At 37.6% G+C, this 72,089-nt stretch overlaps 1 protein-coding gene across 1 annotated transcript; it reads left to right on the forward strand.

Moving 5' to 3' along the window:
* Positions 1–4,790: 4,790 nt before the first annotated feature.
* Positions 4,791–25,075, forward strand: LOC145978551 (uncharacterized). The gene is made up of 3 exons (XM_083111235.1): positions 4,791–4,955; positions 8,384–8,473; positions 23,173–25,075. The coding sequence occupies exons 1-3, from the start codon at positions 4,941–4,943 to the stop codon at positions 24,832–24,834; spliced, it is 1,767 nt and encodes a 588-aa protein (XP_082967361.1). The 5' UTR covers positions 4,791–4,940; the 3' UTR covers positions 24,835–25,075.
* Positions 25,076–72,089: the final 47,014 nt, after the last annotated feature.

Genomic DNA, 72,089 nt, shown 5'->3' on the forward strand with positions numbered 1-72,089 from the left:
CGAATTTAAATTCTTCCGGAATAAAGGTTCCTGGACCGAATTTAAATTCTTCCGGAATAAAGGTTCCTGGAACGAATTTAAATTGATCCGGAATAAAGGTTCCTGGGCCGTATTTAAATTGATCCTTGAAAATAAGTTCCTTGACCGAATTTAAATTCGTTCGGAAAACAGGTTCTCGGACCGTACTTAAATACATCCGAAAAAAAAGGTTCCTTGACCGTATTTAAATTCATACGGTTCGAAGACCGAATTGAAATACTTTACAGATAAAAGTGTTCTTTACGGTCCAGAATCCATTTACGCTTGCTGATTTTCTCTCCTGGACCGGAATTGAATTTATTTAACATTCCTGGATCTTTAGCAACCCTGGAAACTAAAGAACGGACAGTCACAAAGAACGCTCATGCCAAGGCCTGGATTCGAAGCCGGGACCCCTGGCGTTATAGTGCTAACCACACAGACAGGGCGGTAGACTCCAGAGCTTACAATATAAGGGCTGAATCACATCTTTGTTGATAGATGGCGTATAAATAAATGACGCCACCTAATTGCTTTTCTTCGTAAGAACCAGCATCAACAAGGGAGCATGATCATTGTTGCTAATTGCATGTAAATACGTGATGCAAATTACCCGTGGGAAATATGCGAGTTTACTCCGTCCATAATTGAATAAATAAATAGGAAAACAACTTTTCATTCCCAGACATCACAATATTCACATATATTATACAGGGTCTTCATAAAGTCCCGGTACCATTACAAATAACATAGCTCGGAAACTACATACAATAGAAGAATGCTGTTAATTGCAAAATGAGCTAAAACTCTCCACGTGTATATGACATACACCTCAATGTGCGCCCCTCTAGTTGCTCTCAGAACATCAAGGCGGTAATCCACTTCTGCCCATACAAGCCCCAACATATCACCAGTAACAGTTAGAATACTCTCCGTTATTCTTCTTCGAAGAGTAGCAACATCTGGAACATGAGTGCGGTAAACACAATCTTTGACATACCCCTAGAAGAAGAAATCCAAGGGTGTCATATCAGGAGAGCGCGGTGGTCGGGAATATGTCCATCACGGCGTATCCAGAAGACCTCGAACATCATATTAACATTAAAATCCGTTCCCTAATCATAACCATAACAGTGTTATATAATACGTTGCTTTTCTGCCATTTCTGGCTAATCGTGAAGACGAGGAAGAGTGATAACATGATGAAATTATTGAAAGGATCCTCACAAAGAACTCTCATATCACGCCAGTACTCGAGCCAGGAGTTGCAGCGCGCTTTGCTTAACCACTCCGCCACAAAAGACAGTCCCATTATTCTCAGCTAACAGGTTACTATACTGGTAAATCTAATACCAAAATTCAATGCATTGCTCAGATGTAGCACTAATATTAAACACTTGTGGAGAAAGACGATCCTTACAGATTGCCGAAGGTTGTCTTTCTTTATCAAACTTCATCATTAAATCTGGTAGTGGTTTCAAAAAACACAACTCCGTGCTTGGAAAGTTAATAGAAAAATGCAGGTCGTACCGGGACTCGAACCCAGACCCTTCATTTTTGGCTTACGTTTTTATGAACTATGTGCAGTATACCGGCCTGTGTATAGCGCCGGTGGCAACCCACCATCGTGAGGAAATTGGGGAGCTCCGAGTGAGTGAGCGTAATCCGGTCGCGAAGTCCTACAACGGCTGGGGGTTGGTCGGGCCGACCACCAGTCCCCCTAGTCTGGCTGCAGACCTCCACGTCCCCCTGGTGGTCCGCGTGGGAGGGAGGCCAGCAGTCGGTAGGCAAGCCAGGGCCCAATATCGGGCTGTAGCGCTATAGGGTTACTTTTTATGTACAGTACACTTCGTGTGTGTGTGCCAATTTATAAGGTAACTAAGTGGGTATAGAAGAAAATAAATACTCCCAGTGTTTATATATTTACTTGTTATTATTCACAGGAAATATTATTATTATTAGACCTGGATTATTTTGCTTACCAAAATGGTGAATATTCTTTCAAGACTGGTTACAACGTGATGAAACTAGCAACCTCTCAGTCTAATATTTGTCTTGAAATCAAGAGATCTCGCGTTCGATACCCGGTGGAGTCGGCCCCCGTGGCGGAGTGGTTAGCACATGGCGCTACAACATCAGGGGTCCCGGGTTCGAATCCCGGGCTGGGCATGGATGTTTGTGAGTGTCCATTCATCAATTTCATCATGTCATCACTTATCCCCATCTTCGCAAATTAGCCAAAAGTGGCACAAAAATCGAAGTGAAATAAAGTAAATCAATCAATCGATACCCGGTGGAGGTACATAGTAGTTCGGATTCCACTTCAAACTGTAGGCCCAGTCTCGATTAGCGTTACTGTACACAAAGTGCACTTAAAACGCCAAATCAACCAACGAACCAGTCTACAAGTTCATTGGTATCATTCAGAAACTTAGTAATTCTTCGACATTTCTACCTCGATATATTTGCATTAAACACGTTATATTTGACACTCCAATGTACATTATATCTTTCTTTCATCTCCCTAGTCACTGATAAAACGACTGAGGAACTGACTGTTTTTTTTGTTTTAAGTCCACTTTATGCACGGATAGGCTAATCGGGACTGGAAATACAGTTTGATGTGGAATCGGAACAAAGTGCCTCCACAGCCTTGCCACTGATGACGTCACTGACTATGGGTGATGGTTAGTATATCTCATATAATTACGTATGATTTGCAGGTGCTGAACCATGCCATTGACCAAGGCCGGACGAATCAAGATCATCAAGCTGTGGGTGGGAGCCCATGCTCTAGCTCGTGATTTCAACCAACGGAACCCAGTGTCGCACGTTGCTGATCAGGTTCGAAGAGAACGGTACAGTCCAGGACAGGCCACGATCTGGTAGGTCCAGAAATGCCACTGACGAAGGAACAGCTACGGCATATCTAGCGCAGCACACGTCGAATGTCTGTGCAATGTGGTGTCAGCCAGAGTTCCATTTGCAGGGTTTTAAAGACTCGTACAAGCTGTAGCTGCAGCACCATCTCTCTGAGGACACATTTTTCCGTCAGTTTTGACGGAGGATGGCAGCTTCCGCTTATATTTTCAGCAGGATGGGGCGCCACCTCATTATGGGCTACAGGTTCGTCACTCTCTGGACCTCCAGTTCCCTGGTCGATGGATTGGTCGACGTGGGCCAGTGGAATGGCCTCCCCGATCACCAGATTTGACCCACTCGATTTTTACCTGTGGGGTCATTTGAAGTCAATCGTGTATGCCGAAATGATTCTGGATGTGGGTCACTTGGAGCAACGGATACTGGATGCCTGTGCACAAATCACACCTGAGATATTGCTCCGTGTCCACATAGCATGGGAAAACCGTCTCAACATGTGCATAACACAAGAAGGACAGGATATTGAACACATTGTGTAACTTTAATATGCCTATAACTTCCTTATAATTAAAGTTTTCATAAATCTGACTTCACCACTGAATTCCTGGTGAAATTCTAGCCCAAAACCATACTCCACATGCCACCTTCCCATTTAAAGAAATGAAGTTGGATCCAATATGGTGGTCACCAAGATGGCGGACGTTGTCATGACATGCACCAAAAAGTTTCCCCCTAGGCCTAACATATTACTACCATGACCAATTGCTGCAATGTACACTCCCTTTCATTTTATAATGGGTGGTCAGGGACTTTTTACTCACCCCGTACATACAATAATAGCATCTATTTCAGTCGTGGACTGCTATTTTTGCAAACCAATACGCTTATCTCTAGAACATGGAAGTCAGATTAGTTCCTGTTCACACTATAATGTATTGTTTACATAGTGTAGGTTAAATTTGATTGTCGGCAAGTCGTCGAGGTGCGCGACTGAAATTCATCCCTCCCAACTATAACTTCTGTATCCGATTGAAAGGCGACAGCGTTTCCACTGCGCCATCCAGGAAACCCATGTAGCGGATGAGCCCTGTATTGCAACAATAAATAAACATAACGAAATTTGCTGTTGAAAAGGATCCAGAAATGTCAGCAAATTTTAAGAGAATTCACCCGTACACAGCACAGTTAAGGAAGATTAGTATCGCGGAATTATATAAAGCATGAAGTCAGCTTAAGAATGATGTTAGCGAGAAACAACATAAGGTCAAGTGCTTTAACTTATCTGGGATCGATCACGGAACTTTTCGAGGGAGGCATTATGTAAAGCTGCAATTGCCCTCATAGTTAGATGAAATAAATCAAAGCGAGTAGAAATCTCAAACTTTCCCTTCGCCATGTGCGCTGGGTTCATTTGCATCCTAGAAGTGAAATCAACTCCCAGAAAAGCATATGCACTTCTCTCCTTTACAATGTACTGCATTTAATACGTTCTCAGAGATAAGGATATGCTGAAAAGAATCGTGGTGTGAGGTTTTTTTACGGTTCATCACTTTCGTTTGCGCAGAGATAATGCAGAGATTACGATGATCGTTTTGGAAATGCGCCATGCTTGCTGACATGGCGGGAATAAGGCTTGAGGTATACCTGTTAAGGCGTGGTGAAGAAGAGAACGAAAGAAAAAAAAAAGGTTTAAATAGAAGCAGGAAAGCGACCCACATCTTACCTAGCTTAGGTCACGCCCCGAAGCGACCAAAAGCCGGGGGTACCAAACTGGACCACATCACAACCCCCTCCTCCTTTCTTCGTTTTGATTGGAGCAACTCTTTTCTACACTTTTACTCTCCTACTCATACGCTGCGTGGAAGAGGCACACTCTTCATTCCCCTACGAATAGGGATACTGGAAGTAACGTAGCGTGCATCGCTTTAGTATATAAGTGTCTTCACGTGATTGTACACCAGACCAGTCCATTAGCAAGCCTTGCATTGAATAGAGGGTAGGAACATACCAGAAGTTACACGAAGAGGGAGCCTGGTCAGGCAATGGCTCTCCTGAAGGTACATATGTGAAGGAAATTCCTTAAGAGTGCTTGTAGTGGTGATGGTGCGATATGTACAGTGAATATGTGTAATGTATGCTTTGGATGTGCTTGCAGCGGTTGTTGACACTTCAACAATGGTACTCTTGCTCTTTGTTGTGATCCTCGACCAACAATGTCATTGAACAGGAAGTGGATGATGAACCAACAGACCAATACATTCTTGGCCGTTGTGTCACTGTCGTAATGAGCACCAGTTTATAACTTATAAACCTTCTGGAAATATCATTGAACCGTAGGCGAACTTGAGAACAAAGCTTGTCCGAATCAATTCTTTGGAATCTGTGTCAAGGTTCCATATCCATTCGTTCCGCTGTCCTTGACTTTGATTCTCGTTCAGTGACAGAAAAGCGTTAGTTTCTTTTTATTCTGAAATTACGTAATGGTCTCTTGGGCAATGAACTGTTTCAGTGGTTATGTACACGTAATGGCTGCAAGCACATGTAATAAATTAATGTACGTGCAGCTCTGTCTAATAGGGTTAATACCAGAAGAACAACCACAATTTATTTTCATTTTCATGAATTAGCAATTAATGCACAGAGTTCGTGCAATTTACTAGTCAAAAACAATAATATGATGGCTATCCAATTACCAAGATGTGTATCTATTCACATAGGAGTAGAAGGTCATCATTGTGCATAATATTTTAGTGACTTATATAGCTTTTCTATCTGAGACGACGGTGATACAGGATTAACGAAATAGGTTGTGTTCGTTTATGTCCATTTTATGTTCAGATAGGCTAATCGGGACCGGAAGTACAGCTTAGAGTGAAATATGAACTACGGTGCAACGTGCCTCCACCAGGAATCGAACCTGGAACATCTTAACTATATTCTCTACGTCATCGGGGAGGCTCTAATAAAATTGGTGAAAATCGCAAAGTAAATAGAATACACTGAACGAGGGGCGAACCCAAAATTACTTCTTTCGTAAGACAATAGTGTCTTTGCTCTTCTATATACTAATAGGCGTATCATTATATAATACAGTATATTCGTTCTAGTTATTTCTTAAGTTACATTTTTTTTTGTCCAGGGCCTCCCGATAGCGTAGTGTTAACGTCATCGCCTTGTAATCAAGGAGTCCCTGGTTCGTTACCCGCTGGAGGCACATAGTATGTAGGATCTCACTTTAAATTGTAGGTAGCTTTTCTATGAGTAAACTGCCGTTAAAAATAGACTCAAACAACAAATTATTTTCCAATATTTCTTCGCCTTGGTTTATCGATTTATTGCAATGGTAGTAGGGAGACCGTAATATTTTGACCCAAAAACGGAACATCCAAAGGAGATCAGTTTAACCCCCCCCCCCCTCCCAGCCCCTTTCCTGAAAAATCGGTTAGGCCTAATTGTAAAATTATTGTTATAAAATATTAAACGATTGATCACATAAATGATACATTATAAATAATAGCCAGGACCAGAAACACTATGTAATTTCGGTTTCATTTGCATAGCGTTTCTCGTCCGTTGCGATCAGCCCTTGATGTTAGTCCTACCCTGAAGTTGAGGAATGCCAGAAGTATTTAGCAGAAGAACCAATCTTCTTGAGGGCATGTTTATTCTTCATCAACCGTTTGTAAACCTTCCCGAAAACTTTACCCCACATATCAGACACACAACTCAAGATTTTTCTTTTGAGATTGTGTCAAGACGCAGGAAATTTAAATTCTTGTTGCAATTACGTAATTAAACTGCATGTTTATTTAATGCTCTACAAAAAACATAACTCATATTGCTTTGTACATACAAAACAATACAACATATTGTTTAGCATGAAATGTCTCTCAAACTTAGACTTTGTTTTCAAGATAACTCCTAGACTTTTATAAAATGGGACAAATAGTGGCTTTTTAATAATATGGATGGGACAACCGGGACACGCCTCTGTCCCATATGGTCACTCTACATGGTAGGTGTTAATGAATAAGCTTGTTCTAAGACGGAAACGGACATATATCTATTAAATACATGTAAGTGTCTGATTGCCTCATTTTTAAATGTACTTAGCATACTTCGTTGCAATCATTTAACTCATACTTATGTAGCCATGTATCTTTTGGTATGTTGTTTTCCAATATCATGTAGCTTTTTCTGTCACTTTTAGTTAAAATCGCGAACATAAAGATGGATTATGGTATAAAATTGATGAAGGAAAAGTCATACCAAGACCGGAACTCGAACTTCGAACTTTTAGTGAAGAAATCATAAACCTTCGGGTTTGAGAAGGCTACAGAGTTAGTTATTTAGTTAGTGAAGAAAACACCACTCATTGCTCTTGGTCACCGAGGTGGCCAATTTTCTTTCTATTTTAAGCAAAATAAAGTTTGCATATTAAATGTAGCATTACTTATACCTGTAGTCCATTTTATAAAGCCGAGTATTTAGGACCTGTACAAAACTATTTCCGTGCAACTAACCCCGTGTGTCCAAAATACTTAGTTGGTTTCAAGAGTTCAAACATGTATAGTTATTATTAACGCCTATAGTATTCGGGTTAATAGGAAATTAAGTTCTACTAGGATGTAGTTTCAAACAGGTTCTGTGGAACTCGTTAAACGATATCGCAATTCCCATTACACCGTTGTGTTTTCCGATTTTTCGAAACAAATGTGAAACGTGTCATTCTCTAGACCATTGCCCTTTAAATGCACTATCTAGTTCCGTAATTTAAACAAACAATGCGTTTAATTAAGTGAATATACTATATCAATGAACGAAACGGAGTAATTTTGTGCAACCGAGGTCGTGTTTTGAAACAACATACATTTACGACTATTCCCTGTCCACGCTAAGAATGCAGTCAAGGAAAACAAAAGCACGTGGCTGTGAGAAATCATACTGGTTTCCCCAATTGGGAGTCTTGCGCGTAGGAATATACTGCATGTGATAAAGCCACGCCATTCAACGTAGGCAAGGAACTATTTTCTCAACTAATTTGCTTCGTTACATTAACTTTGTTCTTACAGTGGATAGGGAATAGTTATGATTATTTAGCAATATGCAATACTATTGCAGACATCGTGTCAATAAGCGGAATGACTCAAGGGTACTCAACAAAGCAATACTGTTTATAATATCATTGTTGATTAGTTCTGTTGCAGTTGTCCTGGCAGCCACAAGCACACACATACAACATTTCCTATATTTGAATACGAATCTCATTCTTTTAAGGCTGAAACTAAACATGAATTCACATAGTGCACAAACCGTCAAAGGTAACATTTACTAACCTCCTTAATTACAAGATGTTCTATTCTGCAATGCATTATAGATTAGTGCAGTTGTGACTGTAAATGTATGAGTGTTTGTTTGTTATAAGTGCAATTTGTATACATAAATATTGTTCACTATATATGCATACTTTATATGTATCTTTCAGATTCTCACACTCGGCGTTATTATAACACCAGTAGTGTGGGCAGTTAAACCACCAGGATATGTAGAACCTCCCACAGAAGCCCCCAAAGGGGTGAGTACTTAAGCAAGTAATGTAAATCAACTAATATTAATGGTATTTTCATGTTTATAGTAAAACTGTCACACGGCACCCATTAGTACGTTCCATTCACTTATGAGGGAGCGGTGTTTGGGAAAATGTAGGTTCCTGCACGCGGCCATTCGAAAGGAAAAACTATACTAAGATATGAAAGTGCTCTTTCAACTTGTTAGGACCACAACTTTCTCGCATCTACCTGGCATAAAAATTAGGGTGTCGTGCAGTAGTAGAACTCTGTCTCAACATTCACTCCTTTACACTGGGTGTTTCGGTTTGAGCTTGGTCTAAGTTAGAACTACAACTTTATTGACGTCAAGATGGTAACATCGTTTCTATGTAGCTGATACGTATAAATATTAATTATAGTCAAATTTAGCATTTATGTTGTCATATGTATTCAGATCTCATTTGCGATTGGGCAACTAATTGAGTTTCTTTAAAGTTCGCTTTATGTACAGAAATGCTAATTAGAACTGGACCTACAGTTTAACGTGGGATTCGAACCACTATGTGTCTCCAACGGGTAGCGAAGCCAGGGCCATTTGATTATATGGCGACGACGTTACCATTACAATTGGTCTAACTGGTAACTAATAAAATGGTCGTTTGAAAATTCCTTGGAAAACCCCAAGTTAGTAAGTACGTCAAAACAATAAATACATACTTCTTCCATTACCTCTTGAACAGTGATGTTGCGCTCACAATTATTCTCATCGTAGTACTTAACGATTGCATTGGAATACTTCGAAACACGTGGAAAATGTGTTTACATTCATATCTTTCGTTGCAAGCGTGCACTCATTCACCATTCATACATGACACTTAATTCCAACTGATAGAATAGTGTGAGCTCTACGAATCAATATACTTATGTGTGTGGCCACAGTAAGAGAATGCCAAGGGTACTTTATCGGGTAGGCCAGTCGAGGACATTGCCACACAACAATTCTGCGTTTGACCGTCAATGAATTTTGTACTTTATACCTCTCTAAGTTAGTGCGTGTGATAATTTTGTGTTTGGTGACCAACACAGAACCTGCAATATGTCAAGTCAAACAAAAATACATAACTGCATTGACTCTAGTAACATACTATTATGTATAAATGGATGGCAATGAACTTTTGATGTATCAAAATAAGTTTGACCAGGGAGAAGGTACACAGAGAATTGTATAAAAGTTTCTAGCTGTCCCGTTTGGTGCACAGAGATGTATTTGAACATACCGGACATGAGCATTTCAAAAAAATAAAAATACGCATTGAACTGTGTCAATTAATGCACCAACACTGCATGACGTTTGATTTGATTCATTCCGAGTTCCTTGTGTACAGAGGAATCTTGTGCATGATAATTTTGTGCTTGAACCACCAACGAAAGTGCTACAGTACTGTGTCGGATAATTTTGCATTTGACCACCAACCAAGGTGCCAATCTACAGTATAATTTACATTTGGCTACCAACGAGGGTGCCAATCTACAGTCCAGTGTGCCGGATATTTTTCATTTGAGCAGCAAAAGGTGCATATATATCTGTGCCGGATAATTTTGTGTCTTGTCACCAATAAGTATGTCAATCTACAGTATTGTGCCGGATAACTTTACATTTTACCACCAAAGGGTGCGATTCTATAGTAGTATGTCAACGAGGGTGCAAATCTATAGAATTAGAATTAGAAATTCTTTATTTGTGTGCGAAGTTCAGCCTATTGCTGCTCTACCACCTAACCTGCTTAACAGTACTGTGATGGATAATTTTGTGTTTGACAACCAAAGGGTGCCAATCTACAGTACTGTACCTTATAATTTTGTGTTTGGCCACCAACGAGGGTACCCATCTGAACCACCCACCCACAACGTGCCAATCTACAGTGCGATGCCGGATAGTCCTGTATTCGACCACCCACAACGTCCCAATCTATAGTGCAATGCTGGATAGTCCTGTATTCGACCACCCACAAGGTGCCAATCTATAGTGCAATGCTGGATAGTCCTGTATTCGACCACCCACAACGTGCCAATCTATAGTGCAATGCTGGATAGTCCTGTATTCGACCACCCACAAGGTGCCAATCTACAGTACGCTGGCGAATAATTTTTTGTTTGACCACCACGAGTGCGCTAATCTTCAGTACTGTGCCGGAAAATTTTATAATTCACCACCATATAAATGGGTGCCAATCTAAAGTACTCTACAGGATAGTTTTGTGTTTGACAGCCATAAGTGTGTCAATCTACAGTATTGTGTCGGATAATTTTGAGTTTGATTACAAACCACTGTGCCATTCTAGGGAATATCTTGTTACCAAATTGGCAACTTTACAATATGAAACACAATAGTGTTTGAACTGTGTATAGTATTAATTAAAATACAGTCCCAAGAGTCATATAAATCACACCGTGAGTGTTTTCACCAAGATAGAAAAGAAATTGATCGAAAGTTGGGCTGAAACTAAACCATGCGAATTGGTTACCTCTGAAATTACTGCGCGGTACAAATGTTATTTATCTACACTAGTCTTTCTACTTGCATTTCTCGGCTCAGAATTGCGCACTTCCTGTGCTTCGGGCGGACGCACTAAACACACAAGAGAAAGAAAAACATTGCAAAAGAAAAGCAGTTGATTGTACGGCAAAATTGAAACACGAGAAATTTCCCTGTGGGTCTGTAGGTCAATGTACGGCTTCCGGCCAGCAAGTATCGTGAAAAGTATTTGTTGGACTTTCATACCATTGGAAGTTAATCACCCCTAAGGATCTAGAGGCTGAAGCTTGCCCTGTAGTAAATATGAAATTGAATTTGAAATACACGTAACAGGTATTTTCATTCCACAATATATTCGAAAACCAACACTCGTATTTGAAATGTGCATCCATTTCTTCGTTTAACATTCATCCTCTTCGCCGCGATTAACCAAATATATAGAAAAGCGACGTAAATATCTGAAATAATATTGAAAGATTACTAGACTTTAAAACATTTGTTTGGCGTTACAATTTATTTTTATAAATATTTGTGTAGACCATTTTTAATTAATGTAAAATACAATAGTTTATGAATTTGCTATTTAATGGATGTTCCACCTGAAATTTGACCAAAAAAGGGACACCTTTATGTAAAAATTCTTAAAAAACTAAACCACGTCCTGTCAATGATGTTAATATTCTGTAACTATCAAACTTGCCGCTCACTGTTTGGTGATACAAAAAACAAAACAAAAAAAAACAACTGAAATTAAGAGCCAGTGTCAGTTAACTTATTTTGCAATTTAAAATATTCACGAATCTTTTGAACACGATTTTTTTCAAAATTACATGATACAATTTGGCTATACTATGCGTTTTCACGTGAAGACCTAAGAGTTTCTGAGGTTTGTTCGTTTTGAAATAGTCTTTTATGAAGTAAAACTCATTGAAACCAACGTAGAATCCATATGGGTCAAAGCCATACATGCACGTTTGATTTGAATTTTTTTCTTATTTATCGTCGCTTTTCTGTCACTTTGGGATAATCGCGACAATGAGAATGAGTGATGATATAATGAAATAAATGAAGGGGTAACGGAACACCATGGCTAGACTAGGATTCGAACCCTGAACCTTATTGCACTGTGATAACCACTCTGCCACGGACGTCACCAGTAATACGAACATACATTTCATGTAATATATCTCGTAGAAACGTTTTATGAAATTAAGAAACATATCAAACTAATTTCACTCGCCAATCTTTCTTCGGGGTTCTTCTTCCCTCTCTGAGAAACCACTAAAGTTCAATTATTATTTTTTTAAAAATTTTTCGTCGCTATTCTGATACTCTTGACTAATCGCGACGGTGAGAAATAGTGATAAGAGACTCACAAAGAATAACTATGACCAGGCTGGACTCAAACCCGAGAGTTTGGTGGCTAACGTTTTAGGCTGTTGCGCTGTTAATTTGTTAATTTTTTGAGTGTTGAGATTAATATACTATTACGAAACTTTATGAGTTGAAATGTTTGCCATTAAGTGTCAGTTATAGTGCAGTGGAATCTAATATATATAAAAATGGATGTATGTGTGTGTGTGTTTGTTCCAGCATAACTCTCGAACGACTGCAGCGATTTCAACCAAACTTGGTACACATATCACTTACAATCTAGAAAGAAATACTGTGTGGGTAAAACACCCCTGACTTAAAAATAATCGAAAACGACCGATATTAGTGTGGAGTCCATAGTTTTCGAGGTCGCTAAGAATTACAGCAACCTTAAATGAATAATAAGTAATTAATTTCCATATTGTATATCAGTTGCATACGAAATTAAATTAATAGGATTTTAACAACGAATAAAACATTTTTAAAGATACTGCAGTATATTGCTTAATAATTATAATATTGCAGCAAGCTTAAATCCATAAAAAGTAACAAGGTGTCCCAGGTTCGATACCAGCTGGAGGCACATAGTGGTTCGGATCCCACTTTAAACTGTAGGTCCAGTCCCGATTAGCGTTACTGTGCATAAAGTGGACTTAAAACACCAAATCGATCAATCAATCATAATAAGTAATTGATTAGTGTTGAGAATAATACACTGTTACGAAACTTCATAAGTGGAAATGTGCGCGATTAAGTGTAAATTATAATGAAGTGTATTTTTAAATAATCATAACATTGCACAACCTTAAATGGATAATAAGCAATTAATTTTCATAGTTTTATATCAGTTGCATACGAAATTAAACTAAATAAGATTTTAGCAACGAATTAAACATTTTAAAAGATAGTGCAGTATATGTTTTTAATAATTATAACAGTGTCAGCAACCGTGAATCCACAATAAGTAATTTATTTTCATACTCTTATTTCAATTTGCAAAAGAAATTAAACTTATTGGAATGTTAACGAATCAAACATTTTAAAAGACAGCTTTAAAACAAATTGAATTTCAGCCTTTGCTGACGTATAACTGACGTGGGTTGAAACCTGATATGCAGAACCACTTTGCGTCGCCACGTTCGGAGGTAATCGTTTGGGATTTCTGCAGATTGATCATAAATTAGCAACGTTCCAATTACTGCAGGTTCAATATGAGGGATTCGTTGGTGTGAGTCGTCGTAATGCAAAACAATCAATGTTTATTAAAATTCAAGAGTTTCCTCGTTGCTGGAACTTCAAGTCCAATGAATCTCATTGATCGTGCGAATGTGCAATATTTCTTCTCTGACCGAATAAACATCGCCTGTCAACGCTACATGGATTCTATCTATAACAACAGTCTTTCTAATTTCCTTTTGAAAGAGAGAGAGAATTCACAGATATTATCCAACCTTCAACTCAAGATTAACATTTGTTTAATTTAATTTGTAAAGTTCTGTTAAGTTCCTTTATGCATTGTTACAATTTAAGTTGGGTTCCGAAATGAAATGTGTCCTTATTTGGAATATAACTCTAGATCTCTTGATTACTAAGCTATTACAACACCACTATATTATTGGAAAACTAAATTTAACAGAAATGTTTTTAAAAATCTATTGCCTTAATAGGGATCCTGAAATTTCCGTTCTACTGACATTGTTCTAAATTCTTTCCTCTTAGACATCATTGAAAACACAAATATTGTAATTGTGCCTTAGTTGTTCTTAGTTATAGTTATAATCTAAAATGGAAGAAGTAAAGTAGAAACTAATCAAATACTTGCAAAAGCAAAAATAAATTTCATAGTATAATACATGTTTTTATACATAAAAATAGGTTAGTACAGGTAGTATATAAATAATTTATGAAAACATTAAAATGGCGTCGGTGGCACTTCATGGTTGTGGGATATGAGTCATTGGAGCAACATAGGAAAAAAAAAGGATTCGAGATATCTTTTACAAAAAAAAATGTATTAGGGACCGATACGATTGAACAAACGAGGAGGTTTTGGGAATGAAAAAAGACAGAAAAATGTGGAAAATTCGCAAGAGGAGAAACATAAGCCTCAATCGAACGAAGACTGATAGTTGATTGCAGTATATCCTTTCAGTTTGTTTGTTTTGTGCTCATTTTATGCACATATATGTTAATCGGGACTGAACCTACAGTTTAAATTGGGATCCGAACCACTTACCCTTTTTGTCTCCACCGGGTATCGAATCTCTTGATTAAAAGGCGATGACAGAGTTGAAGTTGACTGAAGATTTGAAAGAGGAAATGCTAAAATGCTAAAAATGAAGGTGTGAACTGAAGGTGGTAGTAAGAAGTGAAAATTCTAGTTCAGAATGTGAGCAGGTGGATACATGCAGAAAACCAAACAAAAATGACGAATATATATAAATTAGATTGGAGACTGTGTTAAGAATGGATGATAATGGGATGCATATGAAATGAAAATTCCCATCCTCCATGGTCAGGCAGTTAGCGTAGCAGGAGTCTTAGTAATGTAATAATGCTTATTTTGTGATTTCCACGTATGTGTTTCATTCCTTTATTAATCATCCTGGTCGTTACTAAAGTAGAGACATTTGATAAAAGTCAACCTTAGTTGCCGATCTAATATGCACTGTTAGGACAATAGGGACTGGATATGGTGTCTGTGGCTCCACCGTCGAACGCTGGACCACTTGATTACAACATAGCACAAGGAAAACCTTCCACGCTTACCTGGGACTGTAACGAAAGGTATTTGCCAAATTCAAGGCGTCCCGCGTTCAAATCCTGTTGGGATCAGATCCTATCAAACTGCAGTTCTTCTTCGATTAGCTTCGCGTATGAGAGCAGGCTTCAATGTTGACAGAACGTTTTCTTATTGCCGCTTCAGAAAGCGAGTTCCTTGATATTCGGTCAAACAACAAACAATAAATAACCCAGAATTGAAGCTTCGATGCAGCGGGAAGAGCAAATCGTCCCGCAGCGCATTCATCGCGTGATGTGGCCTTCTTTCACGAACGAAGGCTCCAACGGAGTACACTTTTACTGTTCAACCTGTCAGCTGTTCTACAAAGTGGAAACCAGCCCGGGCCTGTTCTGACATCATTACCACAAAACCATTTGCCTCCGTTTCAAGGTCATTCCTCAAGCTGAAACTCGACACTCCTGCCCCTGATTTTCGTTGCCTTGACGTCATCGTTTTGTAGGGCAAATACCTTCTCGAATAGAAGGATGTTATCACTTTTCATCGTTAATTTGTCCATTAATATGCAATGTGCGTCAATGGTCCGTCACAAAAAACGGTTTTCTACAAGATTTGACGAAGGTTATCCCGGGGAAAAAGTGTTTGGAGAAATTTATTTTTTGAGCAGAAAATTATGGTAGGAATCTCAAAGCCTAACCACTTAACTTACAAGAAATCTTTCAAAGCTAATGTTCCTCGTTGCTATCAATACCTTACATTTTTTTCTAGGCCGCTTCATTTTGTAACTGTACCACAAATAAGGCGAAAACGTCGGAACTTAGAATAAGTTTTCAAAAATGTCCTTTCTATCATATTAACTCGTCATCCAACATAGTTTTTTGTACGTTTTCCTGGCTCAACATTACAGCAGACGTTTTAGCCCATCGTCTGTTTTACAGTTTTAGCCATAATATCTTTGCTTGATAAATATTAGACAACATTTTTGTGAAGGTGATGCTATTAATGGTGTTCCACATTAAGAATTAATTATGAATTTTAAATTACATATATTCAGCAAGAGTGCTAGTTTGTAATTTGTATTTTGTGTAGAAAGATAATTTAAATATTTTGCTGATTAATGTTTCACATGCACATCCAAACACATGGGAAATAAATATTTTGTTCTAATTAAGACTGGTTTAATTCATATCTTTGAATTTCTATCTATTACATGACTTTGCATAGTATTCATTAATTCAGGTTTAATAAATGAACGTGATAAGTACATTTTCTGTTTTTAGTAATGTATGGTGAACATTGTTATATAGAAAATCACTGGAGAAATCGTATCCCATACAATTGGATTAAACAGAGTAGAATTCGAAATTTGCTCCTTGTATGAGAAATTTAACACTTTCTTGATTTTAGTTTCTCTTACAAAATTTTATATCACATCATAATTTCACAAACTACACTCTTCCATTACGAATTTCCGGTCCGAAATTCTTTTTCATTTTGAGCAATGTTCATCATGCATCATTCCTAGGAGACGCTCTATTTCAGTTTGTCAAATGAAGTGATCTGAAGTTTTTCTAAAATACTTAAATCAAGAGTATACAATATTCAGTTTCTCGTAATAGGAACAAACTCCGAATTACACTGTGTTTAACACAATTACAAGCGATACGTTTTCTCTAGAAATAACATCGCTATATAGTTTGGCAACAGAAACTAATATTACTAGATAGTTGAATTTGTACTCCATTCACACTCACAGCGGCGGTTCAAGAACCATTCAAAATTAATATGTCACCTACGTCACTCGCTCAAAATTAATAGTTATTGAAACGACAAACACAGATCGGGGGTTCGAACTGATGACCCACGTCTATGTTAGCCACTATAGCAAAGAAATCGGCAAGTCGAAATCAGTGTATTTATCTGTCTACATTTTAAAGTCGATGTCGTAAATATGCAGTTTACAACTGCATATGAAATGTTTCGAAACGAACAACTAAGGATTCGATGGGGTATATTTTTCTGGAAAATAGTTTGCCGATGATGTTAATTCGGGGAAGCTAAACTTGGAGCTTAATATATCCAAAAATCAAATCTTGATAATATTTTCACGTACAAATTAATTTGTCCCCCAACACGCCTTTCTCTCTCTATTTCTGTCTCTCTCACACACACATACATAAATAAATATAATGTGTACAAAAAAGGAACAACCTTCCCCAAGTCGGGATTGAAACCCGGATGTATCGCGAATATCGTAGTCATGTAGGGCTAGAGAAATTTACATGTATAGGTTAATGCAAACTAAGAACGCGAACGATGTCTAGCAAAGAGTTGGTTTTCACCGCAATACATAAGTTGAACCTGGCACAAAATATTTATTGAAAATATATATTTTAGTTAATAAATGCATACCTTCCAAGATGCGTAAGTTATTTTATATTTAACATTTTTTCTCAATAGTCTTCGGGGTTGAAATAGTTTCGGATTCACTAGTCCCTCCCTTCGATACGCCCTTGATTCTGGCCGTTTGTGTACGTCAATAGGCAGCGACTATGGATGATAATAGGTCACTGATGCACCTTTGGGAGTGAACGAAACGTAGTGATAAATGTACAACAGGAATTCGGACAAAGATTCTACGGTTTTTGAGAACATTAGTTAACCACAATATCCTCGTTGTATTTGCTTGATAGCTTGAGTCCAGTAGACCCTACTCTCGTATTGATCTAAAACTCAGATTCTTGGTAGGTCCCTTTCCAGTTTTAAAAGAACTTAGGGGGTGGGTACATGAATATTAATAAATTTCTTACTATTGAATATCGACTTTATTACATATATAATTATAATAATCGTAGAGATAATAACGTTGGTTACATAGTAAGAACAAAGGATTCATCACTTGGTTTTATATGTATCACAATGTATCACTGAAAAGAAACACTGTTAAGTAACAATTACTTTCACTTGTATCTGAAATTGATTACATGGTAACACGTGGGTACAGAAATTATTATATTTTATGACCACAAACTTGGGCTCGCATTTCTTCCATATATTTATTAATGTTGGGAATCTTTGTTCACGAACGATGACGAACTTGACTACAGCATCTCTGAGATGCTTCGCAGAATATGGTATTTATACTCTTATGTACGTATCCTTGATCGACACTTCTGGTAAACACGTTTTTTTGTGTTATTGTTTCTGAGCCGTCGGTAGGCACGGCAACCAACAGCCTTCAATAGAAATCCCCACCTTGTCAGACAAGACAACAGACACCGTTCTTTGGTTCATATACAGTGTGTCGGGGTAAGAAGCTACCTGTACAATTTTCGCTTTATTTTACACATAGCAATACGCATTCTTAATATTGTTATATTATTTGTAAATAATCCTGTAAAGTTTGAGACCACTGTATTTCAGTTATCAACAATACATAAAATCAACAATACATAACCCCTGTGGGTTTCCAAGGAAACGTTGTTCACTTTCGAAAATTGTAAACTTCAAAAACAGTTGTGATGACGGTGACAAGGCAGTAAACATTATGGCGGAATTAATTTTACAGGTGCATCATCCGTAAAAGTTGGAGTAAGTCAGTTGGAAGAGATAATAACTTATGTGCAAGAGTGAATTTGAAATCGAAAGGAAAATTTATTAAGTAGGTACTGTGCTACATAAACTGTATGGTCCTTTGAATACTTTCCGAACGTTATCGATAATCCTTGTGTACTTCTTTCTGAAAATGTTGACGCCAATTTTAATCTAAAATGACACTTTCTTTCCACGATCGAATCCAATTACAGAACTTTTAAATCTACAATTATGAAAAGTACGTATTTACATATCCTATACATGATTTCATTCGAATGTAACGCAAAAAATTACCAAATGTTGCTATGGGATCCTTGAAGTGCGCACACCTAGATTTGTTAATAGATATCAAGGAATTCCATCTAGTAAAAATACTTCCAAATCGATAGGAAAGGGTGTGGAGGTATGTATCCACCTCGCCCTGAAATTCCAGACAGACAATCACTCCAATTTATTGGTACTGGCAATGGATGCTTCTTAGAGGCAATCTGTCAGCCTTTGTGGTGCAATGGAGGATTAACAAACTTCTCTCGCGGGAACGGGATACCGTTTTCTTTTCGTCCGATAAGTTTATTGACATTTTAGCACGTTTTAGACATTTCGAGTGAGATAGTTTAATTTTGATCTCAAAGGAACAAATCACATAATTTTAGACGTCACAGTGATAGTGATCCATATTTCCACTGAGGGAATGAATGAATTAAAATTTTTAGATGCATAGGTACATGTGGCCATTTTACATCCGAGGAAAAATACTCTTATCTAAAACCCTTAACTTAAAGTTTAGGAAGGGGTGTAAAGATCCCCTTGCGACAGATTTAAAGTGCAAGCTTGTAGAGGGATACACACAATGGTAAAAAAAGACTAAAAACTTCGTCAGAAACACTGCAAGAGGCCTACTAGTGGCAAGAAGCTAAAAACAACTTGTTAAACACTGTCATTATCTTCCTACATGGACAATAAACAGCTGGGAAGGTTCTCTGAGAAAATTAAAATTGGCACTTTCGAGTAGTTGTTTTTAAGTCAACTTTATGCACAGATAGGCTAATCGCGATTGGACGTACTCCTTAAAGTTGGATCCGAATCACTGTGCAGTGTGGCTCCACCGGCTATCGGACCCGACACCCCTTGATTACAAGGCGACGACGTTACCATAGGGGAGGCTCTAATCGCTTTCATGTCGATTCAAGATGAGGGATTGTTAGTTTATGTTAAGTGACAATTTATTGTTATTTATAGACACGTGAGAGGTGTCAGTCACCTCCAAGGGTTCTAGGTTTGATTCCTTGTTAAGTCATATTCGTTTCCTTGAGCTTTTTCCTCCACTTGTCCCACCCTCATGCTCGTGAATGACAGGGTGAAAGGTAGTAATATTGTGTAAACTTTTGCTAACCAAATCATGCTCATTCTGTTTGCGTAATCACCATGCTTATGTTCCTGGAAGTTGCGTTTGTGATGCACAGTACCATAATCAAAGCAAGCATATCCTGGTCGCTGCAGCAAGCAACAAAAGAACTGTGTCATTCTAACCTTGAAGAAACTAAATTGTGGAATCGTTCCAGCTATGCAAAGCAGAATATGACGTGTTGGAGCAATGGCCTCGTTAAATGTGTCAAAGCATGTTGAATACGGCTTTTAAAATAAGTAACATAGAGCGGAGGGGCGTTTTCGGCTCCAGCGTGCCTCTAGCCTCCGGCAGATCTCCTTGTCAACCTTCCGAAGATGGTTGGAATCGTGTTTCTACGCCATTGCCAATCTCACCTCATGCACTATTGCTGACCTATTTCAGCACTATCTCTGTTCGGAGTTCTAAAATTGTACCCTGTTCAGTCACGTTCAGAGTTAAGTGGACAAATTCAACTCTGGTACGAGATATCACCTACTTTGTTGACTTTGTCTCAACTCTTGAAATACACATTTACCATAGCAAGCAGAATTAGTGGGGTGATGTGCAATATAGGAGCTCATATTACATTTTGAGGGCCCTTCTTTAGGAATGAGAAGGGCACTGCAAAGCGATAGGAACAAAATGTTCCGTCCTTTCTATCCTTGACAGGTTTGCTCACTTGGGCAGCGATTATTTAAGCCTTAATGGCCTCTCCGATGAAGTAGTGGTAAAGTCGTCGTCCTGTAATCAAGAAATTTCGGGTTCGATACCCGGTGGAAGCATTTTGTTGTTCGGATACACTTTAAACTGGATGTCCAGTCCGAAACAAACTTATGCAAACGTTAACAACACAGTCTCGATGTTTTTCGTACTAACATCGACAATACCTTCAATATCCATGAGCAAGGTTTGTTTTTTTCCATTTATGGTGCATTATATATTGGTGTTATAACTGAACGTGAGAACCAGTCTTCACACAAAAAGAGGTGTTATCCAGTGATGGAATTAACGTTTATTCTGTCACGGGAGGAAGATAGAAACTCAACAACGTTGCAATGAAAATTTGCATCTTTGATAGGTTCCAAATGCATGATGACATATCTACAATGCCTCCAAATTAACTAATAGTATGAAGGTTATTTACCACTTTTGTTCAGTTCGGTGTCTCTTAGTGTAAATTATTCACTTGTTATTTAGGATTCACGAGGCCCAGCCGATGCTGTTTTTCTCGGACGTAGAGCTGTGGCGTACAGATTTTTTGTCACTGAATAATTTGCCAGAAAAGAAAACAGAGCCAATGGACGGACAATTTCTACTTCTTCTTAATCTACACTATATATATATTTTCTTTTGTAATTATTTGTTGATGATTAAAAGTAGTATAGATATAATTGGGTAACGTTGACGTTCCGCACAAGAATTTTCCATCCAGTGTGTATTGTGTATGACAAGGGTGGTAATGTACAGTCACCGACACTTACATCCTGATATGCTCGCTTAACTGCAAGCCATTGAAAAGTTGCTATTAAAATCCATTTCCGCCTCAGAGTTAGACAACACACATAACGCCTTGTAGGGAAGCGAGCATTTCAGGATATGAGTGTCACATTTTTTATACCGGTGACTGTACCTCCACCCTCCATAGAACTTCATTTGACATTTGAATTTACATAGTCTTGAAATTTCTAGAAATATTACTTTTCTGGCAAATGTATTCCTATATGTATTCAGTTGAGGCCAATAAAGTGCATCTACTTTACATCAATCACTCTAATAAATGCTGTCGTCGTATTTTCAACAGCAATGAACGGAGGAAGCTTGGGTGATGCAATCAGCTGCTTACCCTGTACGTTGCCAAATGTGTATAGTTTTCTAACAAAACGTTGTCATCTTTATTCAGTGCTATGTGTTTGTCTCATCATGAAGGGGAAAGGCATATGCAGCTAAAGAAGCAAGGGAGCACAAGTAAAGGAGAAGCTAGAGCAGGGTGCGAAATCCTGTGTGGACAGGGGGTATTTCCCCCCACCAACAATGCTGTCTAAAAATCCCCCCACTAGAGACTTCCCGCGGCGGGAAGTTTTGATTATAACAACAAAGGATAAGCAATTAGTTCCGACTTAAATGCTACTTTACTGAGGATAATATCGAAAACACACAAAGTAGTATGTCAGTGTTCCATGCTCTCTCTCTCTCTCTCTCTCTCTCTCTCTCTCTCTCTCTCTCTCTCTCTCTCTCATATATATATATATACGCACAATAAAAGTAAACCAAGAATGCAAGAAAAATATATGTATGAAATCTAATTGATTTGTATTAATAATAATATTAAAACTAGACCAAAACTTTACATAATGAAACTATTTCAACTATTTTGTAATTTATAGATATACTTAATCAGTTAGTAGAGGAATTTGTTTGCTACTTGATAAATATCTGATATATGCAGTAGAGGGATAAAGGTGAAAATTAATTACTTTATGTGTATTTAATAATAATGTATTTTTAAATATTTGGTAATATACTTGTATAGCATATGCGTGTGTGTCTATGTTAGATTAAGATCTTCTCCCCACCAGTCTTCAACAAAACAAATGAGTGTCTACTTTAGTTCGCTAGTTTGCTGAGGTTTTCGTATCTTGGTCGAGCTGCACACCCCCACATCTTTTCTCTTGTGCTTAGCCTGACCGTAGAAATCACTGACGGTTCATTACTTTGATTCAGGCCCGTAGCCAGAAAGAGGCCAGGGGGGCTGGCTGGCACTGCCATCAGCCCCCTTGACATTAGGTAAAACTATTTTGTATAATTTGTTTGCAGTGAAGAGTGAAAACGTAGACAGCTCACAACTTTAAGGATAAATCCACAGAACATCATTCGCTCATCTTGTTTATGAGCTGAGTCTAAGTAGCTGCAAGTATTTACGTAGAAGATTATCTAGACTTTGTAAGTTCTTTCATGGGGTAGCTTCCTTATCTGCAACTTCACTGTCCCCCTGGAGATCAATTCTAGCTACGGGCCTACTTTGATTGTTGCTCTTCAGAGCGCCTGTACTTTTAAAACAGATTCCTAAAAGATACATTTTTCTTTGTTTTTTCAGCCTCCTCCAAAATATGAATATGGCTACGATATACAAGATTACGGCGGGAGCCATGGACACGCCGAGGTGAGGGATGGCATTTACGCTCAAGGGAAGTACTACGTCGATCTTCCCGACGGCACCAAGCAGACCGTTGCCTACTTTGCCGACGACTGGGGGTTCCACCCTCTCATTTCCTACCACGGAAAGGGATCCAGCACGCAGATCGCCCTCGGCAAGGAGGCGGTGGAAGCTCTCAAGGCCGCCACGCCAGCTGTTGCCCTCGGTTCGTCCACCCCTTTCGTCACGGGATCCACGGCGGGGATCGTTTCCTCAACACCTGCCGTCGAGATTTCTGGCAGCAACGTGGTGGAAATTGAGAAGCAGGTACTCGTAACACCCAGGCCAACTCTTAGACCGATTGTTGTAGCGGAGTTACCAAAACCAACAGCGATACAGTCTATTGTTAGCTCGACGCCTGCCCCGTTAGTGACTGTCACCCCGCAACCAGTTGCGGTTTCACCCCTGATTAGTCCAAAGGCGCTTCTGGCTCCCCGACCCACTCCCGTAACAGTCACACCGGTCCCTTATGTGACATCACATCAAGTTGCGCTCTCCAGTCACAACGTTGCCTTTCCGTCACCACGTCCTACCTTCGTCACAACTCCCAGACCAATTTTCGCCACCGGTCAGGCAGCCAGTCACTCAACCGTCCTGGTTTCTCATCCAACTCTAATTACACCGAAGCCTCTCCTGGCAGGCCCAGTGTACAGGCCTCCAGTTGTAGTCACGCCTAAACCAACAGTGCTGGTACAGCCAGCGCCACAACCTATTGTCGTTGCTGAGAAGCAAGTTCTGGTGCAAGACAGACCAGTACCGGTGGCAGTACCGCAACCAGTACCTGTGGAGGTAACAAGGTTCGTTGAGAAGCCAGTGCCGGTAGCCACGCCAGTTCCAGTTGAGGTAACCAGAGTGGTGGAGGTGGAAAAACCAGTAGCAGTACCGCATCCAGTACCAGTTGAGGTTACAAGAGTTGTCCAGCAGCCAGTACCCGTACCGCAGCCCGTTGAAGTTACCAAAGTGGTAGAAGTCGAGAAGCCAGTGGCTGTACCTCAACCGTATGCTGTTCCTCAACCCTATGCTGTTCCGTACGCTGTTGCTGTTCGCGAACAGGTACCGGTTCCACATCCCGTACCGGTGCCGCATCCAGTTGCAGTACCACAACCCATAGCGGTACCGCAACCTGTAGCCGTACCGCACCCTGTACCTGTACCCCATCCTGTAGCTGTACCCCATCCAGTAGCAGTTCCTCACTTGGTTCCTTACACGCAGTACGTGGCGTACCCAGTAAGAGAGTACCATCCGGTGTACGTGGAAAAGCCAGAAGTGCACAAGACAACAGAATTTGAACTTACCAAGGAAATCTTCCTGAAAACAACCACGAAACCATTCTTCGGACCATCCATAAAGCCTGTCTACGGTCCTCCACCAAAACCAATTTACGGACCACCGACAAAATTCTCTTACAGGACACCACACAAGTATTCCCTGTTCCCGCCAAAACACGCATCCAAGCACAAACACCCGTCGGTGGAGTACGGGTTCAAACCAATCCTTGTACCTTCAAAACCGATACCAGAATATGTGGATCATGTTCTGCACGAGCCTTTTAATTGTGAATAAGTTCTATTCTGTGAATAGATTTTCCTATTATTAATTTAATGAGCTAGTTGTGTTAGAAACGTAGGCTCAATGTGTAATATAAAAGGACGCTCAACAATCCTACGTTGCCGAGGAAAATGTTCCACGAAAACAAAAGAAAATTAGAACTGTAATTATTCCAAGGCAAATGAATCCACGTGATAAACTTTGTACTGACTTTAAGAACTGTATTTTTGTATAATAAAATTATTTAAATATAGCATTTGTATCCTTCTGTATGCAAAATTCTTAGTTTGAACACACGACAAAAATCATCCACTTCAACTACAATAAATTATTGGAATGGTCTAATTTGGTTTATGATATAAATATAGGGGTGTAGATACTCACCGTAGGATGGAATGATCAAACACAATGTTCCAAAAGTTTTAAATATAGCCCTTGGATTGTTCTGGAAAAGGGAAGAATGTATTAAAATTTGCTAACATGTTTGAAAAGTAATAGATTAGAGCACTCATAACAAAGAACAGTGCACAAAGATGAAAAAATGTAATTCTCGAAGATACGATAAAGCTCTTTAACTTCAATTATTGAACGTAGATTTCATGTGATATTTTCAGCAAAAAAGCTAACTCGACATATTTCATTAGTGCATGTAAATTTTGAAATTCATGTATTTATAACCCTTTTGCATGCACATTTTCGTACATTTTAGACATAATCCCAAACCACACTTTCAAACCCTGCTTTGATGCTGCTTGCGTGAAAACATCGGATACATGTAAAGATGTTAAAATATAGAAACAGACTACAAAACTGGAGTTTTAATCCATACTTTACGTAATAAACCCCCTTAAGGTAAACCTGGCTACGCTATCTGTCACAAGTGTTAATCACTTCTAAGAAACCACTTGCATTATCAAAACCATGAACTCAGTGTAAGTCGCAACTTGTTATTTATAAAGCTATCATGGCATATAATGTTTTATATGGTCCTTCGTATTTCCTAAGACACCTTATTATATTATTTTTCGGATAATATGAGTAGAAAAAAATTGTTCATTTGCCTCCACGAGAATAATCCTACTTATTTTAAGAAAGTTGTACATAAACACGAAAATATTAATTGGTTTACATGCTATTGTGTAAAATGTAACGATGTTACTAAGATAAATTTACTTTTATAGTTTTATATAAGCACTGAAACTGAATATTTGATTCCCAGTTGTTTGCAAAATTTGATTTAAGTACACTTAAAAATCAGGCCATATAAACTTAAAGGAGGGTTTTGAATCACGGTGGAGGCACAAGTGGTTCGGATCCCACTTTAACTGTAGGTCCAGTCCCGATTAGCCTTACTGCGCATAAAATGGACTTAAAACAACAAATCAAATCAAATCAAAGGCTTTTGAATCAATAGAATGTGCTGATTTCATTGATTGATTGATTTGCTTTATTTTTCTTAGCTTTTTGTGCCACTTTTGGCTAATTTGCGAAGATGAGGATGAGTGATGATATGATGAAATTGATGAGCGCACACTCACAAACACCCATGCCCAGGCCGGGATTCGAACCCGAGACCCCTGGCATCGTAGCGCCATGTGCTAACCACTCCGCTACGGGGGCCAGCTGCTGATCTAGGGAATGGGATATACAATCGCCACTATGTGCCTTCACTGGAAATCGAATCCGAAACCCATTGATTACAAGGCGACAGCTTACCAATACGCCATAGTAAATGGATAGACTTGAATGCCATCAATGTATCGGTATGCATTAAATGTTTCACGAATAAAGATACACATTCTTTCTTGTAAAAAAAGAACAAAAAAAAACACGTTAATTTCGCCTTACTCTAAGCATGTGTTACTTTCCTGTATTTTCTGAACAGACTTGGGAGAGCCATAGAGAATTTCTACAATATATACTGCGGACGACTGAGACAATTTGTAATGATAAAATCGGCATGTCTTCCTATTTGGTGTTACAACAATTACAAAGAACATCTTCGCGAGAATGTCACACTAACGCATGCGACCAAGACATCACAACCCACGTCACGCGCAGAGTCCACGTGGACGAGAGTGCCGAAAACATTCGTCTACAGCACAGGCACATATCAAAGCAAGAATAATCGAGCGAGATAGATCTAGTTATCCACGAAGCAGCATGCTGGCGCCGAACAGGACACGTCCGGATAGGGCGTACCGACCCAGAAACGTGTCAGCCTCGGGGAAGTTGCTGGGTAGAAAGAAGAGAAACCAGAAGAATCAGAGAGTCACAGGATGTGACTGTGTTCCTTCTCTAATTTACAACCAGGAATAAACAAGCAATGATGTCACACTTGTGGAAGAAAAAAACAAGTAAAGGAAGCATTGTTTTCCGTACATTGCTTCCTGAGAAACCAATTGGGGAAAAAGCAATCTATACGTGCACAGCAAGTGTTCGATTGGTACCGACGAAGATAAAAGGAGTCGAACAATGCAATTTTTTGACAGAGGATTCCAGTAGGAGAAAGTTTGCTTATCGTGAAAGTTAAATACTGTCATTAGTGAAAGTGATATAATAAAGTGAGAGTAGTTTGTAATGGAGCTAGAGATAAATTGTTGAAATGCAGAGTGGAGAAATTCAAGTCGAGGAAAAACTCATGGGAGTGTCTGCTATGTGGTGTGGACCTAAGGTAATTGTCCTCACCCTGTAAGCCTTGCCATATTTGGAACTGAACGACTGTTGACAGTCGATTGTCAGTCGTGATGGTGTACTAATGAACCCGTTTTAATGCCACTGCACAGTTCTTGGTCGAAATGCCACTGCCGTATCGACCTGTTATGTTGTTAGTATCCAAGCTGACAAAAGCTTGGATAATAACTACTTGGTAACTACTAGCTTGTGTCAGCTAACTACTTGAATACGAATCTGGAATATTCGCAACCGAAAATTATCAGGTTCAAATCTTGATCTGGGCATATGTGTGTACCTTTGTAAGTGTCCCGTTATGAATTTTATCTAATCATCATCAAGACTGGCTCCAAGGTGGCATAAAATTGATTGATTTGGTTTATTTAACTCCGCTTTTGTGCCACTTTTGGCTAATTGCGAAGATGGGAATGAGTGATGATATGATGAATTTGATGAAGAAACACAAAGAACAACCATATCCACTGGGATTTGAACCCGCAGCACCTGGCGTCGCACCGCGCTGTGCTAACCACTCCACCACGGAGGCCGGAAAAGTGGCAGAATATCAACTTGAAAGAAGAAAAATACAAAAAAAGCAAGCAATTGTAATCACTCGATATTCTGCTTGATGGTAGTTTGCTTCCAACGTATTAGTAATGCTTGAAGCAAACATGTTGCAGTTTGCTTTAAGTGTGATCCGAGAAACTTTATGTCAAGTCCCGATTAGCCTAATTATGCATAAAGTAGACTTAAAATCAGTGCCGGATCTACAAATCTTACGCCCCACAAAATATTACCAAAGGCCCCCTTTACCTACCTAGCTTTACACACACACACGCGCACTAACACACACACACACACACACCCACACACACACACATATATATATATATATGTGTGTGTGTGTGTGTGTGTGTGTGTGTGTGTGTGTGTGTGTGTGTGTAATTCTTGATCTCATGTTGACAAAGTTACATTTAAGGGCGTTAGGCTGGATACAATTGGTCATGATAGAAACAGGTTAGGCTTAGGGGAAACCACGTTGGTGTGTTCCAAGCAAACGTCCGCCATATTGGTGGTCGCCATATTGAATTCAACTCAAAATTTATAAATGGGAAAGGGGTGATGTGATATACCTAGGTATATACACGTATGACACTGTTTTATCACACCTGGAAAATGATACCTTTGTTAGAATCATGCAGTCATAACTTCTTCCTTCACCTCTGCACTTCTCGTGAACTTCTAGCCTCATTTGATTCTAGTCTGACTGCCACGCGGAAAACCCGGGAAGGGTGATCTATGGTCGGAATTTTTTCGGGTTTGTCCCCGCATAAGGCGGCTCTAGGGCCCACCCAGCCTCAAATTAAATGGCACCCGGGTAATGGGGAGGTAAAGATTGCCGACATCGAAAATATGTGGGGCCCACCCACCCTAACTGTGCTATATAGTAAGAACAGGGAACTTAAACTTTATCTTTACCTGTATACAGGATGTTTCCGTGACCTTGTTACATATTTGCAGGGATGATGGAAGGGAACAAACGCAACAAAATGAGATAGGGAACCCTGGTCCAGAAATGCCCCATTCAAAATTTACAAGCCAAAACCTTCCAAGGGCATGCAACCACGCACATCGTGGAGGGGAACCATAAAATATGTTTGGGGAAGTGGAAAACAAACACAAAAGAATCGCTGTAGTGGCTTTAATGAGTAGTAACTGCAGCCGTCATTACAGCAGTTGTTCAAAGTGACGCCCCCCTGTCTCGATACAGGCATGACAGCGTCGCTATAAGCTCTGTCGCATCCACTCTAACATCCCATGAGCCGTTCGGTCCAGATCACAGGCTACAAGGATTCTTGCCAAGAGTTCCTCTACATTACACACAGGCGTCTCGTAGACATCACTTTTGACATGACCCCACAAAAAAATCAAGTGGGGTCAGATCGGGTGAACGGGCAGACCAAGCTGCAGGTACCCTTCTCCCTATCCACCACTGTGGGAAGGTCTGCGTCAGAATATCACGAGCACCAGCTACGAAGTGGGCTGGGGTCCCATCATGCTGAAACCACATGGTTTGACGAACGAGAAGTGGGACATGTTCCAATAACTCGGGGAGGATGTCTCTCAGAAACACAATGTATGTACAGTCTTGGACAGTTCTGCGTTGTAACGACCCTATTGAAAAAGCACTCAAGCAAGCCATCCATGTCTGACCACCAAGCGCCTTGTGACTAGACAACCCAAACAACATTGTAATTCTGCGGCTTGTATACCAGTCACGGGTATACATTTCTGTAAATTGAGCTGTGATGCCAATGAGAAATACGAGATGAAGATTGTCGGAAGTAATGTTTCGTGTTCTCGACATGGAATAATACTCGGTCCAAGTTACGTTCCTTTATTTAATGTTGTTTCGTAAGAAACCTGACGGACTGGGTTTATATTTTCACTCCTTGCATTACACTAAGTTCTATATTTAAGTTCTATATTTAACAGTTATATTAATGCTTTGAACGAAAATAATACCTAGAACAACATCCAACACACGTTCACACCACTCTTGTCACACACATGCACGTGAAAACGCACACACAAAGCTAAGTTTTAACTTCCAAGTGAATGTCCAAATGACAGTAAACGGAGAAGCATGATGTGCGAAACATGTGATATTTCACAGAAAGAATGCGTCTATTTTTGACATTAATAGAGAATGAGACAATTATCAGAAATTAAGATGCATTTGCTTTTTCATGTGCTGAGGAAGGAAACAGACTGACTGGAAAAAAGAAAATGTAGTGCTATTGATAGTGTGTTGGTTAGCTTGCAGAACTTTCATCAGCGAGGCCTGGGTTCGATCCCCACCATGGGCGAACTTTTTTTTATTATTCGCTTGCAGTGAACAAATTTATTATATTGTTTTCTAGGCATCTTAACGAAAGGATACCCATCAAATTTAATATTTTAATCTGTCCTTTCATTCTTATAATAGGTTCTCTACCACAAGGGATATAGAGATTCTCTATCTTGACGAAGGATATTTTCTCAATAGTTCCGTAGCTACGATTCTCCAGTCCTTTCCACCCACTTATTTATTTACTTTCTTCATATCTACTCACGAAATACCATGAATCTAACGAAAACACACAGATATAGTTAGAACAAGAAACACACCTCGCATCGAAGGTTCCAGGTTTGAGATCTGGATTTATTGCGAGGGTGGATTATTCCTGTGTATCTATTTATCATCTTCGTCTAAAAAACATTTCTCACTATTCCCGTGATTAACTTAGGGAGAGACCAAAGCTACTCAAATAACAAAAGTGCAGAAAACGCAAGACACACCTGGCTACGCATGTTACACCTTGGGAATTAGCAATCTGAAAATAAACTTTCGTTTTGGTGGACTACTTTCAAAACCGTTTCGTGTTGTCTCGTTTGGAGTGTTGGCTAGCGTGTCGGACTTGCGTGCAGGCAACCTGAGTTCGAGCCCAGCAGAAAGTAACTATTCTTTTGTCAAATTTCATCCAACCTTATTTATAAAATTCAGATTTCTTTAAAACCTTTTGAATTACATGCCACTTCGTATGTTAGTAATCTGAAAGCAGCAAAGATGAACATTTCTTGTTCCGAAGCGACGATGTATTTGTGTATAAGTTAAAAGACACAGTTATTTATTAGCGAAAAGCATGCAGCCACGTTATAACTGAGATCATAGTTGTCAGTGCTAATATGGCAATAGCTACATTATGTCAACACACCAACTTAACGTTCCCCGTAAAATGATTACCTTTCCACGTTTCAAAATCGTGAGTGCTGTCTAAAGTAAATACTTTGATACTTGCGTTTGCATGTTGGAATCCAAAGTAATACGATTTTCTTTCCCAGCAAATGACATTGAAACCATTAATAACTGTTTTTGCAATGTGATATTGATATCATATATTGAAAGATTAAAAATGGAGAATTTCTCTTAAACCAACTTATAAATACTACTGATGTGAAGCGTAAGATGACGATCAGAAAGCCTGAATGTTGCATTGAAAACTGCAGAGAACCATGACTGGCTTATGAACAGCGAAAAGTTTTTCTATGCTTCAATGGGATTTTAGATATTACTATAAATAAACAAGAGAGAACACAGGTTGGTTTGATGAACTAATTTGTAAACTAAAAGTTTTAATTAAAGAAACAAAATACGTTCACGATTTAATATGTCATTCAATTTCAGTCACATTCCACCAACTGAAAGAGTATTTTCAAAATTAATAATATTTGGATAACCGACAAATCCAAACTTGACGTTGAGCTCGTAAAGCATTTGATAATTACAGAAATATACGTAATTTTACTTGAGCATGCCCTTAATTTTGTGTCTTGATTGTAGAAATAATGTGTTGCAACGAGCAGTAGTATGTTTTAGAGAGTGTTTAGAATCTATTGTGTACTGCATGAGAATACTGAAGTCATTCTTAGTTTCCTAATCAAATAAAAAATATTTATGGTAATCTTTGGTGACGGAGGAACAGTGTGGGAGGGAGACCAGCAGTCGGTAGGTAAGCCAAGGCCCTCACAGGCTGTAGAGCTATGGGTTATTATTATTATAATCTTTAAAAAGGAAAGCCTTTGTTTCTTTGCAGCTGTTAATGATAGAAATTCAATTGCAAACAAGTTACCAAATTAACAAATATTTATCTTACATATTTGTGCTATGTGCTCTTATGCTTTATACAGGATGAGGAAGGAAGCAGATTGTTCTTGGGTAACCTGTCCTGCTTTTGTCAGAAAACCTGATCAGCATACTGAACCAAGCCATCATACGAGATACGACTTCAATAATAAGATCCGTTTCTACGGCCAACTAACTCCAAAAAGGGTAATAAAATTGTCAGTGTGAGGAGACTGAGAAATAAATGCCTCCCATATTACATTATACTCTGTATGCCTAGTGTGGTTTGCATGTCCCTAAAGAATAAGCTGAAGACAAACCTCTGTCGATTGTAACGCGTGTAAAGTCTGTTCCAGCTTACAAATCACATGAAATACCTTCGCTCGCTTCAGTGTGCTGCACAAGGTCATGTTCGACTGATAACCAGACACCACGTGACCCCGCGGCCAACCGACAGCACCCCCAGAGAACATTCTGTAACTTTGCGAGGTTCCTTCGCATCCTTGATAAAGCGCATGCGTGTAGTCCAGGCACATTTTGCATAACTGAGTAACTGGCAGTGAGTTTGGATTCTGGATATTTTTTGAACTCGGAGAAAAGTAATGATGTGCAGAAAAAACATTTTTTCCTGTATGTTTTGATTGTGTGCTCAAATGTTGCAGTAAACATATCTCCTTGACACACAACAACAATTACATTAGTCAGTCACTCCCGAGAAAAAAGCGCTTCAATGTTTGGAAACTTAGCAAGCGGTACTCATGAGACGAATATATTGTCCGTCTATCAGAAGGCCCGGTGGTGTGGTGGTAGCGTGTTAGTTTGACACAGAGAAGGTACTTGGTTCGATTCCATTTGATTGTCTCCAATTTTTTTCTTAACTCAAGCAACTAATTATTTCATTTTATTTATTACACACATTATTATTTTATTTGCTGTGCGAATTGTTGAATTTCGAATTGAATTTTGTTTTCCAAACTTTTACGATAATTACTTGCGAATAGAATTATATTTATTCCTGGTTCATTTTCTCGAAAGAAATGTATACTTTTCACCAGGATAACATTTTTTGAATAAAAAACGTGGACAATTTAATATGTAAATGTTTGTAAAATGATGAGAAAATTGGAAAACTATCTTAAAAAAATATTTCCATAAATAAAATTGAAAACGGTAAAATAGAGATTTCCACCAAAAATTAAGTAAAAATATATTTCACCTTTATTTCAATAAATTATTAAATAAAATGCAAACATTTGTTGCTCGAGTTATTAAAATAAAATTGGGCAGTAGAACGGGAATCGAACCCATAACCTTCGGGACGTGATACTTATTCGCTACTATAGCATCTTCTCATCAAGGCACTTGGAAAGCATTGAAACCTTCAAGCGCTTTTCCTCGGATTTTTTCTTCTTTTAAGTCCACTTTATGCACAGTAAGAAAGCTTATACCGGATTGGACCTCTAGTTTAAAGTGGGATCCCAACCACTCGCGTCTAAACCGGGTATCAAACTTTTCCTCGGAAATTACTGGCTAACGTGCGATATTATCAATACTCTTTTCGGGCATGGATGTTTGTGTTTGTCCCAATGAGAATAAAGAGAACATAGAGAAAATTGACATGTATGAAAACTGAGAAAAATGTGAAGAACTGGGGATACTGACGAGTAGGTGTATTCCTTTAATTCATTAATAAAAAGAAAACTACAGGGTACCCTACCACTTTACAAAGTCCCGTCCCAAACCGTAGCCTCTCCTTCTTAGATGGAATCAACAGATATTCGCAGTTTGTGACTTGTGTGCTTTTTCCTGAGAAACTTAGATATTTTATTTTAGTTTACAATTTTATTTAATCACTAATTCTTCTCTCTTGTTTATTTATATTAATAACTAAATTCCTACTATAGTAAAAAAATAATTTCACTATTCATAAGTCAAGCATTATAAACTGTTAAAAAATAATGCATTGTTCTCTGCAGTTTTGTGTAGTAAGTGCAGTTTATGTAATTACATTAAACGTGACAGATCAACTACAGATCAATTTTTTCACATCAGATAGACACTTGAGAAAAAGTGGGAATATAATCAAAATGTTCATCAGCTATTCATTGATTTCAAAAAAGCATATGATTCGGTCAAAAGAGATAAATTATATAATATATTAGTCGAGTTTGGAATACCTAAGAAGCTTGTTAGTATGATAAAAGTATGCACCAGTGAAACAGGAATTAAAATTCGTGTGGGTATTAATGTCTGACAAATTTACAATTCATGATGGATTAAAACAAGGATATGCATTATCTCCATTGCTCTTTAATTTTGCCTTAAAATATGCTGTTAGGAAGGTAAAAGGACGAAGGACTAAATTAAATTGTGTGACTCAGTTGTTAGCATATGCAGATGATGTAGACTTATTAAGGGATGATATAAATACAATTAAGAATAATGCTAAAATATTTTTCAAAACTGCTAAAGAGATAGGTTTGGAACTTAACAAAGAGAAAACTAAATATATGCTCACAAGCGGAAACCAAGTGTTAGATAATAATCAAAATCTAATTATTGATAACAACTCGTTTGAACCAGTCTCCAAATTCAAATACTTAGGAATAATATTAACAAGTGAAAATTATATTAAAGAGGAAATAAAAAGTAGGCTTAATTCAGGAAATGCATGTTACTTTTCTCTTCATAAACTTTGTCTTCTCGTTTAATATCTAAGACACTAAAAGTTAAAATATACAAAACAGTAATTTTGCCTGTAGTATTATATGGGTGTGAAACTTGGTCCCTTACATTGAAAGAGGAACATAAATTGAGAGTATTTGAAAATAAGATCCTTAGGAAAATCTTTGGACCTAAAAGGGATGAGGAGACAGGTGAGTGGAGAAGGTTACACAATTTAGAACTACATAATTTGTATTCATGTCCAGATATTATTAAATATTAGAATAATGAAATGAAGAAGACTTAGGTGGGCAGGCCATGTGGCACGAATGGGAGAGGAATGAGGAGTTTATAGGATTCTTGTTGGGACACCTGATGGTAAGAGACCTGTAGGAAGGCCAAGACGAAGATGGAGGGACTTCGTTCAGTTGGACCTAAAGGAAATTTGTAGGGATGGAAAAGAGTATATATATATATATATATATATATATATATATATATATATATATATATATATATTGCTCAGGATAGGGACAGATGGAAAGCCTGTGTTGCTGCAGCGATGAACCTTCGGGTTTAAAAAGCCTAGAGAGTTAGTTAGTTAGTTAGTCCTCTGCAGTTTTGAATGCAACATTCAGACTTTCTGATCGTACATCTTACATCAGGATATGATTATTTATAAGTTGGTTTAAGCGAAATTCTCCATTTTTAGTATTTTAATATATGATATCAATATCACATTGCAAAAACCGTTATTAATTGTTTCATTGTCATTTTCTGGGAATAATAAAAAAAATCGTATTACTTTTCATCTTTGCTGCTTTCAGATTACTAACATACGAAGTGGCATGTAATTCAAAAGGTTTTAAAGAAATCTGAATTTTATAAATAAGGTTGGATGAAATTTGACAAAAGAATAGTTACTTTCTGCTGGGCTCGAACTCAGGTTGCCTGCACGCAAGTCCGACACGCTAGCCAACACTCCAAACGAGACAACACGAAACGGTTTTGAAAGTAGTCCACCAAAACGAAAGTTTATTTTCAGATTGCTAATTCCCAAGGTGTAACATGCGTAGCCAGGTGTGTCTTGCGTTTTCTGCACTTTTGTTATTTGAGTAGCTTTGGTCTCTCCCTAAGTTAATCACGGGAATAGTGAGAAATGTTTTTTAGACGAAGATGATAAATAGATACACAGGAATAATCCACCCTCGCAATAAATCCAGATCTCAAACCTGGAACCTTCGATGCGAGGTGTGTTTCTTGTTCTAACTATATCTGTGTGTTTTCGTTAGATTCATGGTATTTCGTGAGTAGATATGAAGAAAGTAAATAAATAAGTGGGTGGAAAGGACTGGAGAATCGTAGCTACGGAACTATTGAGAAAATATCCTTCGTCAAGATAGAGAATCTCTATATCCCTTGTGGTAGAGAACCTATTATAAGAATGAAAGGACAGATTAAAATATTAAATTTGATGGGTATCCTTTCGTTAAGATGCCTAGAAAACAATATAATAAATTTGTTCACTGCAAGCGAATAATAAAAAAAAGTTCGCCCATGGTGGGGATCGAACCCAGGCCTCGCTGATGAAAGTTCTGCAAGCTAACCAACACACTATCAATAGCACTACATTTTCTTTTTTCCAGTCAGTCTGTTTCCTTCCTCAGCACATGAAAAAGCAAATGCATCTTAATTTCTGATAATTGTCTCATTCTCTATTAATGTCAAAAATAGACGCATTCTTTCTGTGAAATATCACATGTTTCGCACATCATGCTTCTCCGTTTACTGTCATTTGGACATTCACTTGGAAGTTAAAACTTAGCTTTGTGTGTGCGTTTTCACGTGCATGTGTGTGACAAGAGTGGTGTGAACGTGTGTTGGATGTTGTTCTAGGTATTATTTTCGTTCAAAGCATTAATATAACTGTTAAATATAGAACTTAAATATAGAACTTAGTGTAATGCAAGGAGTGAAAATATAAACCCAGTCCGTCAGGTTTCTTACGAAACAACATTAAATAAAGGAACGTAACTTGGACCGAGTATTATTCCATGTCGAGAACACGAAACATTACTTCCGACAATCTTCATCTCGTATTTCTCATTGGCATCACAGCTCAATTTACAGAAATGTATACCCGTGACTGGTATACAAGCCGCAGAATTACAATGTTGTTTGGGTTGTCTAGTCACAAGGCGCTTGGTGGTCAGACATGGATGGCTTGCTTGAGTGCTTTTTCAATAGGGTCGTTACAACGCAGAACTGTCCAAGACTGTACACTGGTCCAGTTAATCGTGGCGGTAAAATATACGGACTTATCAAAACGCTACATTTTAAAAGTAGCTTCGCTGTAGCTATCGCTTCTCGTTCAGAAATGTAGCTTCGCTACATCTACACCTACATTTACCACAAGTAGCTCTCTAAGCTACTCATGTGCGCTATTCACTACTTCGCTACTTTTGCGTTAATTCTCCATAAAGAAACTTGAAACAACCTCATAGATATTTAAAGAAAACTAGTATGATAGTTGTTCTTACTAGAAAATATATCGTTATATCATAATTTCCGTAATTCATTAGATGTTTGCTCTAACATTACGGATAGCTGGAGGATGATTCTCCGGTATAACTAAATGCGCAACAGGTGGAGCGATGCTTTACGTAAGTTTCCTGTTGGGAATGAAATAATGAAAGAGACCCAGGTTCGATACCTGGCAAGGCCACTAGTGATTCGGATCCAGTATCGATTAGCTTATTTGTGCATAAAGTGGACTCAAAACAAGAACTAGTTGGAGGATGGATCCTCCTGCTCCTCAATTCCCCACACTGCTCATTATAATCATCATTCATCATTCTTCCTCATTCTCACAATTAGCCAAAAGTGGCAGAAAGCGACTCCAGATAACAGAATAACAAAATAAACCATCCATCCTCATTGTCATGATTGGCAAAAGTTATAGAAAAATGACGTAAAAGTAGAAGAAATATGCACATACATTTGGAAACTGTATACTAACTGAAGAGAATTATCATTTCTGCAGAAAAGTCAATAACTCGTACATACTTGTTACAGTATCATCAAATATATTGAGGAAATTGATGTGTAAACCTGAGTGTTCTAAACGTATTGCAATTTTTAAATTTGTGAACAAATATTATGACGAAAATATTTGTAATTCCAGAAAGTGCATGTCTATCATTCTTGTAACAATAATTTCTTGCTAGTGATATACTATGTACTAACAATGATCAAAGCTGTTAACGTACTGAGCAATTGAATACTGACAATATTGCTTTGTCATTGTCCATCCATTGTTCACTAGTTTTTGCACTGGGAGATGTGTTTTACACAGTAATAAATGACATTTACCTGTCTCTTACACCATGGATATCCACAGGATTTGTTCCTGGGGTGGTGCAAATGAGGCTTTATTTTCCAGGGGTGCAGCAACTACAGGAATTTCGTAACTTCGCTACAGCTACAGCTACAATTTTCAAAATGCAGCGCCACTACAGCCACCACTACAAATTTTGTAACTAGCTACAGTAGCAACGCTACAAGTAGCGCGCTACTTCCGACCACTGCCTGTAACACACCCAGGTCGTTACAAGGACTTTAAGTGTTTAGACCAAATCTTTAAAGACTTCTTATGTTTTATTTTATTTTAATTCAAGTCCTGCGTGGCTTGTGAATGTTGTACTTATAAAGTTCATGTGTTACAACAACATGTTAATTAGCATCAAGCCCTGTGAAGCTTATTTATTTCATTGTATATTCGTTAGCACACATTTATATTCAGAGTTATTTCGTTCTCAAGAACGAAAGTTTGTAGGGTAGTGGTTACCGTTGTAGATTGTCAACCTGATGGTCGTAGGTTGAAACCCCTCCGGTGGCAGAAAATTTTCGTAAGTTTTAGACATATCCCATTGTGTTCATTGTCCAAGCAGTGCGAAACGGAATGATTGTTTGGAATTAACGATGGGGGGGAGGAGAAATGTTAAATAACAAAACCTCCATTTCAACGAACTGAGAAGTGGAGAAAAATTGAATAATTCTTATAAATATGAAAATTACATTCATGTTTTTAGTAGTATAATCGCAGGTAGAATCAAAGATCTTACGTGGCAGATTTTATCTCGCTCTGAACTCAGCCAAAAGGCATATCGCACCGATCTAATATATTGTACAATTCATTTTAAAATATTATTGATATGTCGATATTTTGATCAATGCATCAATTCTTGACTCTGAAACGATATTTTCTACAAATACCTCATCTCTCCTGTCGTCTCCTTTCTCTTCTCTCCTTCTCCTTCTTCTCTCCCCTTCTTCTCCTCTGCTTATATGTCATCGCCTTCCCTCCTGTTCTCGTCTCTTGTCTCCATCCCATTCTTCTCCACTCCTCTTATCTCCTCAACTGTCTTAGATTTCCGACTCCACTGAACTCTTCTCCTCTTCTTTTCGTTCTCCTCATGTTCTCTCTTTTACTCTAATCTTCTCTTCTCGTTTCCTCCTCTTCTCTCAAAACTCCTCTTCTCCTCTCCTCTCATCTCTTTCCCTCCACTCTTCTCCTCTTTGCTCCATTTTCCTCATCTCTACTAGCATCTTTTCCCTTTCTCCTCATTATTTCTCCTATCCACATCTGTCCTATCTTTTCTTCCCTCCTTTACTTTTCCTCTTCCCCCTTTCGCTCTCTCTCTTCTCCTCTCATTTGTTGTCCCTTTTCGTTTCCTCTCTCCTCTTTTCCTTTGTGTAGACTCATCAGCGATGAAATACTAGAAAATCGATTTTCTTTCTTTCAGAAAGTATTCCTTATTTGCGACAAATTTAATACTGATATTTTTTTTAGATTTTTATACAATAATACTTGGTTTTATTACTTTCGCGTATTTCATAAATATATATTGTGCATATGGCAACCCTGAAATTGAGCCTAACACTACACGCAACGCACCAGCGCCTTACTTAATTTAGGTTGCCTAGTTTTAAATGTCGTTGTCCTAAAACTTTTGAGAGACACTGTACATAGCAATATGTCACGTGCACGTAGTTCCCCGGGTGGCCGTCTGAGGCCACGCTGATCACTCTATGCTCGTGCGCATTCCTGCGCGCACTCCACCACGTAGTTCCGCGCGCCACCACCCATTCCGCCTATATAAGCGAGGACTGACCAGTGCGTAGTTAGAGATCGTTAAGAAAAAGATCGGTTTTAGTGATCGGTTAGTTCGTATGAACTTTCCAGCCTGATCATAACCAGTGCGTAGTTAGAGATCGGTTAGTTCATTGAACTCTCCAGCCTAACTATTGCCTATTTTTGTGGGAGCAGGAAAAGGTTTATTATCCATTTTGCCTTGACTCATCTCACTCAACAGGTCGCTAGGTGCCGTGGTTTGCCGCGAGTTGATAGCTTCCTGGAGATGAGGCCTTGCTCGAGAAAAGGTTTATTATCCATTCTTGCTCAGTTCTCGTCCGGCCAGCGACCGGCAAGCATGAACTATGACCCACAAATAAAATTAGGTCCCTTTCCTCCCCCAGGCACCTCTCTGCGAGGAATAAACGTACGGTCCCTGCCCTCCTTTCGTCGAAACCAGGAGCTTAGGCGTCGTCAAGTGAACTTTGCATTTTGACGGAAGGTATTATTGAAGTCCAGTGTAGTGTACAGTAGGTGACAGTGTGTGCTGCCATCTGTGAACGTTGGTGTAGTGAACAGTGTATCGAAAATACTGTGTTCAAAGGCAATAACATTTTATACCCAACATGCCCTGAGATTTTTATGGAGTTTCAATGCTACCGACTGGAAGAGTTGACATAAGGGCAAACCTTTGCATTAAGACTAAGTACGGTTGTTGCTGCAGGGTTGTGATGAGACCCACGAACGTTGCAAACCATTCACTAAACACGACGCGGGGTGCGAAATCAGCTGGACCCAAGGCATGAACACGCTTTGGATGGTAAAGGTGCAGCTGCTCCTCCCTCAGAACTTTCCAAAAAGTACTATGGGCCACACCAATTTCGCGTTCCAGCACTGCTTCTTCAAGGTCTGGTGTCCTTGCAGTTCTTTGTCTTCCTTGCTCGTGGAATTGAGGTCGCACTTACCACGTTTCCCGTAATCGTTGGTAAAGTCTGGGAAACATGGTTGCGCTGGATGTATGCGCCGTAGATACGGTTCCCATTTGCTCGTCCATACACAAACACCATATCAGCCAGATCCTCTAGCGTATACCCCATTGCACTGATTGCAGCCGCGACACTCATGCTTCTAGACTGCACACGTCGAGGTCGAGTTACGTCATCTTCAGGGCATGCGCGGTGGATTCTTTCTCCTTTCTTTTATGGTTCCTTTCCGCGTTCTGCGTGGTTGCCTGCTCTTCGAAGGTTTTGGCTTGTAACTTTTGACTGGAGCATTTCCGGACCAGGGTTCCTTTCTCATTTTGTTGCGTTTGTTCCCTTCCCTTCCATCACAGAAACACCCTGTTTATTGTATTCGTTTCTGTATCCCTGAGTAACTACGTTTATTTCTTACATACGCATATACGAAATCTCTACTATGTCAATGGCTGAGGGATCCCTGAAGGCTTACTTGCCCCCCCCCCCCCCCCGACCTGCGGGGTTTTGCGGCTTGTAGATCCGGCAGTGCTTAAAATAAAAGCTAGAAAACAAAATAGCTATAGATACGAACAAGCAGAACTAGTTGGATTGCATGTGTCTCATAGGTAAATAAACAGTACAAATGAGATGTTCATGGCTCTGTGGTATAAATTTACATTCAGAAATATAAACATGCTAAGCAGTTCTGTAACTGTCAGGCATCTCTCAATCATACAGGTAATTACACATCTAATTACACATCTAATTATATGTAATGTTCACATTAATATTCATGATGGTAAACTGGAAGGAACATGTGTTTTGACTTTCCCCTTCACTCCCGTGAGTCTGTTAAAAAATGGATGGAAAAGTCAGAATTTCTCAAATATTAAATTCATATTAAACAACATGCAAGCAATGATTTGATTTTATAAAAACATTCAGTCCAATTTAGCAATCTATTTTAAGGTTTAAGTATAATGGTCCAAATACACTTTGACGAAGATTAAAAAACGTTTGTGAGAGCTAAGAGAAACTGAATACTTTTTTTTGTGCGTTGTTCTTTTAAGTCCGCTTTATTCACATAAAGACAAATCGGGACTGGACATACAGTTTAAAGGTGGATCCGAACCATCATGTGGCTTCACTTGGTATCGAAGCCGGTACAAGAAACTTAATGCAACATATCGGTGAGGGTTGTTCTTTCCGTTGATGCATTTTCTCGTTGTCTCCAGAACATTGAACTTGAAATGAATTTAGTGACGCACTTCATGACACGTTATGGATTTTAGAGAAGGAGTGACATACTCGTACCTACCTTCCCAATCGGCATTTACCCTTAGTACAGGTTAAAATATACTTACTGTGTAGGGTGAGTATATAAAAATTATAAAACTTCCTATATGTATCCAAAAGTAGTACAATATATTGAGTTTCAATTATGTAATTAGAGAATGCGATATGCTTACTGGCGTACGCAGGGGCTACACCCTGTCCCGAAATCTTGAGAAAATTAAAAATTTCAAATGAAAGCGGCAAAGAACTCCGAAAAATTAAAATGATAAATGCAACCCCTTCTTAAAATGATTTTTGTCTTTGAACAACTTTTAAGACTAAAGTTAAAAATAGTGTTTAGGAAATATTTTATTGTGTATCCCGACCACACAGAACACAGCTATGTAATATCCACCGTACCTTACAATTCCAGACCCCTCCGAAAGAAATATCCTGCGTAAGTCAGTGGATATGATATGAGTTGTAAAATTTCCAAAGGTTTAGATGATTGTGCAAAAATCACAAAAATACCGGAACAATTACAGTAGTGTAATTTACCATATTATAAAGCCGAGAAAGGATGAGGTCTTGCCTGTACTAAAATTAGGCTAAGATGCCTATAAAAGCTTATTGCTCAAGTGTCCTCCTCTATCAAATTTAAGATTTTTGTACAGAAAAAGTTTTTGAGAAAGGATGACCCCCCTCTTAGATTGATTTGGCTACAGCTGTATCTGTCAGATTGTTATTTATAAGCTTGTTAAAAATATGTCTCTCTCGACCTTGTTTTGGCTTCACTTAAAATTAATCCCATAAGCTCATAAGAGCTTTTTGATTACACAGTAGTACACTGTAATATAATCTTAAATACTTATTCAAAATATTTTTGTACTATTATGTTAATATGTTGACCTGGAATATTCTGAATATTTTAATTTAGGACCGGGCTCAACTGATATATCTAATACTAAGACGATGTATTGTGCAGAAGTCTTCTAGAATTGCTCAGTTTGGTGTCGCGTAGGTATTTTTTTGTCCTAGGTTTATTATATATAATTTCTTGGGGTTCAAATCAAATTTCTATACTTAATAAATGACAGGTTGTAAAAACTAATAGCCCACACGCACAAAGATAGAATAAGTATTGATCCACAGAAGCAGTGACCTACAAAATCACTGACCTAGTACAATTGCATGTCTGCACGGGCATAGAAAGGCAATGACCTAATAGCATGTGTTATGTATCGATCTTGTATATCGCTGTATCTACCAAACTGAGCAACTCAACAAAATAAAAATACCTACGCGAAACCAAACAGAGAGACTCAACAAAATAAAAATACCTACGCGAAACCAAACAGAGAGACTCAACAAAATAAAAATACCCACGCGCTGTATCTACCAAACAGAGAAAACTCAAGAAAATAAAAATACCTACGCACTGTATCTACCAAACAGAGAAACTCAACAAAATAAAAATACCCACGCGAAACCAAACTGAGCAACTCAACAAAATAAAAATACCTACGCGAAACCAAACAGAGAGACTCAACAAAATAAAAATACCCACGCGAAACCAAACTGAGCAACTCAACAAAATAAAAATACCTACGCGAAACGAAACAGAGAGACTCAACAAAATAAAAATACCCACACACTAAATATATACACTAAGTATACAAAACAAATTGCTAAACCTAATTGATATTTTATATTAAATATAGAATTTTAATGTAAACCCCAAGAAATCTTATATAATAAACCAATAATAAAAAAATATTAACACATTAAGTATACAAAGCATATTATTAAATACAATTAATATTTTATATTAAGTATAAAGTTTTAATTTAAACCTCAAGAAATCTTATATAATAAATTAATAATAAAAATGCCAAATCAGAAATATTGTAATCAATGCAATAAAAATATTTCTAGCCCCAATTGGGCTAGGCACCAAAAGAATTGTGATCCAAAAAAATATAGAACACTTACAAAAATATGCCCAAAATGCCATAGAAAATATAACATGGAATATTTCTTATATAAACATAAAAATACTTCTTATGTACAACCATCTACATCTTCATCTGGTCTAAAAAGAAAACTTGAAATACCTGTTAATCATAAACCAGCAAAGCAGCCACTCTATGCATCTATTCAAAGCAGTTTTAATAACCAACTAAGTGATTACCGTTTTATATCAGAGCCAAGATGTGATATTAAGAATTTTTTAAACAAAATAAATCCTGATATGCAAGCTATTCTAAATAAACAAAATGGCTCATATAAATTATCCCTCAAATTATTTACACAATATAAGAAACCAAATGGAACAAAATTTACACAGCCCCACATAACAGAAACTGTAGCTATATATTCAAATACAAATTTAGACAAAATAATAAGCAGGTTGATAGAGCAATTGAATATTAAACATTCTGAGTTTGCTGCTAAAGAATCAGGATGGAGTTTATGTGGAACTCCACACAAGTTATATATTAATATTTCTGAATTTAGCCCACTACAAGGTTCTACATATCTGCCATTACCTGCCAATATTAAAAACAAAAAAGCTGTGCTTAACCTAGAAAATAATTATGAGAAATGCTTTTTGTGGTGTATTTTAGCTGCTTTGTTTCCAGTTTTAAGTCATCCAGAGAGAATAAGTTTTTATAAACAGCATGAACATGATTTTGATGACGCAATGGAGGGCTTAGAATATCCAATGTCTGTTCAGAATATTGATAAATTTGAAAAAAATGCCAGAGATATCAATGGTAAACCATTATCTATTAATGTATTTATTTGTTCTACTGGTGCTGGGAATTGCTTGATAGAACCTCTCAGAATTAGTACACTTGATGATGATTTTGCTGTTCCGATTGATTTGCTTTTAATTGAAAGAGATGGCACATATCATTACACTCTAATACACAGTCTTGAAGCTTTAGTAAGAAAACAACTAGACAAATACAATATACAAGTTGTGCCGAAGATGTTTAACTGTATTTGATGGTCAAAAAATGGTAAATGGGGTTCGTGAACGTAACACAGAAATTGCTAAAAACAAGTTAGTTGAACATTTAAAATATTGTGGGAATCATAAACCTGTTCATATGCTTATGCCTAAGCCAAATGAAAATGCCAAATTCCAAAAATTTGAAGCTTTGTTAGAACACCCAGCATATATAGTTTGTGATTTTGAATCAAAGCTCAAACCCCTTGCATTCTGCAGCCCAGATCCTGATGAATCTTCAAGTACATCATACCAATTACATGAACCTTCTACTGTGGCCGAGTGGTTAGCACATTGCGCTGCGACGCCAAGGGTCCCGGGTTCGAATCCCGGTTGGGCTTGGTTGTTTGTGAATGTCCATTCATCAATTTCATCATTTCATCACTCATCCCCATCTTCGCAAATTAGCCAAGAGGCACAAAACGCGAAGTAAAATAAACTAAAATCAAATCAAATCAAATGAACCTTCTAGTTTTTGTTATATAGTTATACGGGATGGTGTTGCTAGTGAACCACACTTATATATGGGACCAAATGCTATCAAAGAATTTGCACATAGAATAGAAAATAAGTGCCATGATATAGCATCTAATATCTTATTAAATTCAAAACCTATGATGCCTTTAACAAAAAATCAGATTGAAAATTTCAACAATACAGAAAAATGCCCGGTATGTGATTTTAAATTTTCAAATACAAATATCAAGGTAAAACACCATTCCCATACAAATGGTAAATTCTTAATGGCTCTGTGTAATAGTTGTAATATTAAGATTCAGAGACCAAAATTTATCCCAATATTTTGTCATGGTGCATCCAATTATGATTTTCATCATCTGATCAGGTACGAGGGGTTTGACAAGCAGAATTTAAATATTTTAGCAGAAAATGATGGAAAATATATAGCTATTAGCAAGATAATTAAAGTTAATGGTGTTCCTATTCACTTAAGATTTCTTGATTCATATAGAATTTTGTCGGCTAGCCTGGCTACTCTGGCCAGTCAATTATCTGATGATCAATTTAAAATTACTTGTAATATGTTTCCAAATCAGGACTTGAAATTAATTAGGCGAAAAGGTGTATACCCATATGACTATGTTACAGATTTTTCTAAATTTAATGAGTGTGCTTTGCCACCACAACAAGAGTTCTACAGTAAACTCAAGGCATCCAAAATCACTGATGAAGATTATCACCATGCTCAATTGATGTGGACCAATTTAAAATGCCAGACACTTGGTGATTATCATAAGGCATACTTCAAACTTGATGTGACTCTCTTAGCCGATATACTTCAGGCATTTAGAAAATCTTCAATAGAAAATTATAAACTAGATCCAATTTATTTCTACAGTGCTCCAGGCCTAGCATGGTCTGCAATGTTTTTGAATACTAAAATGCAATTGAATCTAATCCAAGATCAAGATATGTATCTGTTTATGGAACAATGTATAAGAGGAGGCATGGTGCAATGCTCTCAGAAATATGCCAGGGCTAATAACAAGTATATTCCCGATTATGATCCAGCATTGCCATCAAATTATATACTTTATGTGGATGCTAACAGCTTGTATGGTCATGCTATGATGGATAAACTGCCGTATGCAGTGCTTGAGTGGGTTGAAGATTTTAGTATTGGAGATCTTCAGGATTTTGATGACAGTCACTATGGCCTGTTCTTAGAGGTTGATCTGATAAGTCCTAAAGATTTACACAACAAGTTTTCTGATCTGCCCCCAATTTCTGAGGTTAAGTGTTCACCTGGCTCTAAACAAAAAAAGCTAATGATGACTCTGGAGCCAAAACAGGGTTATGTAATATATTACAAGGACCTTCAATTCCTGATGCATCACGGTGTTCAAGTAACCAATGTTGGCAAAGTCTTGAGGTTCAGGCACTCAAGATGGTTGAAGCCATATATTGATACGAACACCGAGCTTCGAACATCTGCAGTGAGCCAATTTGATAAAACTTTGTTTAAATTAATGGTCAATTCAGTGTATGGCAAAACTATAGAAAATGGTAGAAAACATAGTGATGTTAAATTAGTTACCGACCCTAGCCGGGGCAAAAAATTGGTGGCAAAGCCTAATTTCAATTATAGAAGAATTTATGATGAAAATATGACACTTTTTAATATGAAAAAAACAAAGATTAAGTTTGATAAACCTATTTATGTAGGGGCTGTGATATTAGAATTGGCTAAATTACATATGTTAAAACTCTATTATGATGTGTTGAAACCTTTTTATGGTAATAATATAAAATTGATGTACATGGACACAGATAGTTTTATTCTTGATATTCAAACAGAAGATGTTTATAAAGATATATCACAGCCTGAATTGTTTAAATATTTTGATACTAGTGAACATACAAAAATTCAACCCCACAACAAAAAGGTACCTGGCAAGTTAAAAGATGAGACCCTTGGCGATATTATTGTAGGATTTGCTGGGTTAAGAGCTAATATGTATAGTTTTGAAACATGTAGTGGTGCTGTTACTAAAAAAGCCAAGGGCATTGGTAGAGAAATTGTAGACAAAGAGCTCAGATTTGAAGATTACAAAAATTGTCTTAAATCACAGAGGTTAATCAGAATATCAGAACGCAGAATCCAGAGTGTGGATCACTTGTTAACCACAAATGATCTAAGAAAAGTGGCTCTAGACCCACATGATGATAAAAGATGCATTTTATCATGTGGCATACATACTCTACCATGGGGTCATTGTGACTTAAGAAGTGGCAATCAATGCTCAATCACAGAGCATGATTTGAAATAAATAAAACATGCCAATGAACTTATTTGGATTCAAAAAACAAGCTATTATGGACTTGCCAAGACCAGCACCTTCTCCTAATATACAGTCTAAACTAAGTGGTTTGTTAATTATTCATCTAAATAGCATACTTACAGAAGTTGATGATAAAACAGGTAAAACATTATACATATTTAACAATAACTTAAACCATTACCAATTACCTATAGGTGGTCAATTACAATTTATTACAACTCCCGAGGGTGATGTCAAGGTTTCAGTAGCGAGAAATATTTATAGAATTAAGCACTCAAACATGATTTCTGGCACTGTATATACTGTCTCTGCCGGTGATTGCTTATGTATTGAGGTCCCGGGATATTATGACAAGCTTATACCTTTTTTTATAGAATTAAGAATTAGATATTTTATAATAAATAACCACTAAAACAAAAAAATGCCTAATGATATATTTGGTCATACAAGACATGAAGATCACAGTGATGAGATTCTGATGCTTGATGTCAGAGTTCAAAAAATTAAGAAGTGATTTAGAAGCTTTACAAACCACACTCAATGCCAGTCTTCAACTAGAAATTACTAATTTACAATCACAATGCATGGACCCTCTTCTTAAAATTGACTCAGAACTCAAATTGCTGCTTCAAAAATATACTGACTTGGCAACATTGGATAATTTTCAAAGTTTAGAGGAGGCCGTAGCAGCTCTTCAAGCCAAATTAAAAACTCAGGCTACCAACTCTGAGCAATTGAAACAACAACTAGAAGAGCAGATTAGTAGTGTCCAGACACAGCTCCAAACAATTGTCAAAAGCATAAAGTCACAAGAAGATTTTGATCTAGTAATTTCTACTCTAAAAGAACAAATTCAATCACTACAGATACCTAATCTCGACCCCTTGAACAATGCTATAGCCGAAGTTAAAGAAAAAATTGAGACACTTGAGAATTTTATGAACAACCTACCATCTTCTGATGCTCTGAGTGCTATAACTCGTAGTGTTGCCAACATCAAGCTGCAACTTGAGACATATGAAGATTTTGGAAAAAATCAGAGTACCATAACCCACCTTGAAGGTACCATAGCAGCAGTACAAAGTGATCTGACAAATGTACAAGAAACTCTAGAATCCCGCTTACCTGGTATTGTAGACACTCTTGTTAGTGTCCAGCAACAGATTACCAAACTTGAAAACCTCAACACTGAATCTGAGCTATCTCATTTTCATCACTTGATCGATGATATCCAAACAAAGCTTGAAATTTTACAACAATCAACACCTACTCAGGCAGACATAGCCCTGCTCCAAGATGCTATGCGTAGTGTGGCTGATGCTTCTGAATTAAATGATGTGAAATTAGCCCTGGAGTCTTTGCAAAATACTGTAGCCAATCTGCTTACATCACAGGAACTTACAAATATTAAGAGAACAGTGAATCGCATACTAAAATCTGAAGATATCAAGAATATCCAGACAGAGATCAAACAGCTTACTCAGACAGTGGCCACTCTACCAACTAATCAACATATTAATGAACTTTATGTTCTGTTTGAGGATATCAGAAGGCAAGTCCATGATCTTACAGCACAAAGTTCTAAATTGGCTGTTGTTGAAAATCTACAGCAAATTGTAACAGCTAGGGACCATAGAATCCAACCAAGAAAATGCTCTGTCTGTTTCAAGAGATTGTGCAACAATACAAAAAACTTGCTGTAGACATAAGAATCAAACCAGGTCATGATGAGATTGTTAGGACTATCAATGAGCATCTTGAATCTGTAACAAGTAGATTGCTTACAGCAGAAAAAGAAATAACTGGCTTAATCGAGAATCCTAAGCATACAGTAATCCTTGAATTGTACAGTATCCCCAACAAAGAATATGATTCACCATTTACACCAGGTGGCAAACTGTATATGCTGTCCCCTGCACAATTTTATTACTAGGTTTTTTGTTGGGGGTACACTCAGACCAATCAAAATCAAATATTGGCTACAACCACAGGCTCACCACTACCCTACTTTATCAATAACCAATGCTAACAACAAACCAAAGGTCACCAGTGTGGAGTTAGAAGATTTTACAGACCCCAATACATTAGAGACAGCTTATGCTGAAGATGATGGTTCTGTTGAATTTAATATACAAATAGGAGACAAATTATATTTAGAAAATCCTGTAGTATCAGCTGCTGAACACCCCATAGTTGCAATATTCTTGTTTACATACTATGTCTAGACAAATTATTGTTGATGAATTACACAAACCAGCCAGACATAACTATAAGCGACTGCCAGTGGTTACAAAAGGCATAGATGATTTATGGCAGTATGACTTGGTTGAGATGGCCCCTCATGGGGGACAGCTGAAAAACTTAGACAAAATCAACAAAGGCTACAAGTATATACTTACTGTCATAGATACATTTTCAAAATTTGCCTGGGCTTTGCCACTCAAATCCAAGACTGGAAAATGTGTTACAGAAGCCTTCAGGACAATTATTAATCAGAGTGGAAGATCACCACGCTATCTACAAACACATAATGGCAAAGAATTCTATAATTTGGTGTTCCAACAATTTATTAAAAGCCAGTCAATAAATCATTACTCGAGTTGCAGTGATCTCAAGGCCTCTATTGTAGAAAGATTCAACAGAACTCTAAAAAATCATATGTATAAACAATTTACCCTTCAAGGTAATTATAAATGGCTTACTATCCTACCAGAACTTCTAGATAGATATAACAACTCAGTCCACGCCACAATCAACATGAAACCCTCTGAGGTAACTTTATCTGATGAGCAACAATTGATCAACACTGTTTACTATCCTAGATATCAGCCAACAACCTAAAAAGCTAAATACAAGGTTGGTGATCAAGTAAGAATTAGCAAATATAAGCACTTATTCAAAAGAGGCTTTACAAGAAACTGGAGTACTGAATTATTTACAGTGGTTCAAGTTAAACCTGGGACCCGAAACACATATATAATAAAAGACCATCGAGGAGAAATTGTCAAAGGCAGGTTCTATGAAGAAGAACTCAGCAAAACTAAGCAGCCTGACACATATCTTATAGAAAAAGTCATCCGCAGAAAAGGCAACAAAATACTGGTGAAATGGCTAGGACTCCCAGAACACAGCTGGATCGAGGCAGACAAAGTAATACTATGAACACCTGGGATGTTATAAAGAGACTACCAGAGCCTGAACAGCAGACTAAAAGAAATGGTAAGCTGCTGCCTGATAATATTAGATGTCTTATTGTTGGGCCATCAGCTTGTGGTAAAACTACACTAATGGTTGATAATTTTTTATTGGCACCCAACTGGTTAGACTGGAAAAACAGGCACTTGTATGTCTTCTCTAAGAGCTTGGAACAATTAAAATATCAGCAGCTGATGACGCTATATGATGGACTGGATATAGCCACTTTTGAATCAGATGTTAAGCCACTTAATGACTGTCTTGATAACTCTGTTGTTGTGTTTGATGATATTATACTGGAAAACCAAAACAAGGTTAGAAATTTCTTTACACAGGGCCGACACAAAAACATAGATTGCTTCTACCTGGCACAGACTTTTCTAAAATACCAAAACAGCTGATAAGAGACAACAGCAATTTTATATGTGTGTTTCATCAAGACCATACTAACCTCAAACACATACATGATGAGTATGTAGGTGGAGACTTGAGCTACAATGATTTTTCTAAGTTTTGTAGTAGGTGCTGGAATCAGGACAGCTATGGCTTTGTCACAATTGATATGACAAGAAAACCTAATAGTGGTAAATATAGAAATAAAATTAACAATTTTCTAGACATTGAAACATATATAAATAACCATGAAAAGACCAATTATTGATGATCTTAAATTAAGAGAGTATCTTGTAAAAAGATTTAAGGGGTGGAAATCAGAGAACCGAGGTATCTATGAACAACACAAGCGCACAGAACATCCTATTATTGATGCTATTAGTGAACTAGGTAAAAATATCAAAACTGTTACAGAGCAGAATCAAAATTTGATCACAGAGCTTGTGCCGGTAGCTGCTAGGAACATATTAGATTATCCAATCACCCCACTTTCTAGTATTCATACACCTAGTCCTGTTCCTCCTCGAAGAATTGAAGCTAGTCAGGATCCTATTGAATTGGGTCTTCTTGCTCAAAAATATTTAAGCACACCTAAAGACAACAAAGATGAGGTTTTTGGTTTATATGCTGACACAGAGCTTGATGGTAGCATCATACATAGAATTGGCAATTTCAGAGTAACATTTATGGGAGATGATCTAATAGTATATTCAGAATCTCATCTTGGAGAAAGAGGTGCTTTCGTTAAGTATCCTGGAACACCTGGATTGTGGGAACTGATGACTCGTAAGAGACCTGGCAGCTATACAGATCAAGACTATGACCACTACAAAGAAATATTAATAAAATCAGATGCTCTATACCAGAACAATGACCCCACACAAAAAAGAGTCAAGTCTAGCAGTGGAGCAAAATACAACAACTTAATCAAGCCCATATGGTCACAGATCAAGACAGGTAGTGGGATCAAACAGTACAACACATTGCCTAAAGAATTTGTCTGGGTTGATGATGTCAGGAAACTTGTAGATAGGTTGCTGGTCATAGCTGGGGAAGAAAATGCCGGTAACCACAATTTTTACAATGAAAAGGTTGGAATTATGGACATGATAAGCACAAAATTGTCTAATTTTATAGTGAATGACACTAAGGGGATTGGATATCTTATAAAAATTATTAATACTTTACCACCTAAATTTTGGAATATCTCTGAGGGTCGGGGGCTGGTTAATTACATCATAAACAAGCTGCCATTTGAGCTACACATACCAGGCTATCAGTATTGTGGTCCAGGTACCAAACTAGATTATAGACTAAACAGAGGTGACCCTGGTGTTAATCCCCTAGATGCTGCTTGTAGAGACCATGACATAGCATACAACACACATACCGATCTTGACAAGCGACATGTGGCAGATAAAAAATTGCAAGAGGCTGCATTTGGTAGATTTGTAAGCAAAGATGCTTCTTTGAGTGAGAAAATAGCAGCATTGGGTACCACCATAGCTATGAACACCAAACAAAAACTGGGGGGGGTTGTAATAGACTAAATAAATTAGCTACAACTTAATTGAACTAGTTAATCCCAGAATATGTATATAATAAACCAAGAATGAAGGCCAAAGGTGTTATGTATCAGATACCTTATGCAGGTCTTAAATCACTTAAGACTATTGATAGTCTTCTAACCAAAAAGCAGCGCAAGAAGAAAAGTTCTTGTCTTGCTAAAGGCCATGGTATGAAATTATTACTTAGTACCCCCCAATTAAAAAAATTACAACAATCTAGAAAAGAATCACATATAGGTGGCTTCATATTTAGTATCCCAGCTATTTTAGCAGCACTGGAAAAACAAGGCAAAGGTCTTAAGAGAGTTATAAATAAGTTTTAAAAAAACAAGATCAACCAACCAAGATATTGAAGCTTTAATTAAGCCACTGGGCATCAAACATTTTAGAGGTGTATACATGTCTGATTCTTTACCAGAACAACCACTCAAAAAAGAGTGTGGCATAGTCAATTTGGATAAATACAAAAATCAGGGCACTCACTGGATCTGTTATCTTAAATATTTAAACAATGAGGTATTTGTGTTTGATTCATTTGGAGGTATTCCACCTGAGAATTTAGTAAAATATCTAAAATCAACTAATCTTTATTACAATAATGCCCGTATTCAAAATTTCAAAGATGTTAATTGTGGACATCTGTGTTTATCTGTTCTTAGATATCTGTCTCAAATAAATAAACCATCAATTGAAAATTTTCAAAAAGCCTTGTGGTATCTAAAACATCATGGGAGTATTCCATCTTACCAGCCAAAATTCAATATTGAAGCTCAGACTACATGATGATATAGTATATCCCAAAACAATAGCTCTCAGAGCATTCTATGGCATGTACTTGATCCCCAATATTACACACCACAACAACAAGATTGCAGTTGGTAACCAAAACATTGTCATTACTCCAGGGCAGTATAATCTGTCTACTCTAAATGCTCAGTTACCTAGAGGTATAGTGTTAACTCAAAATTCTGTCACTCACAGAGTAGAGATTGTGTCTGCTACAGAGACAGTAGATCTGGGTACTATAGGAGAGCTGTTAGGCTTCGAGAACAACACAAAACTTGAACCAGCTATCAAACACACTGCTATTAATATACCTAAGTTCTTAGCCATAGAGACTCTAAATATTCACTGTAATGTGGCCGAGGGTATGATCACCAAATCAGATGGCATAGGCACTCACAAACAAACTGGCATCATTGCAACATTCAAACCTAACTCTGAATTTATGGAGCTAATCATCTACACTCCATCACCAACATTATATTTTCATGTGTGCCATAATAGAATAGACTACATTGAGTTGATGGTCACTAATGAAAAAGAAGAATTAGTTGATTTTGCTGGAGCCACAACAACTGCTATCATAGAAATTAATATTTAAATAAAAATACATACAAAAATAAAAAAATAAATAAATAAAATAAAAAAATTGAGAGTTATGAGTTACAATCATTCCCCCCAAACCGAAGGACCTTTGCAAATTTAAATCAAGCCAACACAGAGATTGAGGTTGACCTTGATGTAGGAGATGGCTTTATACACCCTCACAGAGCAAACCTATATATCAAATTTGATGTTGTAAAGCTCGATGGTACAGATTATCCGGCTAACTCAAATATAAGACTGGTAGACCATTTTGTGCCACATCTGTTCTCTGAAATTGAGATCAGAAAACATGGTGTTGTTATAAACAGAGTAGACTATCCTGGTATTACCTCTACAGCTTTGGCTACACTAAAATTATCCAAGACCGAGGCTTCTTACTACAAAATAGGTGGATTTGAGGCTAGTAATAAAATAATATCTAAGAGCCACACAGTACTGTTTCCTATGCGCCTGTTGCCAGGATTCTTCTCAGATTACAAAGACGTTATGTGGAAGGGTGGTTTAAGAATTACATTTAGAAGAGCTGCCAATGATAATAATGCTTTGATGAGGTACAGTTCATTAAATTCTACTGGGGCAGCTCTGCCTAATACTCTACCTGATGAAGGCAAATGCCCTATTCAGACTATGGAGCTAAGAATTCCTGTAGTTGAATATGAAGCCAGTTATGCTCTTAAATACAAAGCAGATATACTAAAAAAATCCACAGGTGCCTTTGCAATTTTATACATATCAATGTGTGCAAAAGCCTGCCACTGGTAGCTATTATGAATTTGATGCTACAAACTCATTCTCCAGTATACAATATGACATGCCAGATTTTGTGGTGGTACTGTTTCAGACTGGAAGAAACAATAATCAAGAAAAAAATTCAAGTAAATTTGATAGCTGCAACATCAAGAACATATATCTTAAAAATGGCAGAAATGAGGTGTTTCCTAGAGAAAATTATAATTTAAACATGTCCAAGGATGATTTTCTTAAATTATATGAGGCATTTACAGCATACAAAAGAGTCACAATTGGGAATACTGACATGTATTACTCACCAGATGAATTCAAAACACAGAGACCCATGTTTGTCATCAACACCTCAAAAAGGAAACAGGTTGTGGTTAATGACAGGACAAATATTAAAATTATCTGTGAATTCCATGATACACTCCCTGATGACACCATACGTAGTGTTATTCTTATAGGTGAAAAATCATATGTTTATGATGTAAGAAATGAGAGAGTCACAGAGCAATTCTAGAAGACCTCTGCATATTACATTGTCTTAGTATTAGATATATCAGTTGAGCCCGGTCCTAATTTAAAATATTCAGAATATTCCAGGTCAACATATTAACATAATAGTACAAAAATATTTTGAACAAGTATTTAAGATTATATTACAGTGTACTACTGTGTAATCAAAAAGCTCTTATGAGCTTATGGGATTAATTTTAAGTGAAGCCAAAACAAGGTCGAGAGAGACATATTTTTAACAAGCTTATAAATAACAATCTGACAGATACAGCTGTAGCCAAATCAATCTAAGAAGGGGGTCATCCTTTCTCAAAAACTTTTTCTGTACAAAAATCTTAAATTTGATAGAGGAGGACACTTGAGCAATAAGCTTTTATAGGCATCTTAGCCTAATTTTAGTACAGGCAAGACCTCATCCTTTCTCGGCTTTATAATATGGTAAATTACACTACTAATTGCATCCTTTTTTAGCTATTTAAACATATTTGACGTAATGTGAAGCGAACTGTAACTGTCAATATTTGGCTATTTCACGTGGTCTTTATGTGACAAATGCATTGTCTCTACCGTACTTTGTATCGGCTGTGTGTCAATTGTCTCAGATCCAGTAAGGTAAAATCGCATTTCATTACATTATGTGCGTTATTGGTTAGGTGCCAGAAATACCAAAACGACACAGGTTAGCTATTTTTAGACAAAGGCGAATAAATTTAAATTTTTCTTCAACATTCCGTTAGGATCGGTCAGAAGAAAATATTTTGATGTGGTTTCTCTTTCATCTCGCTAAAATTCAATGGGATATTTAGTTGCTCAATTTAGAACGTTAAACACTTTGAGCCACCTCGGTGGCCGAGAGTGTTCAGTGGTCTCTTTACGGATGGTTCCGGGTTCGAATTTCAGCCTGAGCATGGATGCTCTTTTATGTCATTTCATCAACTTCATCTCATGCTCATTCATCTTCATCATTACCTGAAATTGCAGATTTCGTCAGAACTGAATAAAAAAATATTAACTTTTGATTAAATCGACCGTAAATGCTTCCGTAGAACAGTTGGTAAAACGAGAAGAGTTAGACTACTTAATGAAAGAATCAGAGAAGACTTAAATCAGAAGCCAATAGAAGAAAAACTGACACAAATACAATTAAAATGGTTCGGACATGTGGTAAGAATGGACGAAGATAGAAAAGCAAAACAATTTATGGAAGCTAGAATAGAGTGAAGAAGAACAAGACGTAGACCTCGGAAGACAATCGAAAATGGAATAGAAGAAATAGGACAAAAGAAAAGGAATAAGAGAAATGAAGAGGATGACAAAGGAACGGGAGAGATGGAAGAAGTGGATAGAGGCAACCCCTACGCTATACGAAAAGGGGAAAGAGGAGGAAGAAGAAGATTAAATCGAATAAAAAAATTAATAACTGAGTTATTTCACGAACACTGTCAATATTCTTCCGCTATCATTACTATCATACTACTGCTCCGTAAGAAAATATTGCCCCATTTCTTCCAATGTTGGTTGCATGAAAAACTAGTAGTTTAAAAGCTTAAAACAGTGTACTCTCTTTGTCTGTCTGTACATATATACTTCACTAATGTGTGTGCCATACTTTAATGATAACAAAAATATTATTTCGATTTCTGAAATTGTGAGAATGTCTGAAGTGTTCGGTTTGGGAAGCAAATATTCGATCCTGATAATAAATAACACGTGAATATATTTATTTACTTATTCTTGCCTGTATTTTTAACTGTGTAGAACTAGAAAAAGTAAAATTCTAAATGATTTGACAAAATTAGTTTTCCTTTTCTCTGGTTCCTCAGTCACTTTCCTGTCAAGTGAACTTAAAGTGACCTTTCTACATGAAGTGGAATACAGATTTTCAAGCCTTTTGTACAGTCACCGCCAATAAAAATGGGACACCTAGATCCTGAAACGCTCGCTTCTCTGAAAGGCGTTATGCGTGTTGCATAACTCTACGGTGATAAGTGGATTTTAAAAGCAAATTTTCAATGGAAACTTCTACCATCGCCACAATTTTAACCCCCTTTAAAAAGATTCCCAAGAACACGTATCAAGAAAGTTTATGTGTAAGATTCCTACTACCGAGGGGTGGACTCGGTCGCGCTGAAGCCCCCCCCCCCCTTCCAGAAATCCTACAAATATATATTTTAAATAGTGTATAGTGGTAATATATTTTACTTACTTAACAGTATTAACCATCTTGTATAGTAAATTGTAATATAATGAGAAATTCATTTTCAAGGCTTCTGCCCCCTACTCTTTATTGCCTTAATATGGCGACTACTATCTGATAAGGGATGAGCCCCCCCTGAATAAAATTCTTGCTACGAACCTGTTACTCTCCTATCTTCTCTCCACAAATCGATATGTGACCAAATATTGAACACTAACATTCACTAACTAGAAAGATAAAAATACTACCTACCTGTCTGACAAAAATTTCAGGGCCTGAGTACTGTCCTCACACCATTGTAATTTTAGTGTTCTTTTTTCTAAACTATAACTGTATTGGTTCTGCTCTACGTGGCAATTGTGACAAACACAGTCTGCAAAATCGACACGTGGTAACCAAGGTAATTGTTGTAACAAGAAAAAATCTTATTGTTTAAATGTTGTTTTTTTTTTCAATTAAGACCACCGTGGTAAACAGGATTACAAAAATAAACAATACATTGTTGTCTCTAATAAGCATTGTTCAACATCAGAGCAAAATTAAAACCACATTAACGGTTGAAAACACTGATTATGTGCTGCAGCATTCATAATGCTGCCAGGCTTTCCGGCGACCATCCGGGCAACGAACAATGCACACAAAATGATTTCTTTGAAAATGTAGAAACAATAGATATTATTCGCCGTGTTGAGTGGAGCTCGCAAACAAAAGCCAGACCACGTGATGGAACAGATGCGAGTGACGGTATTATGTTGGGTCTCACGTTGCGTTGCATGGAATCGGACGGTTTTAATATGGTGGCTGACAAGGACGAGCAAGACCACATTAGAAATCCGGCCACCAATTTTCGGTTATGTCTATCGGATCAAACAGAGCCGCATAAATAACTATAAATGCCTCAAACCTTTATGTATTTTTTTCAACTGCATATGTCTAATTGTAAAGATTATATGTTTTCAAACATGAAGGAACTTTGCGAATTGAACCAAGGAAAGGGCATTCTGTGCAAATTTATATTCAGAATACGAATTATCATAAAGTGAGAGAATGTAATTATTCGATATATGTGTCTGTCCGTCAGTGTTATTTATCGATATATCGAAACTATCAGACCATGGCACGCAGGAAGGGTTCAACATCGAAAAGTTGTTCTTACGTTAGATATATTAGCATCGTCATAATAAGAGAGAAGTGTTTTAAGGAAGATAAAAAAACAAAAGATGAAAGAAGCGGTAGAGAATGAGCGAAAGGAAAAGAATCAAATAACCGGACAGAGAAAGAGAGGGAGAGAGGCAAGAGAAACAGAAGAGAAATGTAAGTGAGAGACGGAAAAAACGAGAAGTAATAGAAGCGAGGCAAACACACAGAAAGGGAAGAGAGAGGAAGAGAGAGGGAGAGAAAGAAATAGGAATGCGGGAGATAGAATGAGAAATAAGGAAGTAGAGAAGCAAGTAAGAGAGAGAGAGAGAGAGAGAGAGAAATACGGAAACGAGAGATGCAGGGAGGGAGAGAGAAAGAGAGAAATGAAAAAGTGAGAGAAAAGCAATGAAGAAGCAAGATAGTGAGGGAAAGAAAGAAATAGATAAACGAGAGAAAGAGCGAATTAGAGAAGCGAGAGGAAGAGAGGGAGACAATAGAAACGTAAGAGAAACATAAGTGAAGACAGAAAAGGACGAGAAGTAAAGAAGCGAGGCAAACACACAGAAAGGGAAGAGAGATAATGGCAGGGAAGAGAGAGAGGAAGAGAGAGGGAGAAAAGTAAAGAAATAGGAAAGTGGGAGATAGAAGGAGGTGGAGAAGCGAGTAAGAAAGAGAGAAACAAAGATATATATGGAAGCGAGAGATGCAGAGAGAAAGAGAGAGAGAAAGAAATGAAAATTTAGAGAAAAGCAATACAGAAGCAAGAGAGTTAGAGAAAGAAATAAATAGATACGTGAGAGGAGATAATTAGAGAAGCGAGAGAAAGAGATAATTAGAAAAGCGAGAGAGAAAGAAATGATAGAGAAGCAGGAGAGATAGAGAGTAATAGAGAAACTAGGAGAAAGAAAAATAGAGAAGCAAAAAAGATGAGGAGAGAGAAATATACAATAGATAAGAAAACCAGGAAGAATAAGAGAGAGTAAGAAGGAAGGGGAATAGCAGAAAATCGATAGAGAGAAAGAACAAAGAGAAAATAAAAAATGGAGATGACAACGGAAAAAGAAATACTGAACAAGAAAGGAAGTAAGCACGAACGAAGAGGTAAAAACACTGAGTATAGAAAATCGAAAGCTGCAAAAAATAGACAAGGAAAGAAAAGATTGACAATAAAATTGAGGAAAGAAGATGAAGTATTTTATTCTGTACTATGTGCACTGTGATAAAAGTTCACTTACAGTACACTACTCTATTACTTGTATATTGTTGTGTTTTACAGATGTTTGCTATTTGACAAGTATTCCTGCTATCATTACCTTATATGGTAAATGAGAAAGAACAAGTGTCAGTCTGCTTTTGCCACACCCTGCACATACAAAACCTTTCATATCGTATTTTCAATTACATTTGATTAATTGCAGTAACGCTTTTGGTATTTGCACTTGTTTTGCGTGTGATAATATTGAGAAGGGCACCGGTATTTGCACCATTCTTTGCCATGTTCGAGTCTCCGTTTAACATAATTCAAAAACTACTTTCCTAGCGCTATTTCTTTGCCCTAAACACATTAGGACTCTTCAGATATCAATCTCAGATACCATTACGAGAAACGCGAAAGATCATTTAGACAGTGTCGTGGGAGACGACAAGCTTAATAGATTCTGAACACAAAATATATTTTTTCCCCAAATTAGGCGATCGAGTCATTTATCAGACCCTCACCTCCCCCCCCACCCCCATAAAGAAAACCATCTCGGTTCACAAGACAAAGGATAACAGAAAAGAGCGGAAAAAGAAACCATGTTTGCCTTTTGACGCACGAAAAAAAGAGAAAATGGGTTGAAGAAAACACAAGGAAAGAAAATTGAAGAAGCGTACGTGATTCTCAAGATACCGAGATTACGATGGTTGAGGCGGCGCGGGGTGGGGATTGGTGGGGGAGGTACCCGAAAGCCTTTGAGACTAGGGTGAGATCAACAGTATGCATCCTTCACGTGACTGACAGGTTCTGACTTGCCGAGAAACGCACAGACACGTTCCCTAGTAGATCAGAGGATTTGCCCCTTGTCAAGAGGAACTAACTTATGTCACAAGATTGGAAAATAGGGCGCCCCCGAGGCGTTCGCCTCCAGAAGGGTATTTTCTTGCTGAACAATACGAGGCCTTTTCGGGAAGGAAAAGGGAAGTTGTCCAAACGTACGGGAAATGGTGGCCTCATATTTCTGACGCCTGAGGACTAAATTTCTGGATTTATTCATTGTTCAGGATTCCCAGGTGTGCACTGGGAATATTCTAAAGATGTTCTCCTGTCGTACGTTGCAGACTAGTGTTTGTTAAGCGATGTGTTAAACGATCAAACCTAGGTTCTGTAGTACATGCAGCTGTCCTACGCGATGGCGTAGTAGTAACGTCGTCGCCTTTTAATCAAGGGTTCCCGGGTTCGATACACAGTGGTTCGTATCCCACCTTAAACTGTAAGTATAGTCCAAACTATCCTATTTGTGCATAAAGTGACTTATAACAAAAACTCAAACTTTTACATAAAGTTAATCTGTGGTGATATCAAGGCTCTTGTTTACTCGGTATTATAATGTATTCGCCCATTTGAGTGATTTAGTTTATTTTCCTTCGCACTTTCGGCTAACCGCGAAGATAACGATTAGTAATCATAGGATGAAATTGATATAGGAATATTCGCAAAGAACACACACACACACACACAATGACAGGGATTCAAACCGGGACCTTGGCGTCTTAGCGCACTGTATTAACCACTTTCCCACAAAACAAAACAATACAATGGAGTTGCAGGCCTCCGTTGGAAAGGGCTACAGCTACAACACTTTTCCGGTTTTATCAGTGGTATCTGATAAGCCGTTGATAAGCTGTCACAATGTACAGGATTGCGCACAAAAAAAAAGAGGCGATGTTCTCAGATGTAAAATGTTCTCACTTCTCTTGTACTTGTTTGTGTGTGTGGACTTACAAGTGTTTTTGCAGTCATTAAATTGGTATGATTTACTATTTTATTTCTAATTTCTCTCTCCCTCTTCTTGTCTAAAGAAAAAAACACTTTTGCGCACAGACTTTAAAGCTATCAAAGTGGCAACGTTCGATCAAAATCTGTGCGCAAAACAGGTAAGTGAGATTTGTGCGCAATCCTGGATCTAAAGTGTGTGCAATTCGGTTACGGCGAAGTGCAGATGTAAATGTAAATGTGATATTTCGTAAGAATCCTATTTATACAGTTGCGTACCTGAAAACTCGAGGTTATAAATGATTTTCCAGTAGACACAAACTTAAATTTAACTATGGCAACAGCTGAACTTGTGCTGTCGAAAATTCCGTAACAATGCATGCTGAAACGACGGTTTAGTATTACGTCACATCTCAACTTAAAACTGTTGCACAAGATACTAAGTAAAGGGAAACATGATAGGATAAAACTGTCGAAAATGGAGCACAAAGAGGAACGAAAATTGAATCTTATTTAGCACGTACATTCATAGATGATCTCCACACAATGCTTTGCCTCTTTAAACTACGGAGGCTAAGGACTGGATAGTGATATTATTTGCTGGATGGCCGTCTGAAATATATTGTTCAACTGATATACAACTTGCCACATACGATGACCGCACAGGCAGGGAAATCCTGCGAGAGACAGGCCAATGGCATTACCAGAATTCCTGGTAGCCACCCCTTCCCTGGAAGCAGCTTCAATTCAAGGAACGCGTATTGGCTGTGGCAATCACGTGACTCTCTACTGCGTACAGAGCATGCGGGTTGATCGGCCATCACATATGACAAGCTCTATAGTTTAAGAACAAAATATTAGTCTTCGTCACTCAAAATGAAGAATTGACAATTTGTGGTCCCGTCCTAAACCTATATCTCTAAAATTAAGAAGTAAGGAAAGTCCATTTCTGTTTTGTTTTCATGTAAAGCATAATATTAAATTAATATAAAGCAGCTATCAACAGCTCAATACGAAAGTAGTGCAACACAGATTGTGAATGTTGAAAAAACACTTGACATTGACAATAGTCATGCAATATTTTAAATAAACTAGAGTTTGTTGATGGATGATTTAAAATATGGAGTGGCCAGCGAAAAAGAATTATTCAATTGATTATACACAAGTGATAAGAGAATACATTTCTATTTTTTGGATAATTAAAAGTAATCTTGTTTGTATTTTAGATACAACTAAAGATGTTCCTGATTCAGATGACTGTGTAAATAGATTTTTTATCATTTTAAATCTAGAAAACGATCTCTCTGCCTTTGGTACATGAAACAAGCCGTGCACATGAGGATAACTGGAAGCCAATGAACTAGGAGATCAACAAGCTCTTTCACATATTCATGTCCATCATCTTGTGCTTGAAAGAACTTCTAACTGCTAATATTTGTGAGTGAACTAAAGGTTTGGAAATATGTTTGCATATAGGTGTTTGACAAAAAGATGGTTGTATCACTTTCTGCGTGTCTAAGACTGCTTTCATGCCTTTGAAACGATTGTCCAATTATGAGCAAATTGTGTCTATTATCGGGTAAAATATTGATACGTCGAACCTTCTTTCTCGGTTGGCAAATCTTTGGACAAACTTCGTCAAAGTGCTTCTTTACCTTTTTGATTCTCTTGTAAGAGAATTCACTTAAAATCCTCCTACGTGGCATGTATTTACATAATTTCAGCAAGTGATTCAAATGATCCCCGAAGCTCAGTAATTTTTAAGAGAGAATTCCGTATGAGATCACATGCAGCCATATCAAGAGAGTCTGCTTGTAATGATTGGATTGGATTGATTTGGGGTTTTAAGTACACTTTATGCACAGGAAGGCTAATCGGGACTGGACCTACAGTTTAAAGTGAGATCCGAACCACTTTTAACGGTGATGGGATCAAAACCACGCTCCGACCGCCGTAATCCCCCACCCACACTCCTGGCCCCCAGGCCCCCCAGGTACCCATTGATTTTAGGCTTCTTGCATGCCTATTTTGAGAGTTTTTAGTGCCTATCGACTCCGTCCTAGTTATAAGCCCTCATCTTTCCTTTCTCCTCTAATAACGATATGACCACCGAGAGTGTAAACACTATAGGACACTGAAAAGAATCATATTGGAGATATAAATATAATAAAATATAATAAATTATATTTTAATATTAATAAATGCTCAACAATAACGTCTACAAATAAAACAAAATCCGTACTTCCTAATTATATTTTTAATGGAAGTGTATGTACACGCGTCAATCATTTAGGATTAATATTGGATAAGAATTTAAACTATAAACATCATTATTCTTACATCTGCTCGGATTCATATAAACGTCTTGGATTTGTAATTAGGTCAACTAAAGATTTTAAGAATACGCAGGTTTTAATGAACCTATATAATGCAATCGTTCGTTCAAGGCTTGAATACTTAAGTGAAATTTGGGATCCATTTTATCAAGTACATTCAGATACTATTGAACGAATTCAGTTTAAATTTTTTACGATATTTGTATTTTAAAAAGTATAATCGTTCAGCAGCATTAAATAGAATTTCTTATAATTTTTTACTTGTAGATTTTCAGGTGCCACCTTTGAAATCTAGAAGATTAATGGCTCAATATTTTATACTTTATAAGATTATGAATTACTTAATAGATTCGCCTGAAGTGTTGCAGTATTTTAAACTTAATGTTAAGCCAATAAATTTTAGGTGTTTGCGTCCTTTTTTATTGATAAATCGAGAAACAATATACATAAATCAGTTGTTATCAGACTATGCACAAATTATAACAACCTTGTTCAAAAGGAAATTAAAGTAGACTTCGCGCTTCCTTTTATAACATATAGCTCAATAATAAAAATACATATATTGTGATTGCCTAATCATTTAAATTCGCAGTAAATTTGATTGAAGCTGTGTTTGTATTATATTATTTTCATCGATACTATGTATTTAAAGTCATGCCTTATTTACTCTCATATGGATTTGATATTTGTACAAATTGTGTAATTAATCTTAGTGTTCATCGATTAATGTGCGATATATAATATGTTTGTATCTCAAAGTATTTAGCAGTACTCTGTTGTGATTGTACTATATTGTGTTTGTATTTTGTTCTGTTACTTTGTGTAACATACTTACTGCCATTCTTATCTTTATATCTTTATTTTTTTCTTTTGCTTTGTATTTTGTAATATTGTAATTCTGTAGTTTTGTATTTTTGTAATTTTTAAAATGAATATTTAATCTTTATTATAAATGTTTTTAATATGATCCTTTGTAATTGGAACTATTGGTTCTGTTAAGGATCTTTTGCTAAATAACAAATTATTATGAAATATTTTCATAACACTCAGTCAGTAATTAATTTGTGAAAATGATTAAAGTGTATAATAATTATTTTTTTTTTTAGGTGCGGGAAATTTATTTCTAAAATATAATAGTAAGCAAATTATTTGGTGGGCTTGAGCCCCACAGGCCGATATAAGTTGGCGCCACTGGTCTAAGGCGTCTAAAACCTTAAATGAACTCAGCTAAAAATTGATCAACCGAGCCCAGAAAAGAAGGCCAGTGAAATGAGCAACAAACACACAATTTGCAATACGATTGGTTAAATTAGCAGCTTTATATGTATTTTACACAAAATCCATGCAAATAGAATTAAACTCTACGATATTTAATAACCTAAAAGCGTTTCAATTCTTAAAAATTCAAATCAAAATGGAATGAAATCTTATTACAGTATTTAACACGGTCGGCGATTTAAACGTCAGCAAACAATGAGGCCTAATAAAGATATATTTTCCTTCTGCATACGAAATAAAAGCTGCACATTTTTGTGCAAGAACACACGAAGAAAATTATAGTAATTTATAAACTCATATATCACTCTTAACGCACCTTTCCTGTGGACGGGCAGATAAATCACACGATTATTGCGAACCTGCTTCCTAGCGCCACACAGATTCCCCACGTTGAGCATGTAGTTCAGAGATTCTCCGCTAGAGCGCAACACTTGCCTGTGCGGTGATTTCGCTGGGATTACAGTGGAGATTTTTCCCATGAATTGTTTCGGCCTGACGAGCAGTACAAAGCAAGAAAGGATGGAACAAATTTTGAGTTACTGTAAGACTACACACACAAAGTAATGTTCTACATATGAAGAATTCACACAATAATAACGGATATGCTGTCTGTATCTCGGTATTTGAGACAAGAACTCCACTACTAAGCTAGTATAGGCAAAATAACTTCTTTTCGTTCTCAGATAGCTGCCAGTAGGCGGCGCTAGTGTTGTGATTAGCAGTGGCGTGTACAAAAGGGGTTTGGTGGCGATTATACTCCTCTCCCATTGACCCAGTATTCCTAAAAAAAAAGTCAAATGCAGGAACATTGCAAAATGAGGACTGACTTCTAAAAAAAATATGTACATACCGCTTTCGAAAATCCTGGGCACGCCACAGGTGATTAGTATACCCAGCTGTCAGGGGCCAGGAGTTCGAATCATGGACAAGTAATAGCTGTGCTTTCATTAACTTCAGCACTGACACCTCAACCCCCACACCCCACCCTGATTTATGCAGAGCAATAGTAGAAAATGCTGCCTAAATTAGCTTTTATGTAACTTAACACGGATTATGCACTTATATACAGGGAGGTTATTTCAGTCGTTCACCGCGACAGCGCCGGCCGCTTAGCGGCCTCTTCATGCAACAGGTGCCGTCAAATTGCGTTACAGGAAGTCCGTAACAGAAACAGCTTGTTTTGTAATGTTTCCACTTTTCACAATTACAGTTACAATTACAATTGAAATAAGCACGTACCTTGTCGCAAGGATGCTGGAAGAGGTGTCCTCCCAAATACAAATATTTCTGGCACCTTATTTCTGACATCTAATCTTAGATTAGACATCGCTACTTTATACTCAGTTGACAGATAGGAAAGACAGCATCCCGGCGCATAAAGCAAACCGAAAGCGTAAAATGATATTTAAAAGTAATAATAATGATCACTAACGTCCTATGTTATAAGAGATGTTGTAAATGACCTCATTCAACAGCAATACAACACGTTTCTTAGGTTCAAGAGATCCTGTCTCTCGTAATTGCCTGATCACTTTTCTGCAAGAGTTCGTTTTCACGTAATTATCGTACATAAAAACTCTTTGTTCAAGACTATATTTGTTTAGCGGAATAACTAATGAATGAATAACAATTAACACACAATAAAGCACTAGCCCCCGAATAGCAGACGAACTCAATAACACACCATAAACAACACGCGTACTGATAAACGCAAACAAAAGTGAACATAGCGTAGACTCACTACGTCTGGTAGCCGACAGTGTTGCTAACCATTTTTCGGCAATGTCCCTACAGACGTAGTCAAAATCTCCCTACAACTGACCAAATGTCCCTACGCCAAGTAAAGCGGCTAAAAAAAACAACACCTCATGAGCGTGCAAAACAGAAGATAAAATATACACATTTGCATACCAAATCTTTCTGCTCTGTGTTTCCACAATTAATGAAGGAGCGAATTTACAATACAGGACCCTTCCCCGATTTTTGTAATATTTCGCATACTCACTAATTGAGGCCTCCTAATCACGAATTTGAAGTTAAAATTTGGGGTTCACGTGTACAAATTGCAAAATAAGTTAAGCTGAGTGGTCCGCGATCGGCACGATTGCTCATTATTTACCGGAAGATTTTGTGTTTCCAATACTTAAAAAACGAAATATACATTCCTGATATTACTACGGCCCCAAATTTTAACTATGTTTACCTTGCCTAACCTAACTTAACCTAACCTTACCGAGAATAGTCAGTGGGGCTATTCGTGAATGGTTTTGCGATAATTGTGATTACGAACCGATAAAAAATCTTATTTTCGTAGCACTTTAACGGCAAACGTTCATCATCTAAGACGCCATTTTCGTATTCTGCAATTTTAAGATCGATGCACTGTTGCCAAACTTAAATGTAATCAAATCATTTCCCATTCCACATATTCTTCTACATCGTGATTGTCACTGGCACATTTAAGCACCTTCTTTGGGCAATATACCGAAATCCATAAGTTTATTAAGTGCAATCCTCCTGCACACTCCACCTAAAAATCTATACAACATTAACAACTTTTTTACTGTTCTCTTCCGCCATTCTCACACGATCCATGCTCTCCAAGTATGAAATCAACATTGTGGCAACGCTGTAGACAGCGTAACTAATTACGAACGTCAATTGTTCATATCAACAAATATGGCTACCATACTTGTATACGGAGAATCATTGCGAGAATTGAAAAGGTTATTTTACAACTTCTACACGTTAATGAACAATTTTTTCACCTCACCCCAACATGTTAACTTGAGATAAATCATCACGACTAATTATTTCGTGAGTATAAGACGTAGCATAGAAATTACAAAATGGTCCGGTATTGTAAATTCTTGCCTTAATCAATAACAGGGGTGTGCAGGACAGAATGTTTTGGGTCCGGACGGGATCGGAACGGGAATATTTTAAATCCTGAAATTCGGGACGGGAAAAATTTGCAATTTCCCGACCAAGTCGGGAAATTTTCGGGACGGGAAATTTCCGAAGCCCTGGAAATCTCGAATTCTACACGTCATTTTCACTTCAAGTGTTTGTTTTTGCATTTGTAGAATAAAAACTTAAAATTTCCGATAAGTTGAAGAAACTTATAATGCAGAAAACGTCGAGAATTAACGACTTTTTAAAGTGACCATTCGGTATTTCCTGACTGGTCGGGATCCCGAAAAGTCGAGAAGTCATTTCCCGAAATCGGGATCGGGACGGGAAATTTTTTTCCCGATACCGGTCCCGACTTTTCGGGATCCGCACACCCCTAATAAATAACGTTGAGTCATTTACTGTTGATTATTTGAAGTCATACATGCTGCTGCTGCTGCTGTGAAGAGATAGATGTTGGTTGGTGATGCTGTACTTCCTGCAGTCTTTAACAATTCTGGTCCCATTCTATTTCTCTTTTTTGTTTTTGTATCACTTAACATTGAAAATATTCTTTACGTTTCCGCGTTAGAATGTTGCAATGTTAGCACTATTTTCGCGAGAGTGGAAATGTTTTCAATAAAAACTTGCCTTGAAGATTTGATGAGATTTGTTAGTTAGTTCTTTTTCTCCTCCTCGCTATAGTATCCAGATAAACTAATCTATTCATTCCAAACCGAGAACGAAGAAAGTGCAACTGACTGGCGAGTAAGCTTTGCATCTTTGCACAATAAAATGTTATTTTCCAAGATTGAAAAAAGTCCCTACGTTTTCCCTCATTTGTCAAATCTGTCCCTACGCGGGCAAATTATAGTGAAAAGTCCCTATGCGTAGGGACATGTCCCTACGGTTGGTATCACTGCCGTCAGGTGTCGCGTTCGTTCATTTTGAAGCGCCCTCTCGCGGCTGACAACTCCCCCAACCACCAATAAGCTAACAGCTCTCTCGCGACAACTGAGGATAAAGTAGCGATGTCTAATTTAAGATTAGATGTCAGAAATAAGGTGCCACAAATATTTGTATTTGGGAGGACACCTTTTGCAGCATCCTTGCGACAAGTTACGTGCTTATTTCAGTTGTAATTGTGAAAAGTGGAAACATTACAAAACAAGCTGTTTCTGTTACGGACTTCCTGTAACGCAATTTGACGGCACCTGTTGCATGAAGAGGCCGCTAAGCGGCCGGCGCTGTCGCGGTGAACGACTGAAATAACCTCCCTGTACAACTATTGATATCCGTACTGAACTTCCTTAAGAGCTAGTTTCACAATTTGGTTGGTTGGTTGATTTGGTGTTTTAAGTCCACTTTATGCACAGTAAGGCTAATCGGGACTGGACCTACAGTTTAAAGTGGGATCCGAACCACTATGTACCTCCACCGGGTATCGAACCCGGGAGTTTCACAATTGTATGTGCTGTTTCTTTGTATATGTAGACATCCAGAAAAATGCTTATATATTACATATTGCAAGTCCCTACCCTTAACTACTTAACGTTTAGCATCACTTGACAGGATAACTTTGCATAGTACTACGAGCTTATATTGCAGAAAGCTTACCACATAACTTCAAAGCCATTATCTTGAGAGATATACTCTGTTGGTGATGAGTATAGAGCAGCGTTTTACACACTGGTCTCGCGGTCAAGAGCACGAATATATATATCTGCTGTTCAAACGATTCTAAGGTCTCGGGTTCGATACCCGGTGGAGGCACGTAGTGGTTCGGTTCCAACTTTAAACTGTAGGTCCAGTCCAGATTAGCCTTACAGTGCATAAAGTGGACTTAAAACACCAACTCAATCGATCAATCAATCAAATGATTCTAAGAATTGAAATTTGTCAGTGCTACGAGTGTGCTGTTCCGCAAGCACAGTTGGTGACCAGGACTAGAGTTCACAGCACATTTTACGAATATAAAAATAGCAGAATAGAATTCTGGGAGATGATGAGAGAGAGAGAGAGAGAGAGAGAGAGAGAGAGTACGCTGAATCTGAAGCAAGGCCATGCAAAACTGTAGAGAAGGGGAGAAATTAAGTGGGTGGAGCAAAGCAGTGCGCGCTGCTGCAAATGGCTGGTAGTTGTAGTCGCGTTTTCCCCTCCATGCACTTATTTCCACTCACACGTTCATTCGCCGAACTACCTCCAGTCACTACTTGCAGAGAAGACTTGTTAATATGGATAAAAAAGGAAAAATTATGGACCATGCCTATGGGTCACCAGCGAAACTTTCTGCGACGCCACAAGTCCCAGGTTCGAATCTTAGTCCAAACATATACGGTTTATTATAATGACGACCTATAATAACTAAAACAGAAAAATAAAAACATTCGTGCTGACAAATATGCTAATCCAGGAACGGATGTAATACCGTGAGAAGTATCCAACTTATTAAAACCTACATATATAATAAGAATATAATATTTTCTAAAAATGTAAACAAGCAATCTAATACGTGCAAAAGAAAAATCAGAGATGAGGCAAATGAATGAATGAATTTTCCTGATTTTCTAGTGGTAGAAGTGTTGTTTCCCTGACTTCGATTTGATTTGATTGATTGGTATTAGTGTGTAGTGGTGATTAGGTCTTTGGTTACCTCTGCGACTGTCGCCCGAAGTTCGGTCGGTGATGGTGGCTCTAGGTAGAACCGGTGTTGTGGTCCTGAAAAGGGCCGACTTGAGTTTTGGTCCTGAGAAGGTCCTACTTTTCCTGTGACAATTTCTTTGTCCTTTGTCTGTATTGTATGGTCCTCTGTCAGTTTAGAAGACTCCTTCGGCGATGATCTCGAGTATGGTTTCGAGGATAATTGTTGATTCTGTATTGTCTTGTGTCTTTTGGAGTTTGTCTTTGACATTTTTGAAATGTGACGTAGTTTTGTCATTAGTTACTGGATGGTCTCATTTGTTTCTTCTTAATCTTTGCTTTGTATTTGTAGTGTCTGGCTGCATTTCGGTGCTTTCGCTGGTTGCGTTCTCTCTGGAAGCGTGTCTTGAAGTGTTGGGACTGGTAGTTGTTTCTGTTGAAGATCACAGAAATATTTTTATGACTTATGTAATACTATATGAGGTAATTCAAGGAGCATTAAGAAATATTATTTTATTAATTTCTATTAGTGATTTGTCTATCTCTAGGTCCGCAATTGTAATTTATTTACATTTTACGCGTGTTTACTAATCCATTTCTGGAGATATCCGCAGAACACAACCATATCGAGATGTATAATACATATAGCACCATCTGCTGAGGATTTTTTAAAATTATTTTCAAGTTTCTACGTGGATGCTTACGTCATAGGAAGAAGATACCACTAAAATCTCAGGTTCCTATGTCCAAGGATTTGTAAATGCATCAACATTCTTTTTTTAACAAAGTTTAACCCCCTTTTGGTGGTTGAATTTCGGAAAATTCGCCCTTA

Source organism: Lepisma saccharinum, chromosome 25, assembly GCF_977018435.1.
Source record: "Lepisma saccharinum chromosome 25, izLepSacc3.1, whole genome shotgun sequence".
In the NCBI taxonomy this organism is placed as follows: domain Eukaryota; kingdom Metazoa; phylum Arthropoda; class Insecta; order Zygentoma; family Lepismatidae; genus Lepisma; species Lepisma saccharinum.

Coding starts and splice junctions, on each gene's coding strand:
- LOC145978551 (XM_083111235.1), top strand. Junction 8,474..23,172: donor CCACAGAAGCCCCCAAAGGG/GTGAGTACTTAA, acceptor TTGTTTTTTCAG/CCTCCTCCAAAATATGAATA.